Here is a 72089-nt window from a genome sequence, read left to right as displayed (position 1 = left end):
TCAAAACCCAATCATACATATATTCAAGTCAATAACCAGCTGATAAATCATTCAAATCCTCATCTCAATAGCTATACATATTGATTAACATGCTGGAATCAAGATTGGATACATGTAATACAAACTTATCAATCCGGTTTCGATATAGAATCGCATAAACATCGATAAACATAATCGAAAACTCAACATCTGATATCTGCCCTTTATTGATTTCGAAATCCATATAACACAACATAAAACTTACACGAGATCGAAGCCCTCGTCGTAAGGATTCCAGAACAATTTGCGAAATCAAAATCGGATAACCGGTTCAAAAATTACGGCAAATTGAAACTCAAAGTTTCAAAGGAAATGAATAAGGTCGGCTTGCTCTGTTCCTCAATTCTGAATTGTGTAAAGCATATACACGTTTCATGTTGAGTTTTAGGATTAAATCAGATAACTTTCAACCAAATTGCACTTTAGTCCCTCATCTTTTCAATAATTGCAATTTGGTCCTTGGCCCTTATTTTAATTCAATTTCAATCCTAAATAATTTAAAAATATTAAAATTTAAATCAAAACTCTAAATATTCCCAAATTAAATATACTCGGATTAAAATTAAATAAATTCGGATTAATATGAATTAATCCCAGGCCTTACAGTTTTGTTCTTCTTAAAGCGTAAGTCAGAATTCAACAAGAAATTGTTATCCGTGGCAGGATAATTAGTATTCTCATTTTCATATGTTATCTCAAGTTATGATATAGATGTAATTATATTAGTATTAGAGATTGTAATCTACTTTTGAGTCAACAGAATATATTTATTGATATTCTAAGAGAAAAATATGAAGGGTTCAGGAAATCAGAAATTGTGACAATGATGTTTTCACATGTGTTACGTCAAGTGTTAGTCATTAAGCATGAGAGTCCTTTCGGTGTACAAGGATTTGTGTACAAGGTTATGGTAGAAAGGAATGAAAAGAAATGTGTATCAGTATGTTTCGAGATATTTGGTGTGTCAGCAGGTCAAGACAGAACACCGACGACCTGAAGGATTGCTTCACAGTTTACCTATTTCTGAGTGGAAATGGGAGTTGATCACGATGGACTTCATCATCCATTTACCGGTGAGCTCAAGGAATTGTGATGCTATTTGGGTTGTCGTGGACCGACTCACTAAGTCAGCACATTTTATTCCATATAATCGCGAATACAGTTTTGACAGGATGGCACGGTTGTACATCCAAGAGATTGTTCGATTGCACGGAGTTTTTGTGAGCATAGTCAGCGATCGAGATCCCAGGTTTACTTCCAGGTTCTGGGGGAGTCTTCAGCGCGCTATGGGTACTACTCTCAGCTTGAGTAAAGCATATCACCCAGAGACTGACGAGCAGTCAGAGCGCACGATTCATACTCTTGAAGACATGTTGAAAGCGTGTTCTTTGGATTTTGGTCCCGCTTGGCAAGATCAGTTTTCATTAATCGAGTTCGCGTACAACAACAGTTACCATAGCATTATTGGGATGAATCCGTTTGAGGTGTTGTACGGACGACGGTGTCGTACTCCACTGTTCTGGAAGGAAGTGGGGGAGCGACAGGTAGAGGGACCAGAGTTAGTCCAGCAGGCTGTTGATATTGTTGGACAGATCAGGAAGAGAATTAAGGTTGCGCAAGTTCAATAGGCTAGCTATGCAAATGTTAAGCGCAGACCTATGTAGTTCGAAGTGGGAGAGAAATTGTTCCTAAAAGTCTCCCCATTTCGCAGAATTTTGAGATTCGGTCTCAAGGGTAAGCTATCTCCTAGGTACATTGGTCTATTTGAGATTCTGGAAAGTGTTGGAGATTTGGCTTACAGGTTGGCTTTACCGCCGTATTTATCTAGTATCCACAACGTGTTCCATGTTTCACTATTGCGACGGTATATGGCAGATGAGTCTCATATCTTACAGCCGTCTGAGGTACAGTTGGACTCGGATTTGACATACGTGGAGAGACCTTTGCGTATCTTAGGTCATAAGGATAAGGTGTTACGCAACAAGACCATTCCTCTTGTTCTTGTTCAGTGGCAACGCCAAGGCACTGAGGAGGCCACTTGGGAACTTGAGAGTCGTATGCATACAGATTATCCAGAGCTATTTTGAATTGTTGTATTTTCATATTGTAACTTGTTAAATGAATCAGTTTGAAAAAAAGATGTTTATTCAGTATTTTACTACATTCAGTACATAAGATTGTTCGAGGGAAAAAATATCTTAAGTAGGGGGAGAATTTAGTAGCCCAGTTTCATTTTACAAGATTAAATGATTTTAAACATGTTAGAAAATGACATATAATGTTAAAAGTGTCAAAAACTGTTTAAGGAGTCCTTATTTGGTCAAAATAAATTGAAAACCAGATCCGGAACATCTAAAAATAATAGGGTAGGTCTCGGGGATCCAAAAACTGTAACGCCCTCAAACCTATGAGAACATTACTCAACTAACATGACTTCAAGTTTAGCGGAAGTGATAAAAATTTTCTTTACACACAAGCACACATGATCATCTTGACATAATACAAAAGGTTACAACTAAATCCAAACCTTAAAATTTGTAAAACTTGTTTTCAACATTAAAATACATCATAAAGTTGCAAATAACTCCACACATAGCACACTCAACACATAACACACTCATGCATCGCCCGCCGGTCCCACTCATTTCTCTTCTTCATGCCCGGCATTGAACTCGTCAACATATGCATAAATGTCATCCTAATTAACCATTCAACTATAGTGAGTCTAAAGACTCAGCAACTGTATGCAGTAAAAATAATGATATTTCAATAATCATTTAAACGTAACATAACATAACATGAGATAAGCTTATCATTTGGTGACGAATTATGCGAAATTGTGGCAACCGTCATAATGGGCACATTTATATTTTCTTGTTGATCAACAATCATATGGCATTACGCCTCGTAACCGTTGTTCATTCATTTTCAGAGGCCCCTCCGGAGCTCATCACGGATTACCTAATCCGTACATTGAGCCGTATTTGGGAAGCCCCTCCGAAGCCCTTTGAAACTTTTTCCTTTGAACAAAACTGGAATTGTGATACAATTGTCTGATAGGTCTAATGCATACCCTAGGGGAGTAGTTGAAGATGTGTTGGTGCAAGTTAATAACTTGGTTTTTCCAGCTAATTTTTATGTACTTGATATGGAAAATGGTGATCATAATAGCCCTATTCTGTAAGGCCCGTGATTATTTAATTTAATCCGCACTTATTTAATTTTAATCCGAGTATATTTAATTTGGGAATATTTAGAGTTTCGATTTAAATTCTAATATTCTTAAATTATTTTAGAATTTAAATTGTAACGTTTTATTATTTTGCATATATTTTCCAGGTGAAAACGAGATCATGCTACATCCCCAAACATGAAGTATTTCTTACACTAGTAATCACAAACCGAATAATAATCAATCAATTTAAAAATATTACGATTATAAATTCATGGTGTTAATTAATATATTTATTTTCTACATTGGTAGTTATCTTGACAGATAATATACGTCATCACACAAGTTCTCAACCAAATGCAGATGAAAGTGATCGTTGATGACCCACTATCAAAGTCGGTTGTGATAAGATAGAATTTTGAGAAACAATTTTATTTACTTTTATGTACGTTATTGAATTAGAAAATATATATTTATGAATTGAAATATTAAATATGAATATTTTTATTGTTTAGTAATGTATAAGAATTTATATTTCTAATAATTTCATTGGGATTAATTAGTGGGAAAATTGCATATATCACCCTTGTGAAATCCCGTGTTAGCTAATAACCCCCTGTGAAAATTTTTTAAGCTAATAACCCCCTGTGATTTTAGATTTGTAGCATACACACCCCTTTTGGCTAAAAAATGACAAAAATGCCCTTGACTTTTATGAACTATTTAATTTATTATTTATTTTATGTAGGGGTATTTTCGTCATTTTTTAGCTGAAAAGAGTGTGTATGCTACAAATCTAGAATCACAGGGGGTTATTAGCTTAAAAACTTTTCACAGAGGGTTATTAGCTAACACGGAATTTCACAAGGGTGATATATGCAATTTCCCCTTAATTAGTCTGAAAAAAAAAATTTAAAAAATAAACGAATCTAATTTGGTTTTTAATCATTTAAAACATCTCCTCAATCATTTAAACTATGATTTATTTTCATAAAATTTGTAGGTCTATTAATTTGACAAATTAATTTGATTTACGATTTTCTATTGCTAATCATGAGTTCAGTGATCCGTAATTGTCATGAACGATTGGTATTGAGTAGCGATAGATTAGGTGTGTTGTGCTATCATAGCATATTTAATCTAAATAAATTAACGAAACTAGATTTAACAATTGCAGCTATCTCGATTGTTAGATTTTAGGATTAACTGTTTTCACTAATCGAAAAGCTATTTTTAATCAATATGGGATGCTATCGTGCCCAGTTGGTTATTGATAAGTGTTGACTGAATGCTGGGTTTGGTTAATTAAAATATGAAGACACAAAAATCTTAGTGGCTATCTCTATGATTTTAAGGTTAATTGCTAGAAACTGCATGAATAATTTATTTGTTAGCCGATGACCAGTGATATAATTGGAATACGGAAATTTCTTGAATCAGAATTTGGTAAAATATTTGAATTTCTCATTTAATTATTTTCTTTTTTTCATTTATTAAATTTTCACATTATTTTTAATTTGTTATTTTTTTTTCAAAACCAAAAACTCCCCTTATTAGTTACATTTACTTGAAAGAAATAAATATTCGTTCCATGTGGATTCGACCCTGCTCATTACTATACTCGTTTTGTTAGGGAGTAGGAATTTTAAGTTTGTTGGCTGGCGACAGGCCTATCACTTAGGTCTTTATTTTGTTAAATCATCAAAAGGTAAATTTGCTAAAAATCATTAAACCCAAACATAATTTTACGTTCAGTTTCAGCTAGAAAAAAAAATGTTTGAACTCCCTAATCTACACATAAATGTTTTTGCACTCTCTATGCTCATATGTTTTTTTAGGGGTGAAAATCAGTACAAAACATTAAAAATATAGTATTAATATATGATGTTTGAATACTAATTGGTTTAGATCTGGTACAAAAGTTAAAGTTTTGGGTATAAAATTTGAACAAATTTATTTATATCAACACTTGAAACACAAGTTTGGATAGTCAAATATCATATATTATTACCAGATCTAAAATAATTGATACTCCGATATCGTATATTAGTACAATATTTTCAATATTTTTAACCATTGTTCATTAAAAAAAAAAGCAAACATGTAGTTAATATCAATACTTGCATACATATTTGTGTTCACAAAAATCAAATATTAGTGCCAAATTTGAAATAATTTATGATCAAATATCACGTATTAGTACTGTATTTTCAATATTTTGTATCGAGAAAAAACATGTGGGCCCGAAGAGTGCAGAAACATTTTGTACAATATTTCGAACGTTTTGTATCGTTGTTTAATTAAAAAAAAGAGAATATATAATTAATATCAATACTTGCATACATATTTGTGTACACAAAAATCATATATTAGTATCAAATTTGAAACAATTTATGCTCAAATATTATGCATTAGTACTGTATTTTCAATGTTTATTACCGACTTTCATCTGAGAAAAAACATGTGGCACAAGGAGTGCAGAAACATTTTACTATGGATCAGGGAGCTCAAATATATTTTTTCATGACAGTGATTAAATGCAAATTTATGTTTGAATTTGTGGATTTAAAGCAAATTGACTCAAACTTTTAATTGTTTAACAATAATTCTCTCAACTTTTAATATATATATTTTTTTAATTCAAGTACCTCGCATAAAAGAGCTAGTTAAATTTGAATTTAATGGATTAAATTTCCTTTGTTTATATTAATTTATTTCAAATATAAAAAATTTATTTTTGTTTTTTGCCCTATTATGCAGAGTATCTTATTTGAAATAAAATTTGCATGATATATATTTAACCAATTATGGGGATAATAGAAGCCAGAATTCCCCATATATTTTTCACATTGTTTTCCTCCTAATATGCGCAAATCATCTATATTTTCACAATTATTTGTATTCAAATCAAACTACAGAACATATTCTAGGAAAAAATTAACAAATCAACAAGAAAATACATCATAATATTTTGTAAAGGGAAAAAAAGTTACATCATAATCAAATTCAACATTGAGATTCAGTGTCAGTAACAAAAAACTTGTGAGATTCAAATTAATTGTTATTCAATACAGTGCGTAGACTTTACCAGACAAATTATTTATGTTTTCACAACATTAATTTCATCCAGATTCCTCAATATATTTTCATATTCTGCAATCATTGTATACACCATATTGAGATCCCTTTTTTTTTTTTTTTTGGAAATTAACCATATTGAGATCCTGATTATATATAAATGCGTCAGATTCACAAATATATTGTAAGTATAAAAAAAATAATTACGTCTAGATTTTCTTTTCCTTTTAAAAATCTTGAACAAATGCATTGAATACTCGAATCAGAAAAAACAAATTTAGTCAATCTCAAATAGCCAATTTTTTTTTTTATCACTATAAAAAGGGGCTGGCACATCCCATCATTTTCACCATCAAATATTTTCAAAGAATTGAACATGTCAAGTGTCCAATTCTCTCTCTTCCTTCTTATTGGGCTCTTGGCTTTTGCCACTCCATGTCTCACTCGAGTCATAGAAGTCAAAGATTTAACATTGTTGGATTCTACTGAAGTAGAAGATGATGTAATTGTGTGGGGAATTACGTCGACGTCTGAGTCGCTCCGCCACGGCCACCACCACGCTCCTTCGCCTCACCACCATGCTCCTTCGCCTCACCCCGCCCTATCGCCTCACCATGCCCATCCACCCCACCATGGTCACCACGCTCATCCACCGCATCACGGACACCATGCTCATCCTCCGCATCACGGCCACCATGCTCCTCCACCACATCATCATGCTTAGATATTAATGTTATTTTTATATATGCAAGAAATGTATGTGCTAATATTTGAATATGTGAAAATATATTTCTGCGGCAAACTTTAACAAAAATTATTCTATGATTCATCATCTAAATATCAATTAAAATGCATTTTTCATTAGTGGTATTCCATGTAGTTTTTCACCATAAATATACATTCTTTGCTTCTCTAATACACAATATTAACTGAAATATAATAACGTAACTAGTATTTCATTTGTTCGATGCACAGAGTATTAGTATTTTAATAAATTAAAATTTTAAATTATTTTTTACAATATGTTAAAAAACATTACATACATTTAATATCGATTTACGAATATTTAATATACCAAACATTTATAACGAACTCTTTTAAATGTTCCTAACATAATATTATTATAAAAAAAAATTATAGTTATTTAATATGATAAATAGTAGTGATAACTAAATATATAAAACTAACACAATACTCAAAATCATTACATAAATTAAATAAAATGATACATCATTGTAGATATTTAAATGCAACCTATGTTTTGAGGTGAGTCGTACCATTACATTGGTTATGTTAAGCAAAACTTAAAGTATCATTTATAGCATTATAGTGAAAATATTAACAAATTTATGGATACAAAAAATTAACTGAAATTAAAAAAAAGTTATATCCTATCAAATTTCTGATCAAAATTGATAGATTATGATATATATAATTAATGAAAATCTTTACATATATATAGTACAAAAAATAAATCAAAATTAAGAGGTAGTGATAACATTATATCAAATTTCAAATGTTTTACATTGTAATATAACATTTATGAAAATTTCCACATACACACACAAAAAAAAAATAAATGAAATTAAAAAGTATTGATAATATTCTATCAAATTTCAAATTTGAACATTGGTACAATATCATATATATAGCATTTATGAAATTTTTAACATATATATATATATAGACACAAAAATTTAACTAAAATAAAAAATGTAGCGATACATCCTATCAAATTTAAAATTTTAAATCAAAAAATTGTACATTATTGTATATAGTATTCATCGAAATTTACACATATACATTGATGCTAAAAATTAGCAAAAATCATTACAAATTATTAATATCATCCGATCAAATTATACACCAAAAATTAATACATTATTATATATATGATTTGCAGAAAATTTTACATATATGAACAAAATTTTATTAAAATTAAAAAGTATTGATAACATCCAATCAATTTCAAAATTTAAACCGAAAATTGGTATATTATCATATATAATAGGAAAAATAAGTTTTTTAGTCCAGTAACTTTACCCCCTTTGGGTTTTGGTCTATTAACTTTTTTGATTTGGGTTTTGGTACATTAAATTTGCATTTTTTGTGTTTTTTGGTCCAACTGCATATGTGTCAGCTTCTGATTGGTCCACGTCATCATTTTAGACCAATCAAAAGTTGACACGTATGCAGTTGGACCAATAAACACAAAAAATGCAAATTTAGTGTACCAAAACCCACATCAGAAAAGTTAATAGACCAAAACCAAAACATGGACAAGTTAATGGACCAAAAAAATTATTTTCCCTATATATCTACAAAAATTTCACACACTTATATAAAACACAATAAATTAACTAAAATTAAAGAGTATTGATAATATATCCGATAAAATTTTAAATTTTAAACAATATATTGGTACATTGTCATTTAGCATTATTTATTATTTTCTATGTTAGCATTAATTTTTTAGAGGAACATATTATATATAGTTGACAACTCTGCACATACATACATACATATATATATATATATATATAGTTCTTTTATGGTGCCCAACAACTATGCACACCTCCGTGCCCACCATGTACAATAGGTGAGTTGACCAGCATAATTGGTGAGTTGACTTATACATGATGGGCACGGAGTTGCCCAACATATATGAGTTCTTTTATGGTGCCCAACAACTATGCCCACCTCCGTGCCCACCATGTACAATAGGTGAGTTGACCAGCACAATTGGTGAGTTGACTTATACATGGTGGGCACGGAATTGAGCATAATTGTTGGGCACCATAAAAGAACTCTATATATATGTGTATGTGTATATATTTCAAAATTTGAAACAAAAATTTTAAAATTTAAAACATACGATAAAATTTCAAAACGTGATCCAAAAATTATCAAAAGCAAAAAAAATTTTGAAACCAAAAATATTAAACATTCAATCAAATTATAAAATTTGAAATAACCTATAAAATATCAGATCTTGAACCGAAATTATCATATATATGCCATTAGTTAAAATTTCATTACACTCATATGCAATTAACTGAAATTATATTAATATTATTTCTGATAATTATTTTAAATTTTATTGATAATATTTATTAGTTAATTATTTATTAAAATTTTTAAAGAATAATCTAACTATTTATTACATATTTTGTTATTATTTTTTTAAATTTATAATTTTTATTATATAATTGGTAATTATTTATTGATAATATTTATTATGTTGAACACGTATGCAAATGTATTAGTATTATTTCAAAATCAATATACTTACAAAAATATATGATAAATAATTATTAATGTTATTATTTTTTAAAAATACATCAATTATTAATCAATAATGAGGAAACAATTGATAAACAAAAAATAAAAAATATTAATTAAATTTCAGAATCGATATAGATATTTAATGTTATTTTATATTCTCATACTTCTTAATTTAAATTTTAATATGAATATGCAAAGTTTTGAAATTAATTTTAGATTTGGTACGTGAATATTTAATATTAAAAATTATTTTCTTTTATGGTATACATGTTTTGGCAGAAAACTAGTATTTTTGGCAAAAACTCTACATATATATATAATAATAATAATATATAGAATTATTTCCTTTTATGGTATACATGTTTAGGCGGAAAATTTCAATTTTTGGCAAAAACTCTCTCTATATATACACGTCAGCTGTTGCCCATGTAGGTGCCCATGATGGTTGCCCATAATATCAAAACTATATATATATATATTTGAAATCATGAAATTAAATTTATTTACGAATTTTACTATATTATTAAATAAGAACATCACTTAGTAACCAAACTAAAACTGATTTAGTGCACCCAAAAACGAAATATCTAAAATAACCTTCAAATTAAAAATAAAATAAGGAAAAAATATCTATACCTCTATTTTAAACTTAATTTTTTTCATCATTTTCTCCATTTTTTTGTGCCTTCATTTTATTTTCAAAATTAAATTGATTTGAAACCAAAATATAATATATGTATACAATTAATAATATTCATATTTTAATCACATAAGCAATACGTGTGCAAGTGCGACTAGTATTAATTATATATCTAATAAGGCAAAAATCTTAATTTTGGTGATGACGTATATACGATCAAACAATGACCAGATCAGTTAAACAAGTTGAACAAAACCAAGAATATAATGGAATCATTTGATCTTTAAATATAACTAAAATGATAAGGAATCTCTTATCATATTAGTATCTTCAAATCCATTCTCACAACCAGACCAGATCAGACAGATTCAGACCAGATCTGATAGGACCCGACCAAGTCAATCACGTCGTCTGAACATCATGCTAATTCAGTCTAATTCATCAAGCTTACAAGTGTTTTCCGTGTTCAAACAAGAACCAGATTGATTATCAAAACTTCTATCATATACAATTGTTCTATCAGATTAATCAAAGTGACCAAGCAATCAAACTTCTATCAGAACGTAATCTGAATTGATATTGTGTTACTAGGAGTTCCTTTTAAAGGTTGATTGGATCGGATTTGTGCAAATTGTTGTATAAATAAAATTCTTCCAGTGAAAATCCTTTTGGAAATAGAAGTAGGGGAGATGTAGAAGTTTTAGCTTCGAACTTCTATAAAAAATCTCTTCTTCCTCACTTTAATTTTTGCACAATTCAGTCTGCCAAAAAGCTATCCAGATCAATTTAGTGCGTGAGAATACTTCTGCCTGACCATGATCAGTTCTCGCAAGAAAATTTCTGTTAAGTAAAATTTAACAATTGAGCTATTATCTATGTTTAATTTTAAGACATGTTCAAAAATATTTTAAAGTGTGTTTTTATCTCCCTCTCCTCTACAAACATATTCGATTCTAAAAACATCCAACATAATATATTGGTTATTTTCCTCTTTTCTTGGTCCTATTCTAGTGTTCACCCATTTTCTAAGTTAAAAACTGGTTAAAAGCCAAACTGGTCGGTCTAAGTTGACTGAAATATTGTATATTAATTAAAGTCTATGTATCGAACTGGACTAGCAATCTAGCAGTGACTCAGATTGTTAGTTGGACTTATACAAAACTAAACGGGACGATATTCAACTTAGTGGTATTCCGTGTAGTTCTTGACAATTGATATACATGCTTTGCTTCTCTACTACGATTAACTGCAATATAATAACTTAATTTCACATAAGATATTGGGGCTCCATTTGGACAACAACTTCAAAAATGTTTTTATAAAACTGTTTTTAAAAAAGTTTTTATAAAATATTTTCAAATTTGTTTTTGGAATAAATATGTTTGAACAACTATTTTATAAAAAAATTTTATAGTTAAAAAGATGTTTGGACAACTATTTTAGAAAAAAATAGTTTTAAAATTAAAAATAATTAAGAATGTGTTTTGACAAATATTTTATAAAAACTTTTTAATATTAATTTTATTTTTCCTCATTTTTTTTATTGTTTGTGATTGAGATGTTTTATTATTTTTTCTTTCCCTTTTTTTTCTATATGCTTATGGTCGATTGAAATTTTTTTTTTTTTCTCATTTAGTGCACAATTAAATGTATAAAATTTAAAACATACAAATTTTTATCTAATATTGAAAGCAAAAAAACTTAATTTTTCCTACACTACAGTTGTAATCAAAATTTAATGTTTTTGTAATGGAGAGATTTCTTATTTTTCTTTTCATTTTTTTATATTTTTTGTCATTGATTTTATTTCTCTTTACATTTAGTGCACAATTGAATGTATAAAATTTAAAACATACAAATATTCATTTAAAATATTGCTAAAAAAAACATAATAGTTGCATTAAACATATAAAATTCAAACGTACAAATGACCGCTGAAACAACTTGTAATTATGGTACAAAACTTCGCAAAATCGAAAAGTGCCACCTTTAGTCCAATGCCTCTTACAAGCTTTGCAAAAATGGCGTGTCTACTGACTCATGTGGGATGGGGTCCCCTTCGGGGTCAACCCTTTTTAAAAAAAAAAAAAATGGCGTGTCTGAAACAACTTGTAATTATAGTAGTAACAGAACTTTGTGTTTGTTGAACCACATCTAGGACTTTTACCTGTAACTAGTAAATTTAACGTGCGTTGCACGTGATATACGATATTGTAAGATAGAGTTTATAAGAAGTTAAAGAACATAAAATTATTTTTTTTCAAATATATATATATATATATATATGTATATGTATACGTATATGGGAACAAAAAGATATTTTACCTTTGAAAAATCTGAATATTAAAATCTAAGTACCAGGATCCCTGATTTATAGAACATTTTGATGTAATCTCTTTGAAAAGCTGTTAAAAAAAAGATACAAGTACAAAAACATATAATATAAATGAGAATATCAACCATAGACACGAAAAACAAAACAAAAACTTAATTTAACACAAAAAGAAAATTATTATATATAACACATAATATTGAAAATAAAAGATTAATCATAACAAATACGTTGAGGTTTTACTGTCCAACAAATTCTCCATTCTTGAACCTCGAAATATGTTGATGTCATCCATTTTCATCATTTAAATTTAACATACACAATAAATCAAATGCAAAATGAAAACTAATTTAAAGAAATAAATTAAACTCAATGACAATATAAACAATACACAATTAAACTTTTCCTTTTTAAGATATATTCTAAAATTATTATATATAACACATGATATTGAGAATAAAATATTAGTAATAACAAATACGTCGACGTTTTCTTGTCGAAAAAAATCTCCATTCTTGAACCTCGAAATATGTTGATGCCATCCATTTTCGTCATGTGAAGAAAACAAATTAAACACTTAAATAAAAATTTAACACACATGTTAAGGAAATAAATTAAACCCAAGGACAATATCGACTATACACAATTAAACTCTTCTTTTTTAAGATATATATTAGAAAATTATTAAATATAACACATTTATTGAGAATAAAAGATAATTTATAACAAATACGTTGACATTTTACTGTCCAAAAAATTCTCCATTCTTGAACCTCGAAATATTTTGATGTCATCCATTTTTGCCATTTGGAGAAAAAAAAATAAACACTTAAATAAAAATTTAACACACACAATAAATCAAATGCAAATCGAAGACTAATTTAAAGCAATAAAATAAACTCAAGGAGAATATAGACAATAGTAACAATACACAATTAAACTATCTCATTTTAAGATATATTAGAAGACTAATTTACGGCAATAAATTAAACTCAATGACAATATAAAAATACACAATTAAACTCTTCATTTGTAAGATATATTAGAAAATTATTATATATAACGCATAATATTGAGAATATAAGATTAGTCATAACAAATACATCGACGTTTTACTATCCAACAAATTCTCCATTCTCGAACCTCAAAATATGTTGATGTCATACATTTTCATCATTTGGAGAAAACAAATTAAACACTTCAATAAAAATATAACACACACAATAAATCAAATGCAAATTGAAGACTAATTTAAAGAAATAAAATAAACCCAAGGACAATATATACAATGCAAAATTAAACTCTTTCTTTTTAAGACATATTAGATTAGATAAATACAAATTTAATATATACAATAAATCAAAGAAGTGTGTTATTATACTCCAAAAATGTCAATAACACTGACATTCCTTACTTAACTTAATATTAAACAAAATTGATTTTATAATATCATTTCTTAAATAATAAAATATTTTCTTTAAGAAATTTCACTTACAAAAATTTTGTTTTATATTTCAATTTTCAACAACTAAACTTTTCAAAAAATTTTAATATTTTAAAATATCGTCACAATATTTTACTATATAATATATATATATATAATATTAGAATTTTAAAATATTTTATTACCAAAATTTAATAAAATTTTGGAATATAAAAGAAAAAATTTCTTAAAATTTAGTATTAAAAAAGATTTTTATAATTTTATATTTTATGATATATCCTCCTGTGATTAATAAAATATTTTTTTTAATATAATAAATATTAAAATTAATTTTATCTTATTTATTTTTTTATTTTGAGAAATATTAATACACGGCAAACTAACTTTGATTTGATAACAATATTTTAAAATTAATTTTTTTGTAGCAACTACCTATGTTATAAGATATATTATAATTAATTTATAATTTTAATTTTTTAAGTAATAAGAAGAAAAGAAATTAAGAAGAGAAAACTAAAATAATAGATACAGAGAAAAACATAACTATTTCAAAAAGGTGAAACATAAAAACTAAATGGAAAAAAAAAGTAACGATTTTTTGTGTGTGCCTTTAAATTTTATGAAAAATTGAAACATAAAAACTAAGTTGAAAATAAAAGTAACGATTTCTTGTGTGTGCCTTTTAAATTTTATGAACAAATTTAACAATATTTTTGGACAATTAATTAATTTTTAAGATCATTTAAAATTGAAACAATGAGTTTGCCAAAAATAAAAATAATCAATTAAAGGACATCATTGTCAATATAACACACAATAAATGAAAACTAATTTAAAGCAATAAATAAACATAAGGACAATATAGATAATACACAATTAAACTATTTCTTTTTAAAATAGATAACATAGATTATAGTAGTAACAGAACTTTGTGTTTGTTGAACCACATCTAGGACTTTTCAAAGAACTCCAGCTGCTGTTGCCGCAGCATCGATGTCGGTTTTTCCAGCTCAACCACAGCTAATCCTGGTTGCAGCAAAATCTAGATACAACTATCTCCTCTATTAACAGAAACGTTCTGTTTAATGCTTCAACCCATGTATTTTGTCTTCATATGTTTCAGAAATTCAGCTCAAGAAAACCAGAATCAGCAAATTCAAGACCAAACCATCTCTAGTGTTTTCAACGCTGATCCCAACTCCTATCCCAACGCCGAGATTCAATTTCGATGTATAAACCCTTAAGAAAACAGCAACAAAATTATTTTATAAAATAAATCTTTAAGAAATGAATAACACATTACAAAATGATGCCCCTGGGGCAAAGGTGAAACAAAGGGCACATGGTTGTCCAACAATCTAAAAGACAAACTAAAGAGGAACAGGTTTCCTTGCAGTGAACCGGGGGAGTAAACGAGCAAGGGCATGAATGTGCTTGTCTCATACCTTATCCCACCTCTGCTCCTGTATATTCCATGGATAAGTGACAACATTATATTCTCTCTTTCTCTAATGACCTTTGCCTCCTTGCCAATATTCTTGATAATCACATAATTGAAACAGTTGGCATGTATAATATGTCTGAAGTTTTGTAGTTGTTGCTAAACTGGCCAACGCATTTACAATAACAAAGTTGCTCTGTGACTCATACCTGGATTTTTTAATGCATCAAGTCCAGGCAGATCTTCTAATTTCAGCCCCCAACTCTTCTCTTGATACAAATAAAAAATGTAATTGAAAACCATGATAAAAAAAGACACCTAAACCAAGGAGAAATTAAAAAATAGCATCTTTCAACGAAAATCTATGCATATCCATAATGATGATCTTGAAACATGACTATCCCTGTCTTTAATAATTATCAGTACGACAATCAACTTCCCAGTTATCCAACTTGAAAATAAACAGAACCATGAGCTCAAGAAATTTAACAAGATCATATTTTGGTACGTTACCTACTGAGCTCGTACTGAGAGACTTGACTGGCAAATGAACCAAGTTCCACAGTATCAGCAAACTTATCATGATTAGAAGTCCATATTTGAACAATTCCATTATAATAAGTTGTCTAAACATCGCCATTTTCCAAGAACTTGGCATCCCAAACACAACCAAGATGCTCAATGCTTTGGACACAAACACCATCTGCACTAACATGGTTTTCACGTAGAAATCAAACTTCAGATCATTACATTACACCTTTCAAAATAGTGAAAATAATCATAATTGTGTTGTAGAATATGATGCCTAAGGAGCTTCATAACTTAGATGCGTCCATTAATATAGCTACAACCAAAAAGCTCAATCCAGTTCATTAAATTTTCTAATGTCACAAAAACTTGTAGAGGAGAATTATTGGTCACTAAAGATTCAGATATGTGATAAGAAGAATTTAAGAGGAGGACAATGAAGAAGAAAGAATTAGAAGGAGAATGATAATTTTGGATTTTCTTCCATAACTCCCTTCATCACGTTCCCCATTCTTATACATCTTACAAGCATAGAAATGACATGATAATGTTATCCACTTCTTTCTAAACTTCCCACTACGTACATAATTGGATAAATGTGAAAACTAATACAAAGCAACTAATAAAGTAAACTAATACAAAGCAGCTAATAAAATAAATTAACTAAGTCTTCAGTTTCCATTGACCGAGAAGTCTGGTGTAAAACATTACACCTATATTTGGCACATGAACACGTATCAATTCCACCCTGCCAGACTTTCCTTGTCCTCAAGGAAAAAAGTAGGATAAGATTTAGCAAAGCGCCATTCATTTTCCCAGGTTGCATCTTCAGGAGCTGCCCCCTTCCATTGGACTAATATTTCAGGCCTCGGACGGCAATTTCCTTTGTGAATAACACGATGATCTAAGACCGCTTCAGGCTGTGGAAGAAGCATGGAGGCATCTGTGACTGGTGGTAGTTCAGCTTCTCCTGTTGTGATTGGTCCCAGATGTTTCCGTAACAAACTAACATGAAACACATTATGAATTTGAGATCCCAAAGGAAGGGCCAATCGATAAGCTACTGTTCCCACTTGCTCAATTATTTGATATGGGCCATAAAAACGTGGGGCATGCTTCAATGATTTGCGAAAGGCTATTGAATTTTGTCGATACGGCTGTAGCTTCAAATACACATAGTCTCCAACATTGAAAGAAACTTCGCGGCGGTTTTGGTCGGCATGGCTTTTCATTCGATCTTGGGCTAGCAAAAGATTGCGTCGTAACTCGCATAAAATAGGTACTCATCAACAGCTTGGATTCGGGAAGTGCCCGGAACATAAGCCAATACATTGGGTGGTGGAATGCCGTAGACAGCCTCGAAGGGGGTCATTTTGGTAGCTGAATGGACTGAAGTGTTATACCTAAATTCAGCCCAAGGAATCCAATCAAGCCATTTACGTGGCTGCTCACCTGCAAAGCACCGTAAATATTGCTCCAAGATACAATTTATTACCTCGGTTTGACCGTCGGACTGCGGGTGATAACTAGAACTCATACAAAGCTTGGTTCCTTGTAGCTCAAACAAGGCTCGCCAAAAAGAGCTGGTAAACACCTTGTCCCGATCACTGACAATTGATGTTGGGATGCCGTGGAGACGAACCACTGTAGTAACAAATGTTTTGGCAACGGTCAAAGTGGTAAATGGATGCTTCAAGGCTGCAAAATGAGCATACTTTGTTAAGCGGTCTACGACCACCATGACAACCGTATGTACATTGGATGGTGGTAGGCCCTCAATAAAATCCATAGAAACATAAGTCCAAATTCGGGCAGGAATAGGCAACGGTTGAAGTAATCCGGCTGGCTTCATACAATCAGTTTTGAAGCGCTGGCATATATCACAACGTTGTAAAAATTCTCTCACCAGTCGGCGAATATTGAACCAAGAAAAACTTTGCTTGATGCGGGCTAGAGTCTTGTGAAATCCGAAATGTCCACCAATAGGTGATGAGTGGCATTCTGTGATGATCGTCTGTATCAGAGCTGATGATGGACTCAAATAAATTTTTCCTTTCTTGAACCACACACCATCGCGTTGAATCAGCTGGTTGGAAGATGATGTTTTTCCCAAGTCAGCATAGAAAGGATTTTGTTCCACTTCTTTTTGTAAAATTGACCACCAATCTGAATGGGGCTTAGAAATGGACAAAAATTGGAATTCCACCATGCGAGATAAAGAATGTGCTCCTTGATTTTCGGCTCCTTTCTTATACTCAATAACATAATCATAACCCATTATCTTTGGAAGCCATCGATTTTGTGCTGGAGTAGTGATTCGCTGCTCGAGCAAATATTTGAGACTTTGGTGGTCGGTTCGGACTATAAATGGTTTGCCAAGTAGGCAAGGACGCCATTTACGAATCGATTTTACAATAGCCAACATTTCTTTCTCATAAGTTGATAAGGATAAAGTTGATCCCTTCAAAGCCTCACTAAAATAGGCTATTGGACGATTGTGTTGAGAGAGAATAGCACCGATACCAATTCCACTTGCATCACATTCAATAACAAAGGATTGGGAAAAATCTGGAAGACTCAAAATCGGTGGGGATGTCAGTGCTTCTTTTAAATGTTGAAAGGCTAACTCGGTGGTCTTGTCCCATTTGAATTCATCCTTAGCCAAGATTTTATGTAAAGGAGCAGCGATGCTCCCAAAATGCCGGATGAATTTCCGATAGTAGCCTGCTAGACCAAGGAACCCACGGACACCCTTGGTTGTGGTGGGTGTAGGCCATTGAATTAATGCCTGTATTTTCTCGGGATCAACCGCGACTCCTTGTTCAGAAATAACATGGCCTAAGTAGTCAACCTTTAAAACTCCAAACCTACATTTGGATTCTTTCGTAAACAATTTGTTGACAGACAAGATCTCTAGAATAGTTCGCAAATGGGAACGGTGATCATCCCACGATTTTGAGTACACGAGAATATCATCAAAGAAGACCAAAATAAACTTACGGAGATAGGGACGGAATATGTCATTCATGAGGCTTTGGAAGGTTGCGGGTGCATTAGTAAGTCCAAACGGCATTACAATAAACTCATAATCTCCTTCATGCGTCCGAAATGCTGTTTTTGGGATGTCTTTCTCATGTACTTGTATTTGATGGTAATCGGCCCGCAGATCCAATTTTGAGAAAAATTTTGCTCCATGAAGCTCATTGATAACAGGAATTGGATATTTATCCTTGATTGTAATATTGTTCAGGGCTCGATAGTCAACACAAAAGCGCCAATCTCCATTTGCCTTCTTGACTAATAGAACTGGTGAGGAAAATGGACTGTTGCTCGGTCTTACCAAACCAGATTGTAAAAACTCCTTCACCATTTTCTCTATTTCACTTTTCTGGTAGTACGGGTATTGATATGGCCGCACACTCACCGGTTCCGCATTAGGTTGTAATGGAATGCAATGATCATGCGAGCGCCTTGGAGGCAAACTAGTAGGTGGTGCAATACTTGAGAAAATTCTGCAAGAATATGGGCCACGTCTGATGGGTATAGGCTGAGTTCACCATCGTTTATTGTAGAAGTAATTTGGAAGAAAAATCCAGTACCATGAATAGTGTTGAATTCTCTTTCTGTTAGAGGGGCCATTCCTGTATTCATTAATCCCTGAAAAGTATGGGAAATTCCTCGAACATGAAAGTCATAGTTAAGTGCTTATAATCCATCTCGATGGGTCCAAGTGTTTCCAGCCATTGTACACCCAAAATCAACGGGCATGCTGCGACTGGATGAACATAGTAATCGGAAGTGATGGAATGACCTTGAATAGTGATGGTAAGAGATGGACACTGACCCACACACTCTATTTTCTCTTGATTGGCCACTGTAACTTGAAGCTTCTTGTTTCGAATCACCGGTAACCCATATTTTGTAATTGTTGCTTGGTCAATGAAATTGTGAGTGCTTCCACCATCTATGAGAACAATTATATTTTTATTGTTCAGCCTTCCTGTAACACGTATGGTCTGTGGATGGTTGGTTCCTGCAATTGCATGAAAAGAAATTTCTGGCAGTGCTTTGTTGCTCTCTGATTCTAGTTGAGTAGAATTATCATTGTCACTAGTGTTGCATGAAAAGAATGTGCTAAACAGGCTTGGGAAAAACTTCAAATGCACTGTGAAGGATCCGAAAGTGTGCGTCGAACCAAAAGAAGGATTCTCACTTCTCAGTTTGAAAACTTGAGGATGGAAGAGAGTGAGACAATCGATGATTATGAACGCCGCTTGAGGAAGATCGAGAATGAGGCAATTGATCTTGGTGATGCTATTTCAAATGAACGCCTGGTGAGCAAAGTGTTGAGATCACTGCCGGAAAGATTTCAAATGAAGATTTGTGCTATTGATGAATCAAAAGACACATCAATTCTGGGATTGGATGAATTGATGAGTTCACTTCGAACTTATGAGTTGGAGATGAATTTTGGAAAAAAGGACAAAGGTAAGTCCATTGCACTTCAAGTTTCTAATGAGTCATACAATGATTTTGTTGATCTGACACATGGAGTCAACGAGTCTGACTTAAGAGATGATTCCATTGCCTTACTTACCAAACAATTTGGTAACTATTTGAAGAGAATGATAGATTATAAGAAACCTGGTCAGAAACCTAAAGTTCTGAATACTCCTGCTATTGGAAAACCATTAAGGATTTGCGAACCAGATAGAATACCATCCCTTCAAAGAGTCAAAATCACTTTCAGAAAGAAGGAAAAACACTGACTATCTCAAAGAAGTTTGAGTTTGTGAAGTGTCATGAGTGCATAGATTTTGGTCACTATGGTAATGGGTGCCCAACCAGACTTCGCAAAGGAATGTGTGCTTCCCTAAGTGATGATGAAGATGAGGAAGGTACAGAACAAGGAGAAGAAGAGACTCACAATGCACTGTCAGTTCTGCTACAGCAGAAAAACATTGTTGTCACTAGTTTCACAACACTTGGTCACAACACTGACCAAAAGGTTCTTTTTCTGAATGCATCTGTTTCTGTAGACTCAAATCAGGAAGCTGGTGAAGTAGAACTTTCTTGGGATAATGCTCAGAAGATGTATGAAGAATTGTATAATGACTGGATATTAAGGAACAAGTCAAATTCTGTTTTAACAAAAGAGAACAGTGAACTGAAAGCTTCAGTGGCTAGACTTGAAGTTGTTCTAAGCAAGAAGGATTTAGAACTATGCAATGTCAAAGAAGAGCTTGGAAGAGCCAATGCAACTCTCGCAAAGTTTAATTCAAGCAAGACCAAGCTGTATTCAATTCTGATGATGGGAAAAGATGATAGAGCTGGTCTAGTCTTTCAAAAAAGCAAGTTTGAAGTAGGGGAGTCATCACAAACTATTTTTGTCAAGGAGAACAATAACTCTGCTAGTGTTCCAATTGAAATTCCAAAGGAAAAGCCAATTCCATTAAAGACACAAGCTCCTGTTCAGAGGAAAAAACAAAGGAAGCATAGGTTTGTTTGTCATTACTGTCACAAGAAATGTCACATCAAGCCTTACTGTTTTAAGCTCAAGGATGACTATATGTACTGGAATACCAGACAAGTGTTGCCAACACTGAACTAGAACACTGCCAGGAAGAAAAATACTGAGAAAAAGGTTTGGGTACCAAAAGCTAAGTCCAGTTGTAATGTTGTTTATACTTCCTTAAAAACTAATGTTGCAGGTCATTGGTACTTCGACAGTGGCAGTTCAAGCCACATGACAGGATTGAAGAAGTATCTTTCTGACTATGTTGAACAGGATAAAGGAAAAGTGACTTATGGAGGAGGAGCCAATGGAAAGATTGTTGGAAAAGGCACCTTGAATGTAGAAGGACTGCCTAAGCTTCACAATGTTCTACATGTTGAAGGATTAAATGCTAATCTTATTAGCATTAGCCAACTTTGTGATGATGATCTTTATGTTAAATTTGATAAGAATTTGTGTAAAGTTTTTGATATGAGTAATTCGTGTGTTTTGACAGGGTCTAGATCATCGGACAACTGTTATCAACTTGGAGAGGAAACTGCTTGCAAATTCACCAAGGTTGATGATTTGAATTTATGGCATCAAAAGTTAGGTCATGCTAACTTCAAAGCTCTAAAGAAACTGAGCAAGTATGAAGCTGTACGTGGGATGCCAAACCTAACTTCTGGAGTTGCATATGTGTGCGTGTGTCACATCCAGTGTTACAACACTGTGGGACAACACGATGTCTTGAATTCCTACACATGGACTTAATGAGACCTATGGAGGTTGAAAGATGTGGAGGTAAGAGATATTCATTTTTGTGTGTTGATGGCTTTTCAAGGTACTCATGTGTAAGTTTTCTAAGAGAAAAGTCTGAGACATTCGAAGCTTTCAAAAAGTTAATAAATCAGATTACTAATCTGTATGCTTTGAAGGTTATCAGGATTCGAACTGACCATGGTAAGAAATTTGAAAACTTGTTGTTTGATCAATTCTATGAAAAGGAAGGTATATCACATGAACATTCAGCACCTAAGACACCTCAGCAGAATGACATTGCCGAAAGGAAAAACAGAACCCTCCAAGAGATGGCAAGGGTTATGTTAAGCTCCAAAAATATTGCAAAAAGATTTTGGGCTGAGTCTTTAAATACTGCATGTCACATATCCAATAGAGTGTATTTAAGGAAAGGTTCTACTATGACATCCTATGAAATTCTCATGGGAAAGAGGCCTAACCTTAAATACTTTCATATTTTTGGATGCATATGTTATGTTTTGAATGACAGGATGCAGTTGGCTAAGTTTGATTCAAAAAGCGATAAGTGTTTATTTCTTGGATATGTTTTGAATAGTCGAGCTTATCGTGTGTTTAACTTGAGAAATAGAACTATCATTGAATCTATTATTGTGTTATTTGATGATTATGCAGATCTGAAGGGGAAAAAAATTGAAGACAATATTGATGATTTGTTGAATACTGTTGCTCCCCAGACTGATTCCAGTGTTTTCACTAGTGTTGTCTCACCTGAAAAATCACCCAGCATAACACTGAGTCCAATACTGAATTTGAATGAACAAAGTAAATAAGATCAGGATGATTATGAAGAAACATCAAAAGATGATGGATATGAGGTACCAAGCAGAAATCAGAAAAACCATCCTACTTCACAAATCATAGGAGATGCACAAGGAAGGATGCAGACCCGAAGAAAAGAAAAAGTTGATTATCGAAAGATGCGTGGGTTAGTGTGCATGACTTCTGCATACTCTCAGGTAAGATATTCTTGCTTTGTGTCTAGTATTGAACCAAAAAATGTCGTTGAGGCTTTAAAAGACGAGTTTTGGGTCAATGCTATGCATTATGAACTTGAACAATTTGTTAGGAATGATGTGTGGATCTTAGTTCCTCAACCTGATCATAGTAATATCATTGGAACAAAATGGATTTTTAAGAATAAAACTGATGAATCAGGAAATATTGTAAGGAACAAGGCTAGGTTGGTAGCTCAAGGGTATACACAAGTTGAGGGAGTGAACTTTGATGAAACCTTCGCACCTGTAGCCCGAATAGAATCTGTGAGATTGTTATTGGCTATTGCATGTCACATGAAAATGAAACTTTTTCAAAGGGATGTCAAAAGTGCATTTTTTAATGGAATTTTGAGTGAAGAAGTTTATGTAAGACAGCCTAAGGGATTCAAAGATCCACATCATTTTGATCATGTTTATAAGTTGAAGAAGGCCTTATATGGCTTGAAACAAGCACCTCGTGCTTGGTATGAAAGGCTCACGGAGTATTTGCTTGACATTGGATTCAAAAGAGGTGAGGTAGATAAAACACTTTTTGTTCAAAAAGTACAAGGTAACATACTTATCTGTCAAATCTATGTTGATGACATAATTTTTTGTGCTTCATCTCAAAAACTTGTGAATGATTTTGTTGAAAGCATGACTGCTACCTTTGAAATGAGCATGGTAGGTGAGTTGAATTACTTTCTAGGATTACAAGTAAAACAAATGAGTGATTCAATCTTTTTGTGTCAAAACAAATATGCTAAGAATTTGGTAAAGAGGTTTTGTACTGATCATGTTAGACATATGAAAAAACCAATGAGAACTAATGAAAAACTGTGCAAAGACAGTGTTGACAACACTCTGTACATAAGCATAATTGGAAGTCTGTTGTATTTAAGTGCAAGTCGACCTGATATTATGTTCAGTGTGTGTTTGTGTGCCCGATATCAATCTGATCCTAAAGTCACACATATGAAAGTTGTAAAACGAACTTTGAATTATGTTGCAGGCACTTTAGACTTGGGGTTATGGTACACTAAAGAAACCAATACTAATTTGGTAGGCTATAGTGATGCTGATTGGGCAGGAGATTTTGATGAAAGGAAAAGCACCACGGGTGGTTGTTTTTATTTGGGTAACAACTTGGTTTCATGGTATAGTAGAAAGCAGAACTGTGTGTCACTTTCCACTGCTGAATCCGAATATATGGCAGCGGGAAGTTGTTCTCAATTAATTTGGATGAATCAAATGCTACAAGACTATGGTCTTAAAAGTGAAACACTAGTTGTGTACTGTGATAACTCAAGTGCTATAGATATATCAAAAAACCCAGTACAACACTCTCGAACTAAACACATTGACATAAGACATCACTTCATTCGAGATTTAGTTGAGAAGGACATGATCCATATGGAGTTTGTTGGGACCAATAACCAACTGGCCGATATTTTTACAAAAGCATTAGACTTCGAGAGATTCTCCAGTCTTAGGAAATCTCTCAACATGTGTTCTTTATAAGCACTCACGGTTGCTGTCCTTAAGTGTTTCCGACACTGACGGACAACACCAAACATGCATGTGCATTTTTAGGTCTTTAGGCATACTGCATATTCATAATGTTCTATGTTTTGCACTGTTTGATAATATTGACTAACACTTTGTAGTTCTTCTGCCAAAATTATTTTCAGATCACACTTGCCATAAAAATATGCTTTAAACCACGAAGTAGTTGAGGGATGTTCGTGTATTCCATGATCTTGTCCCATGTGAAAAGTGGTTTTAAAAATTAAAAAGCATGGTTTGATAAATTTTCAGTGACCAATGTTTTGAAAATAAAACTAAAATCGGAAGAAAATTGGAAAAAGCTACCTAAGAGAGTCCAATGAAGACTGTTCTTTTAGTGTGCAGGCTACCACTTCTGAATCAATATAAAAAGAAGAAAAAACATGGCTCTGGAAGTGTGACAAATTCAAAATTATTTTGAAGACTACAGTGTTGTTGGGAAGTCTTGCCAATACTGGTGTTTAACACGTACTGCACACACTTTGCATGCATTTTTGATCTAATCTCATTACATTCTATTTTAGACATAAATTAGGTCATGCATTTTGCATTATTGTGATCATATCGTGCCCAGGGTTAAAAGTTCAAAGACGAACAAAAATTGGAAAAATCGCCCAACTTGCTGAAAATTGAATTGGTTGTGATTAAATATGGTTCAGTGGCGTTAAAACTCGATGTGGAGTTATTTATTTTGGGAAATATTGATATATTCTTAAGTAAGAGTTTTCAGGGTATCCTTAATTAATCAAATTTAATTTTCTTAATTAGAGAGATTTTTTACCCGTTAAAGAATTGTTACCGTTAGGAGGAGATTCCTAGTCTGATATGATAGATAGGGGTTTTTGATTTTTTTTATCGTTTGAACCCCTTATTCCTATATATTTCTAAGCACTGTAGAAATTGATCTTATTGTCTTCATCCTTTTCTAACTCTCTCTGCAAAAATTCTCTGAAACCCTTACTTTCTAAATTGTTTATAATGGCAGGCAAAGCTTTCGATTCACATGATATACGATCGGAGATGGAATATAAAGAGGAAGACAAGCCTTCGGAGGTATCTTCTAGAAATCATATTCTCACGATTGTACTTGCTGCTATTCTCACGTCCTATTTTGGATGATCCAGATTTCTCATCTGGAGATGATTCTGCGGATCAGAATTTTGAGGTGGTTGCTAGGAGAAAAAAACTATGTTGCTGAAAAAGCCAAATCAAAGAAAGGAGATTCATCTAGTGGTGATGATTCTTCTGATGCAGATTCTACTGATATGGCTTCTACTGAGAAAGAGCCATCTAGTGTTGTTGTTGTTGATGATACCACAAAGACAACCACAGAGGCTCCAGTGTCTACTGATGAGGAAATTTCACTGGCCACTTTCATGGCGAATATTTGGAAGACCAAGGCTAAACCAGTTGCATCTTCACAAGTTCCATCTGATGGTGATGAACCAGATTTTGAAATGATGCAAGAGTTTGAGAATAACCGGCCCCAGAAGTCTGATAGTTCATCTTCTTCGAGTTCTGAGGAAGAAGATTATGAGGATGCTGCTTCTGATGGTTCTGTAAGTTCTGAGGAACAAGCTGCTGATGACAGTGTTGTCAACACTGAGGAAAACACTTCTGCTGAATCTGACTCTGAGATTGATCCTGCTAAGGCATACAATCTTCAGTTTTATTCAAATGAATCTGCTGATGAATGGGAAGCTCTGTCTGGAAGACTGTTGGGAAGAAAGAAATATTGATGAAGTGTCCTTCGAAAAGCAGAACTTGGTGACCTTCTTGAAACAGCAGAACTTATATTCTACCGTTACCACTGCCGGACCATTTTCAAGAAGAGGTGTGTTAGAGTTTTACTGCAATCTGAATATAAAGACTGGAGATGAAGAATCATTTAAGTTTGGAAGAGTGTAAATCCGAGGAAAGGTGTATGATTTTACTCCTTTTTTGATCAATGAGCACTACAATACTCCTGATATCGATGACGATGCAGTTACTGAGGATATTGATCAAGTCACTAAGGTGATCACTGGAGGAATGGTACAAAAATTTCCACTGCACCCAGACAGGTTGTTAGCTGCAAAGCTTACTTCTTTCTTTTCTGTGCTTCACAAAATTGCGATCAGGAATTGGACATCATCTACCAATACAACAGTGGTAACTAAGCCACAAGCTCTTGCGCTGTTTGCCATTGGAACTCAAGCTCCTTTGGACTTTGGTAATTTGGTATTTGAAAATATTATGACCTTTCGAGAAGGTGGTTGGAAAGAAACTAAGTTTCCGTTTCCTTCATTGATCTACGGTATGCTGGTATCTCAAGGCTTCACGAAAGAGGATGATGAAGAATTGATTGGAGGAGATGAGCTTATCAAGATCACACCTGGTTTGCTGAAAGGAAATAGGAAGATTGATCTACCATGGACTAGTGCTGTACCCAGTGTTGCCAACACTGAGTCTGTTCCACCCATGACCATTCATAACACTGCTGTAATTATGTTGAATTCTACTGCAATTCGTGCTCAAATGGCTCATGCTGAACTAAAAATTGCACAAGCCAAAGCTGATGTTGAGTACTATGAAGCCTTAATGGCTGAGTACAGGACTAAACTTGGACTACCAGGGCCCTCTGGACAAAAAGGGGGAGTAGGATCAAGTGCTGATCAAGCTAAAGATGAGGAAGATGATTAGAGTTTTACTCTGGTCATAATTGGTTTTAGGATTTTTTCTTATCCTTATCTTTTATTGTTGTTATTTTGCTATGAATTCGTAATATATTTCTGAGTTGTTTAAGTTTGTGCTCCTTATTACTCTCTGATATGCTATTAAACTATATGTTACTCTGATCTAGTGAGTACTGAAAGTCTGTGTGGACAACACGACCACACAACACTGTGTTCTACGATGATTAAATTCATGGGGAGCTTTAGTTGCATAAGATTGGGGGAGTTATTTGCACTTGTGTGTGTGTTTTATCCACGACATGTCTTTTAAATTATTTTCTTATTGCATTCAATTTCTATATTTATAATTTTGCCTTTCTTAGAATAAGTTTTAAAATTGGTAATATTTGTTTTATCTTGATTTGAAATATTTGATTTCTGATGATATATTGTTTTCATGTTTTGTAGGGTGTTATTTATGGAAACATATTGAAGATCTATTTATAGGAGTGCTTGGACCGATCATATGGTACAACGAGATATAGAGATCAAGAGAGTGAAACGTAGAGAGCAAAATACATAGAGAAAGTACTGCAGAAATTCTAGAGTATTGAAGATCATTCATTGAAGAATTTCTGAAGAGATACTACTGCTACGTTGTGTTGCCGATTAGTGTTGGAAACACTGAAAAACACACGAGTGAAGTGTTGTTCAGAAAGTGTTTCTTTGGTTTTTGTTTTTCGGTTTAGAACTTCCTATTGGTTTATGATTCTAGTTCTTACTAGTTTTTAGGAAGTCATTTATTTTCTCAATTTGTTGAGAAAAGTAGTTTTTCATAAACAATCACTAGTTGGTTTTTGTAAACTGATTTGATTTTCTAGTGATTATTTCGCCATGAGGCATCGTACAAGTACTTAGTACTTGTGCATAAATATCTGTGTGCTATTTACTTTTGCTGTTAGTTAATTATTCTGCTGCATAGTGTTATCGTTAAGTGTTGACAACACTGAAAGATAACACACTCGAAAAGTTATTTATGGTATTTCTGTGATTTCAGACTGTCCAAACCTTACATTGATAATTGATTTTGTTCTTCAATCAAACGAGCAACTCCTATCATATCCGCCAAAGTCCGCGGCTGTTTAATTTTTACATCCAGGAGGATATCATCTCGAAGGCCAGCAATGAAGCAACCAATGAGGAAATTCTCAGGCAAGTTGTCCACTTGGTGGGAAAGCTTCTCAAAAGTTTCTTGGTAGGCAGCCACATTTGCAGTTTGTTTAAGTTGGGATAGTGCTTCCGACGGATCTTCATAGTCGGTTGGACCAAAACGGTGAAGAATCGCTTTGGTAAACTCATCCCATGTAAGTGGGCCACGAAACTTTTTTAACCACCGATGCCATTGTAAAGCGACACCTTCTAGATGGAAAGAAGCAAGCTGGACTTTTTGACCGATTGTGATATTTTGAAATTCAAAATATTGTTCTGCCTTGTAAATCCAACCTGTAGGGTCCTCCCCATTAAACTTAGGTAAAGACAATTTGAGATTCTGGTGTTGTGGGTTGGAGTTGTTTGAGCGATGGTGGTTGAATGAAAAAGATGATGATCCAGCAGCAAATGGGTTAATTTCTGAAGCTTGAAGCTTGAAGCTCTGTCAACACGGTTTGCAAAGTAGCATTTAATTGATCAAAGCTTGACTCATGTCGTGCTAAAATTTCATTGACCTCATTACGGAATTATGCGTTTGTTTTTCCTCGAGTGTCCATGGTTGATTCCACGCTCACCGCACCAAATGATAAGAAGAATTTAAGAGGAGGACAGTGAAGAAGAAAGAATTAGAAGGAGAATGATAATTTTGGAATTTCTTCCATAACTCCCTTCATCACGTTCCCCATTCTTATACATCTTACAAGCATAGAAATTACATGATAATGCTATCCACTTCTTTCTAAACTTCCCACTACGTACATAATTGGATAAATGTGAAAACTAATACAAAGCAACTAATAAAGTAAACTAATACAAAGCAGCTAATAAAATAAATTAACTAAGTCTTCAGTTTCCATTGACCGAGAAGTCTGGTGTAAAACATTACACCTATATTTGGCACATGAACACGCATCAATATGTTTGGACAGAATAAATTTAAAAAATAAATTTAAAAAATTCAAACTATATGATTTCTACGTTGATCTACGAACTGAAAAGAAAACATAAAATTAAATCATTTCAACACACACTGATAACTAGTGTAGATTAAAATCCACGAATTACGCCAAAATTGGTGTAAAATTGCATCGGATCGCAAAGAATCTCTTGCATATTTCAACCAATCAGAGTACCACGTGAAAAGAAGAGAGGAGATGATATTTTTCTCCCAAACATTTGCCATGGATTTGGGCGGCGGCGACACATTCAAATGAAAGAACCGAGAGAACAGAGAGAAAAATTCTAGGGCTAAGGGAACGATCTCTGTGCGTAATGGCCCGTTTACACGATAACCCGAACCATTACCCGTTTAACCCATTGTTTGACCCGTGTTTTTTCCCCAAAAAAAACGCCAAGAAACATGTTTCAATTGTTTTTCAAAAATTGTATTTGAAGAACACTTTTAGTAAAAACTATTTACAAAAATTTTATCAAACAAATACTTTAAGGCCCCGTTTGATACAAAGATGAGATAACTCATAGATTAGAATGTTGATTGATAAGTGATTGACAAGAGAAGATAAATATGTATTTGATAGTTTTTTTTTATGTTGATATGATTTTTAAAAGTGGGATAAGTTAGTATAAATAATTTAGGTTGACCAAAATGCCCTTCTCTCAATTATTACTATTAAAAACGAAGTTATTCAAAAGAGTTGTGTTTTTTATTATTTATTATAGTGAAGGGATATTTTTGTAATCAACGTGGATAAATATAATCCAACCTAAATTGTGTTGATGAGTTGTCAATGAGATAGTCCAACTTTTATCAATCCATATCATAGTCCAACTACAAAAATCAATTCAAACATGGGCTTCTTTAACATTCCAAGCTTAATCAAGCTTACCAAGATTAAATTTTTTTAGCTTAAAAAACACTAAAAATGTTTTTGAAGTTATTTTCTAAACGGAGACTGGATCTTTTCCGCCTTTCTTCGTTCTATTGTAGTGTTTGTCCTTTTTCCAACAGAAAGTTACGAACTTACGATGGTTTGCATCTGAATTAGAAACAATTTACTCGAGAAATTAAAGATATACATATATATACACACACAACAAATTTCATATTTTTTTAATCTTCTCTGGTTACGGCTCTGTCTCTGTGAAAAGGTATAATTAACTTATTAGTGCGCAAATTTTCTTAGGTTGCATTTGGATTGAGTATTTGAAATCCATAATTTCAATTTTATTGTTAAATAATTTAAATAAAAGAAAATATAATTCATCTCACATTATACACTGATTCAAGTTAATATATTAATATTTTGTTGATTTATTTTAGTGATTTGAAGCACTATATATAATCTACATTTTCCCCAATTATTTTTGTTTCTATTGCACTTTTTGTTAAGCATCGGTCGTATTCGACGATTATCCCCCACTGTATTAACACAAGCTTTTTCAGTGCGCTTATATCCTCCTTCACACCTTATGTTCTCACTCACCCCAAGCCATAATTGCCCAAGTAAAAAACGCTTAGATTCACACCTTATCTCGAAAGAAATGAATCATATTTCGGTGATTATTTGATTCACCAGAGTCATCTAGTTGAGTGGTGATCACAAAACAAAATCAAGTGGATATATTGAACGAAAAATTCGACATTACCTTGAAAGAGAATCGTTCATGTTTCAGCAATTGTTTCATTCGGCAAAGTCATATAGTTGAGTAGTACTGCTCACGAAACAAGATCAAGTTCATATATCGAACGTATAAAAAAATTGTGAAAAGAAACGTAATTTGTTTGAATAAATAATTCAAGTAATACTTAAATATTTAATAGATTTTGTTGGAAATTATTGAATGAATAAATGGGCTTGAAAGCCTTGTACCATAAGTTTGTAAGAAATGAGAAATGAGCTTGAAAGCTTGTCTCAAAAGTTTGAATTGCTTGTCCAAAAAATTTGAATTGTGGTGAATAATTGGGAGGGAAACAATATCCCACATTGGAAGATTTCCAATGTATTGTTCACATTATATTTTCTAACTTTGAACTATGGGATTGGGCCCTTAGGGCACCGATGTTTTGTAAAGGGGTAAGACGTTAATTGATGCAACTAACACACACGCGCGGCCGGCCGGCTCGGCTCGGCTCGGCGAGGTCTTCTGATCCGATTATCCTTTTTGGATAAAATTTGGTTCAAGAATAATATTTTATTATTTTTGTGAGTGCGATCGATCGGTTAAAAATAACCGACCGAGCGCGGCCCTCCTCTACCGAGACAAAATGTTTCATAAAAGTTGGGCACTCGGTCCGCTAAATTTAACCGACCGAGCGCACCATAGTTTGAGCGAGACAGTAGGTATGTCAGAAGAGGGGCGCTCGATCGGTCAAAAATAACCGACCGAGCCCGCCTTCTACAGTCTGAAAAGCTGCGTCTCTTTCCGGGCTTTTACTGTCATGGGTTGCATCCTTACGCCTTAAAACGTGTTGTTTCGTGTATAAGGCTATATATACGATAATTATAACACAAGAAATATATACAGAAACATCTGATAACGTATACATCAGATTTCTGATTTCTGAAACATTTCTCCTTCACTTTCTCAAAGAAAAGTTGAAAAACTTATTTTCGTTCGCTGAAGTTCGTGATATTTGTAGTACTGCTATATCACGATCGTTAGTCGTTGTATCTTAGAGACGATTGCCGCCAACGTTGAGCACTGTTAATGGGAAATTTCGTCTTGCGGATAGAGAGATTCTCTCTCCTCGACTAGTTGTTGTTGCCGTTGCTGCTGTTGTTGTACAAATTTTCAGAATTCGAAGTACACCCTAATAACAATTGCAAGACGAAATTTTGTATTTCTCGGATTCTGAAGATGTCTACTGTTTCATTCACTCCACTCGCTTCTGAAAGAGTGGGTGCCCAGTGAGCCAACTTGTGGCTAAGGGCTTTGATGACTCTTTGTATAAACAATCTTTTGTTTAATATAATTTACACTTTTATTAATGGCAATGACTTTATCTTTCTTCATATTGTTATATTGTGATATACTATTGTTGTTTTGATAAAGACCTTGAATATACTATAGTGTATGTAAGATGTGGTAGAACATGGAGATGTCTATCATGAAACACATCTTATAGTCACTGTATATTCTAAACTGTTCCTAGTCGATTGAGCCGTCCGATAATAAGGATAAGGATCGCTCGAGTTTGAGACTAGCATTTGCGATGCGGAGTACCACGTTTCATTGGTAAGGAACATAGAGATGTTCGAAGCATGCAAATGGATATTCATATGATGAATGATCGAACTACCCTATCCGGACTTTCCAAGTGGTTATCACTTATCGAGTGGATAAAGTCCGCGGTTTTGGTTGTACACCATTAGTCCTTATTACTTGAAACATCATTGAGACTCTATATGCTAGTACTGTGCTTTGACTTGTTTACCGACTCTATTGGGGTCATCAGGTGTCGGGATTGGGTACAGTTACAACACATATAGGAGTCGATGCTTTGTTGTCAAGGATTCACCACATACTTGCGAGTGTGGATATCCTATGCGATCTGAGGAGATATTAGTGTGACGAATCTCTGGCCAGAGTACATGATGTGATTTAAGAAATGGTTTCTTAGTAGCGCATGCGATGTCACTATTTGATCTTCAAGATGCATTGCATAGTTATCGAATCTCGAGCGGCTCTCGATATACCAATGGTTGTTGATTCGATCGGGATATATGGATGAAGGGACCGTACTGTACGCTAACCAAAATCTACTGGTTCTTGTAGGCACTATCAGTGATACCTAGGGAATCATGGGGCGATGTTGCTAGGCGCTCATACCATGATTCGATGGGCAAGTCGGAAATTGTTGTTCCGAGTCACAAGGAGTTGTGAGCCCACGGCTAGCTGTATCCCTGAACCATTGAGGGTCACACAGTGTAATGGATTTTAATCCCCGTTGAGATAGTTAAATTTAAAGAGTTAAATTTAATGAACGAAGAAGTTGGACTTCTTATTTAAGAGTAGAGGAGTAAGATTTCCTAAAATGACATAGGGATGGCCATTTTTGGAAATCACTGAATTCGGATTCAGAAAAATTTATCTTGACTTTAAAAGGTGCAGAAATGGTTTCTGTGCACATTGGTGAAATCGGTTTATCAATCGGAGTCACGATGAATTTTATATTAATTTCTGAACATGCGGGCTTTGCTTGTCGGGCTTGAACTTATGACTAATGGGCCCTAAGCTGTTAGTGGCCTGCATTATAAATAAGTTATTGCAGTACAGAAATTAGACACAACAGGCACAAAATTTTCGAAAACCCTAAGCTATTTTTCTTAAAGTGGCCGCCCCTCTCCCTCTCTCTACTCGAGAAAAATTCCAGCCTGTGATTTTGAATTACAGTCTGGTTTAACGGATCAAATTCGTTAATCTCTTCGTAGAAAACTTCTGATAGATTTTCTAGTGCAATCTGTCAGAGGGTTTAAATCTCTATTCGTGGACCTGATAGAAGAACTGTTCGTCCATCGGTTCCAGGGAGATACAACAAGAGCAGAGAAATCTGTTGGTGTCCAGAATCTCGATTCGAGATTAAAGGTAAAAATTATATAATCGTTATTTGAATTTTTACACACACAATTTAATCGTAAAGATGTGATACCCAATATGGAATCGTTCCATATAATAAAAATTTTAAACTTCCGCTGCACCGGGTATCAATCTTGTTTGATCTGAAAGCCGCGTTTTTCAACAGTGGTATCAGAGCCTGGTTGCTCAGATCAAGCGATTAAATAAATCGATTGTACAAAAAAAAATTTTTTTTTTAAAGCCTCGGTTTTTGAAACAAAATAAATATTTTAAAATAAAAATATTTTTTCCGGGCAAAAACCCGGGCAGCGATCAAATTTTTTTTTTTTTTAAAGCCTCGGTTTTTGAAACAAAATAAATATTTTAAAATAAAAATATTTTTTCCGGGCAAAAACCCGGGCAGCGATTGGATCGCTGCCCGGGAGGGGCAGCGATGGTCGCTGCCCCGGGCAGCGCACGGCGCTGCCCTGCGCAGCGCTGGGCGCTGCACAGGGCGGCGCACGGCGCTGCCCGGCGCAGCGCTGGGCGGCGCTCGGCGCTGCCCATGGGCAGCGATGTGATCGCTGCCCAGGGCAGCGCACGGCGCTGCCCAGGGCAGCGATCGTCGCTGCCCGGCCCGGGAACGTCCCGGGCGGCCCGCGGGAAAAATTATTTTTAATTTTTTAAATTAAATTTTAATATGTTAAAATTCTATTTTTGGTCCGATCGAAAATTGTTTTGATTGGTCCACGAGGCGTCGGATCGAATTGTTCGAGTCCGAAAATTTTAAAATTGATTTTTGGATAAATTTGAATTTTTGGAAAATTTTAATATTTTATCCTTTAATTGAATTTTGAAATTAATTAATTTTTGGTACAATTGATGATAAGATATGATCTTATGGATATATTGAGTAAAATATGATTTTATGTATAAAATTGGATTTTATAGATAAAATATGATTTTATTTGATAAAAAGATAAAATATGATTTTATATGTAAAATAAGATTTTATGTATGAGATATGATTTTATCTTTTTTTAAATTTAAATTGCCATTGCATGTTATCCAATAAATTAATTTTGAATTAAATGTTATTGGATAAGGATGATCGATTGCCATGACCAATTTTGTAGGTGTATGTTAGGAATTTACATTTGTTTTATTGTTGTTGGTTTTATTAATGGGCCTGGTTTATGGCCCAATATGAATGTCATATGTAATAAAAGTGGGCTTGGTTTATGGCCCGTTCCCACCCCTTAAAAATGTATCCCCTACTTGTCATTGTTATTTATTGTAAATACATTAGATTTAGTGGGAGATCAAGATTTGAAGATGGAGGTGGGCCCAGCAGACAATAAAGACAGAAGAAATGTAAATTGGAAGCAAATGTAATAGGATTGCATTTCATACTGCATATTACCTAGGATTGGACTAAGACTCGTGATTGGCAACCACGGGTCGATTAGAAATGGAATCGATCATCCTATATAATATGTGATATTATAGTTGTATGCATGTTTTAGACAAAATTGTGTGAATCCGACAAGCATACAAAATTTTAAAAAATGATGAGACAAATTTTTATAATTAAAAATCCCTCATTTTAAATATGATTTAAAATTGATATCAAGATAAATAAAGGAAATTTAAATTTGTTTAAATGTTCCTACCTTCCATCAACGATCAATGTATGAGATGCTACCCGCGGATACGGTCCGGCTCATATTATTGGGGGGGCCCGTTCGTCGGAAAGCTGTACACTGGATCGACACATGTTGTAAGTTGGGTGGAACTCCCATGGGATCGGCTCATATTATTGGGGGATCCACATGGCGACCGTCCATCACAACTTAATATTGATAGGTCATCTTGACATGTCACAATAATCGGCGTCATATTATTGGGCCCTTATTGGACATGAGGTAAAAACGTGGAGGTTGCTTTGGAAGCAATTGGGCTCTACCTTTTGAAAATTATGGTTGGCTGATATTATTCGGGACTATAAGTTTGTCAATTGGACTTCATGTTCTCACTAAGGAAAACAGTTTCCCGTTTTCACTAGAGGGTAGTGAAATCGTTAAAATAGTGGGAGTGAGATTCATAAAATAAATTTCGCCTATTTTATGTCTTAGTAAATTGCTTAAACAATCACTGATATTTGTCTGTTTCTTTTCAGTATTTCATACAATGAATTCGCGTAATCCACTTTTCTCGATCCTCGAACAAAATAAGTTGACTGGCGCAAACTATACGGAATGGTTCCGTAAGTTGAAGATTGTCTTGACTTCGGAGAAGATGCTCTACGTGTTAGAGAAATCTCCTCCGAAGGAAGCACCAGCTGACGTAAGTCCGGAGGAATTAGCCAAACTTGATACATGGTGGGACCATGATATCAAGACCAAATGCTATATGCAAGCCTCGATGTCTGATGAACTCCAGAGGCGATTTGAGGACACCGTGAATGCTGCTGACATTCACGTTCAACTCAAGGAACTTTTTGGGGCTCAATCGAGGGCTGAAAGGTTCGCTACTGTAAAGGAGCTAATGACGTGTCGCATGCGTGAAGGGACTTCGGTCCGTGATCATGGGGTACGAGTGATTTGGCTCATACAGAAGTTGGTAACCCTTGATTTGGTGTTGGAGCATGAACTCAACGTGGACTTACTACTTCTGTCTCTTCCTTCTTCGTTTGACGGATTTGTGGTAAATTTCAATATGAACAAGATAGAGGCCTCCCTTGAAGAGATGGTCAATATGCTTGTGACATATGAATCCACATTAAAGAAGGATAAACCGGCTTTCTTGGTGGGCTCCTCTTCTTCTGCTAAGAAGGGGCCAAGTACAAAGGGTAAGAAACGTTCTGCCCCACCCAAGAAAGTCGAACCCGAGAAGAAGTACAAGACAAAGGCTTCAAACATGGAAAAATCCAAGGATGTTTGCCATTACTGCAAGAAGCCCGGTCATTGGAAGCGTAACTGCAAGGAATATCTAGAGCAGTTGCGAACTGCAAAGGGTATGTTCTATATTGAAATAAATGTTTCACTTAATACTACTTCTTGGGTATTGGATACCAGATGTGGATCTCACATTTGCAATGATTTGCAGGTGATGACAAGAAGTCGCAGGCTTAGGATGGGTGAGACCCAGCTGAGGCTCGGAAATGGTTCCAGAGTTGAAGCAAAAGCCGTGGGAGATGTTTATTTAATTTTGCAGAACGGTTTTAAGTTACTTTTAAGAGATGTTTTATTTGTTCCGGATTTAATTAAAAACATTATTTCTGTTTCTATACTTGATAGAGATGGTTATTCTTGCAATTTTGTGAATGGGATTTGCAATATTTACAAGAATGAATGTTTAATTGGAAATGGACAACTTGAAAACGATCTATACAACTTAAAACTAAAAGACGTTCCAATAAATTATGTTGATAAACCGGCAACAACAAACAAAAGGAAAATCGATAGCCAAAACCTGGCAAACCTTTGGCACGCTAGGCTAGGTCATATTTCCTCAAGGAGGATGAACAAGCTAGTGGGAGAGGGCATGTTTGATATGTCTGATATTAACTCTCTACCTACTTGTGAATCCTGCCTAAAAGGAAAAATGACTAAATCTCCTTTTAAGGGGAAACCTGAGCGTAGTCAAAATCTGTTGGATTTGATCCATACAGATGTTTGTGGTCCATTTAGAGTTGGGACTCAATATGGCCACACCTACTTCATTACCTTTACTGATGATTATTCAAGGTATGGGTATTTATATTTAATGAAATATAAGTCTGAAGCATTTGAAAAGTTCAAAGAATTCAAGGCTGAAGTAGAAAACAAGCTAGGTAAAAGTATTAAAGCACTTCGATCGGATCGAGGTGGAGAATACTTGAGTACCGAGTTTTTGGACTATCTGAAAGAGAATGGGATTCTCTCTCAGTGGACTCCTCCTATGACACCACAGCTGAATGGTGTATCGGAGCGTCGTAATCGAACTTTGTTGGACATGGTTCGATCCATGATGAGCTTCACTGAGCTTCCACCTTCGTTTTGGGGCTATGCGCTTGAAACGGCGGTATTGTTGTTGTACAACGTCCACACTAAAGCAGTGGACAAAACACCATACGAGTTATGGAATGGCAAAGCTCCTAAATATTCGTACTTGAGGATTTGGGGATGTCCTGCTTACGTGAAGCGGACAGTGGGAGATAAGTTGGATAGTCGATCCAGCTTATGTTATTTTGTAGGGTATCCGAAGAATTCAATCGGATATTATTTCTATTATCCTGCTGAAACAAAGGTGTTTGTTTCGAGGAATGCCACCTTCTTGGAGAAGGAGTTCTTATTGGATAAGAAAGGAGAGATGATGGAACTCGAAGAAATTCGAGAAGAACCCGAAATACAAAATAACGATCCTACACCTCAGGAACCATTGCTGGACACGCCTATACCTAGAAGATCCGAAAGGACTTCTAGACCTCCTATTCCATATGGTCTTCTTCTTGAAGGGGATCAAGGTGAACCCGATGTTGGATGTGATCCAAGAAACTTCAAGGAAGCAATTTCTGATGCGGATTCAAATTTATGGCTTGAAGCTATGCAGTCGGAAATAGATTCGATGCATACAAACCAAGTTTGGTCTTTAGTAGATCCTCCCGATGGAATTGTTCCAATAGGGTGTAAATGGATCTACAAGAGAAAGCTTGGGCCTGATGGTAAGGTATTGACCTACAAGGCGCGATTGGTGGCGAAAGGTTATACTCAAAGACAAGGAGTTGACTATGATGAAACCTTTTCACCAGTTGCAATGTTCAAGTCCATAAGAATCCTTATTGCCATAGCTGCATGGTATGACTATGAGATATGACAAATGGATGTGAAGACTGTTTTTCTTAATGGAGACATTAAGGAAGAAATCTATATGAAGCAGCCTGAGGGGTTCACATCCATGGGAAGCGAGCATAAGGTATGCAAGCTTCAGAGATCAATTTATGGTCTAAAACAAGCATCAAGAAGTTGGAACCAAAAATTTGATGAAACAATAAAAGATTTTGGTTTCATCAAGAATCCGGAGGAACCATGAGTGTACAAGAAAGTAGTTAAGGATGCTGTGACATTTTTAGTACTTTATGTTGATGACATCCTACTCATTTGGAATGATGTAGGGATGTTGCAGTCAACAAAGATATGGTTATCAGGTAGATTCTCGATGAAAGATTTGGGTGAGGCATCCTATATTCTTGGGATACAGATCTATAGAGATAGATCTAAGAGAATGATAGGACTCACTCAATCAACCTACATCGACACCATATTGAAACGGTTTTCAATGGATGGGTCCAAGAGAGGACATCTACACATGTGTCATGGAGTTTCTCTATCCAAGTCTATGTGTCCCAAGACTGATGAAGAGATAGAGAAAATGACACATGTACCATATGCGTCAGCCATAGGTAGTATCATGTATGGGATGATATCTACCAGACCGGATGTAGCATTTGCTCTGAGTGTCACGAGCAGATATCAAGCTAATCCCGGTCAAATGCATTGGAAAGCCGTGAAGGACATTCTTAAGTACTTACGAAGGACTAAGAATATGTTCATGGTATATGGAGGAAGAGAACTAAAATTGGAAGGCTATACCGACTCTAGCTTCCAAAGTGACGTGGATGACTCGAAGTCAACCTCTGGATTTGTGTTCATGCTCAATGGCGGTGCTGTCTCTTGGAAGAGTTCCATGCAGGACACCACAGCGGATTCCACCACTGAAGCTGAATACATTGCAGCATCAGCTGCTGCTAAAGAGGCCGTTTGGATGAGGAATTTCGTCCAAGAGTTGGGCGTCATTCCTGAAGTTGTTGGTCCAGTCCCGGTGTATTGTGACAACACGGGTGCCGTTGCTCAGGCAAAGGAACCAAGGTCTCATCAAAGATCCAAACACGTACTGAGGAAATACCACATCATCCGGGAGATTGTGGAAAGAGGAGACATTACTGTCGAAAGAGTGGCCTCTGCAGACAATATCGCTGATCCACTTACTAAGCCCTTGCCAGGACCATTATTTGACAAACATCGCGAAGCAATGGGTCTACGTAGTATGACTAGTTGGCTATAGGGCAAGTGGGAGATTGAAAGAGTGGGTGCCCAGTGAGCCAACTTGTGGCTAAGGGCTTTGATGACTCTTTGTATAAACAATCTTTTGTTTAATATAATTTACACTTTTATTAATGGCAATGACTTTATCTTTCTTCATATTGTTATATTGTGATATACTATTGTTGTTTTGATAAAGACCTTGAATATACTATAGTGTATGTAAGATGTGGTAGAACATGGAGATGTCTATCATGAAACACATCTTATAGTCACTGTATATTCTAAACTGTTCCTAGTCGATTGAGCCGTCCGATAATAAGGATAAGGATCGCTCGAGTTTGAGACTAGCATTTGCGATGCGGAGTACCACGTTTCATTGGTAAGGAACATAGAGATGTTCGAAGCATGCAAATGGATATTCATATGATGAATGATCGAACTATCCTATCCGGACTTTCCAAGTGGTTATCACTTATCGAGTGGATAAAGTCCGCGGTTTTGGTTGTACACCATTAGTCCTTATTACTTGAAACATCATTGAGACTCTATATGCTAGTACTGTGCTTTGACTCGTTTACCGACTCTATTGGGGTCATCAGGTGTCGGGATTGGGTACAGTTACAACACATATAGGAGTCGATGCTTTGTTGTCAAGGATTCACCACATACTTGCGAGTGTGGATATCCTATGCGATCTGAGGAGATATTAGTGTGACGAATCTCTGGCCAGAGTACATGATGTGATTTAAGAAATGGTTTCTTAGTAGCGCATGCGATGTCACTATTTGATCTTCAAGATGCATTGCATAGTTATCGAATCTCGAGCGACTCTCGATATACCAATGGTTGTTGATTCGATCGGGATATATGGATGAAGGGACCGTACTGTACGCTAACCAAAATCTACTGGTTCTTGTAGGCACTATCAGTGATACCTCATGGGGCGATGTTGCTAGGCGCTCATACCATGATTCGATGGGCAAGTCGGAAATTGTTGTTCCGAGTCACAAGGAGTTGTGAGCCCACGGCTAGCTGTATCCCTGAACCATTGAGGGTCACACAGTGTAATGGATTTTAATCCCCGTTGAGATAGTTAAATTTAAAGAGTTAAATTTAATGAACGAAGAAGTTGGACTTCTTATTTAAGAGTAGAGGAGTAAGATTTCCTAAAATGACATAGGGATGGCCATTTTTGGAAATCACTGAATTCGGATTCAGAAAAATTTATCTTGACTTTAAAAGGTGCAGAAATGGTTTCTGTGCACATTGGTGAAATCGGTTTATCAATCGGAGTCACGATGAATTTTATATTAATTTCTGAACATGCGGGCTTTGCTTGTCGGGCTTGAACTTATGACTAATGGGCCCTAAGCTGTTAGTGTCCTGCATTATAAATAAGTTATTGCAGTACAGAAATTAGACACAACAGGCACAAAATTTTCGAAAACCCTAAGCTATTTTTCTTAAAGTGGCCGCCCCCTCTCCCTCTCTCTACTCGAGAAAAATTCCAGCCTGTGATTTTGAATTACAGTCTGGTTTAACGGATCAAATTCGTTAATCTCTTCGTAGAAAACTTCTGATAGATTTTCTAGTGCAATCTGTCAGAGGGTTTAAATCTCTATTCGTGGACCTGATAGAAGAACTGTTCGTCCATCGGTTCCAGGGAGATACAACAAGAGCAGAGAAATCTGTTGGTGTCCAGAATCTCGATTCGAGATTAAAGGTAAAAATTATATAATCGTTATTTGAATTTTTACACACACAATTTAATCGTAAAGATGTGATACCCAATATGGAATCGTTCCATATAATAAAAATTTTAAACTTCCGTTGCACCGGGTATCAATCTTGTTTGATCTGAAAGCCGCGTTTTTCAACAGCTTCCGCCCCCGCACATGGAGAAAAGCCACCTAATTTTTCTGGTGCCGACTTCAAACGTTGGCAGCAGAAAATGCTGTTCTATCTGACAACACTCAATTTGTCTAGATTCTTGAAGGAGGATCCCCCTGTCGTCATTGATGGCAATTCTGACACCCAAAGGAGGACCGCGGTTGATGCATGGAACCACAGCGATTTTCTGTGCAGAAACTATATTCTGAATGGCCTTGATGACACTCTCTATAGTGTCTACTCCACTGTCAAGACGGCCAAGGAACTCTGGGATTCCTTGGAGAAGAAATACAAAATGGAAGACGCAAGTATAAAGAAGTTCGTGGTTGGCAAAATTCTGGACTTCAAGATGATAGATTCAAAAACTGTAATGAGTCAAGTGCAAGAGATACAAATCATCTTGCATAACTTATTGGCCGAAGGGATGGAAATCAATGAACCATTCCAAGTCGCGTCTATCATTGAGAAGTTGCCTCCAATGTGGAAAGACTTCAAAAACTACCTTAAGCACAAACGTAAGGAGTTGAAACTTGAAGATCTTATAGTGCGACTTCGCATTGAGGAGGACAACAGAAATATCGAGGCCAAGTCACATAAAAAGATGGAAACCGAGGCCAAAGCAAATCTGGCGGAGTCTAGTACGAGTCAAAAGAGGAAGCGCCCCCATGATGGGAAGCAAAAGGGGAAGGCGAAGAAATTCCAAGGAAGTTGCTACAACTGTGGCAAACCAAATCACATGGCAAGGGATTGCCGAATTCCAAAGAAAAACAACACAAATCAGAAATGAAATCAATCAAACTTGGTTGAACAAAGGTATGTACCTTTAGCAATTTCTGATATTGATTTAAGTGCCGTTATTTGTGAGACCAACATGGTGGATGATCCGAGAGGATGGTGGATTGATACCGGCTCTACGAGTCGCATTTGTGCCGATAAAGATATGTATTCCACCTATGCCACCGTTGGGGATCGAAAGTTGTTCATTGGAAACTCCGCAACATCTGAAGTTGTGGGAGTAGGAAACGTGGTGTTGAAGATGACCTCGGGCAAAGAGGTGACGCTCAAGAATGTGCTGCATGTGCCAGACATTCGAAAGAACTTAGTTTCGGGTTCTCTTTTGAGCAAGGCTGGATTTATAATGGTATTTGAATCTGATAAATTTGTATTAACTAAATCTGGTGTATTTGATGGCCAAGGGTACCAAGATAGTGGTCTCTTTAAACTGAATGTAATGAATGTTTTCCGCCTTGAGGCGAAGAATAAAGTTATTAGTTCTACTTACTTGACTGAAAGTTATGAATTATGACATGAACGATTAGGACATGTTAACTTCAATACGTTGCAACGACTTGCAAATTTAAATGTAATACATACTTTTAAAAGAAATCCACAAAACAAGTGTGAAATTTGTGTTGAAGCGAAAATGGTTAAAGCTCCATTTCATAATGTCACGAGAAGTATTACGCCACTTGAATTAATACATACTGATGTATGTGATTTAAAAATGGTACAAACACGAGGTGGAAATAAGTACTTTATAACATTCATTGATGATTGCACCAGATTTTGTTACGTATATTTATTGAAAAGCAAAGATGAAGCAATTGAAGCTTTCAAGAAATATAAGACTGAGATTGAAAATCAACGAAGTTCAAAGATTAAAAAGATTCGAAGTGATCGAGGTGGAGAGTATGTAGCTCCTTTTGAAGAATTTTGCTCAACTTTGGGCATCATTCATCAAACGACAGCCCCTTACTCACCTCAATCCAATGGCGTTGCAGAACGCAAAAATCGAACATTAAAGGAAATGATGAATGCGTTGTTAATAAATTCTGGCTTACCTCAAAATATGTGGGATGAAGCGATTCTCTCAGCAACTCACATTCTAAACCAGATTCCAATCAAAGGACAAAATGAAACACCATATGAACAGTGAAAAAGGTCGTAAACCTTCTTACCAATACCTCAAAGTGTGGGGGTGTTTGGCTAAAGTAGAAGTACCTAAGCCAAAACAAATAAAAATTGGGCCTAAAACGGTTGACCGTATATTTATTGGTTATGCATACAATAGTAATGCATATCGATTTTTAGTACATAAGTCAACGATTCCTGATGTACATGAAGGCACAATTATGGAGTCAAGGAATGCTGTATTCTTTGAAAATATCTTTCCATGTAAAGAAAGGAAAGAAAGTAGTTCGAACAAGCGAACTCATGAAAACACAACTGAAACTCCACAAAACAACGAGGAACCACGACGTAGCAAGCGTGTAAGAGTTGAAAAATCGTTTGGTCCTGATTTTCTAACATACATGTTAGATAATGAACCAAGAACTCTTCAAGAGGCTTTATCAAATCCTGAGGCTTCTTTTTGAAAAGAAGCCATACAAAATGAAATAGATTCCATCATGCATAATCATACGTGGGAGTTGGTTGATCTCCCTCCGGGATGTAAATCTTTAGGATCCAAGTGGATTCTTAAAAGGAAATACAAAGAAGATGGATCTATAGATAAATATAAATCTCGAATCGTGGTTCAAGGTTTTAGACAAAAGGAGGGATACGATTTCTTCGATACCTACTCTCCGGTTTCTAGAATAACATCCATTTGTGTTCTCATAGCTATTGCAGCTTTGCATGATCTTGAGATACATCAAATGGATGTTAAAACAGCGTTTTTGAATGGAGAGTTGGATGAAGAAATATATATAAAACAACCAGAAGGGTTTATTGTACCCGGAAAAGACGAAAAGGTGTGTAAACTTGTCAAGTCATTGTATGGACTCAAACAAGCACCTAAACAGTGGCATCAAAAGTTTGACACTGCAATGTTGTCAAATGGTTTCACAATAAATGAATGTGACAAATGTGTCTATATTAAAGGTACTACAAATGCATATGTAATTGTTTGCCTTTATGTCGATGACATGTTAATCATGGGTAGTAACCATGAATTGATTGTGAAAACCAAGAAAATGTTGAGACAACATTTTGATATGAAGGATTTGGGATTGTGTGATATAATTCTAGGGATTAAAGTCTCTAGACTTCCTGCTGGAATTATGTTATCCCAAACTCATTATGTAGAAAAGGTTCTTGAACGACTTAATGCCACAAATCGCCCTCCGGCTAGAACACCTATGGAATTGGGTACACATTTAGCCAAAAATAGAGGAGAAACTGTTTCACAAGTGGAATATGCAAGGGTGATAGGAAGTTTAATGTACTTAACTAATTGTACACGTCCTGATCTTGCATATACTGTAAACAAAATGAGTCGGTTCACAAGTAATCCAAGTGAGGATCATTGGAAAGCATTAATGAGAGTGCTTGGATATTTGAAATACACTTCGAGTTATGGAATAGTGTATACAAAATATCCTACAGTCCTAGAAGGATATTGTGATGCAAATTGGATTTCTGACACGAAAGACTCCAAGTCTACGAGTGGATATGTGTTCACAATCGATGGAGGAGCGGTGTCATGAAGATCCTCTAAACAAACTTGTATAGCTCGGTCGACTATGGAGTCCGAGTTCATTGCTCTAGATAAAGCTGGAGAAGAAGCCGAATGGCTTCGTAACTTTCTAGAAGATATTCCATGTTGGAATAAACTGGTGTTTTCCATTACGATTCATTGTGACAGTCAGTCAGCAATAGGAAGAGCACAAAGTAGTATGTACAATGGTCAATCTCGACATATTCTTCGGAGACATAATACCATAAGACAATTGATCTCGAATGGGGTTATTTCGGTTGACTATGTGAAGTCAAAGGAAAACCTTGCGGATCCACTTACAAAAAGTATAAATAAAGATCAAATGTACAAACTACTTGGAGGAATGGGTTTAAAATCCACAAATTAATATATTTATAGCGGTAACCCAACCTTGAGAATTGGAGATCCCAAGACCTTGGTTCAATGGGATAACTAAGTTATAAATGTTAGTTTGAGTACTTGGAATAATTACTCACTCATTCCTGTAATATCCAAGTATAAATGACCTGCAAAATGTGATGAGGTTAAGTTTTCTTTTAATGATTCCTATACCTATGAGGTGGAGTAACACAGGATACTCTTGATAGGAGATCACCTATAAAAGTGCAAAGTATTGGCCGCTTTGATTGCAACACTTATGAATCTATGCTGTTTGGGGGAGATTCAATGAATTGGGGAAAAATTTTCGATGTCATCAGTTTTCGAGCTACACTTTACTCGGATTTTTTATGGTGGTTTGGATGAGATAACAAGATGTTGGGTAGATGATGGAGCTTTTGCAACTGGCAGTCACTTGTTCAACAGAGATGAAAACAGTGCGATGCACTTGTTAAATGATATGGCAAATTTCGACTATCATTGGCATTGTGATCCTTCACTTCAGGGTTGGAGTCACCAGTATCCTCTAGATATCAACTCTAAAAATTTTGCGAACCAACCACCTGAGCATCAAGAAGAGTGTATAGGGCGTTCTGAGGATTATGTTGCTCAGTTGGAGAACATTGTGCGACAACAGACAGAGATAAATCAGTTTTTCGAAAGCCGCATCAAACCTTTGAGTATTTTGGATGAACAGATTGTGCTTCTTAGAGAACCTATTTCTGAAATCCGTCAAGAGAATGAAGAAATTGAGCCAGATCAAGAAGAACTATCAATTGAGGAATCATCTTGTGACGATGAGCCAACAGTGAAATTGGAGGAGGAAGACACATACAAGGCTACAGATTTTACGTCGTCAATGGTCGTTCCATGTACACCGTTAGAAGATTCCTTCTTTCCATTGACGCCACCTCCAACATATTCCATTCTCTATGAGCTTCAGCCTAGATTCCGAGTCTTCTTACAAAAGAAAAAGTTCATGCCAAGTGTTGTTGGACCGAAGAGCTTCCCATGCATATATCAAGCCAAGCTTGAGGGCGTACACAATCAAGACCCATACGTAGAGTCGTATGATTCTTACTATGGGCGGTAGCCGCTCTTTGATGGTTGCTACTGCATAGTCGGGCATTGGACTATAAATTTAGCGCTGACTGGGAGGCAACCCCGTGTTCTTTCCCTTGTTTTTTATTTTATTTTTGGTTTTTGTTTTTTTTAATTTATTTTTTTACTTCTTTCCCATTCCAGTTTGCCGAGCCTGCCGATATATCTCGACTGATGATACCTTACCCAGCGGATACCGTCAAGAAGGAAGAGGATGAATCGAAAACCAGGGGAGTGTTATTGTTGTTTTCATTGTGTTTTTGTTCGTATTCTGTTCATTTTTTTGAAGCATTGAGGGCAATGCTTTGGATAAGTATGGGGGGGTAGACTAGTTTAATGCATTGGTTATTGTGTTGTTGTTTAGTTATTATGTTTTGTGTTCATTCTGTTTGCATTCATTTGGTTTAGTTTTTGTGTTTGGTTCGTAATCATGCATATCATTTTGTTGTTGTTCGTGTTGTCTTGCATGAGTAGGATGAGTCATGGTAGCCTATGATGATGAAGTTTATTTGGAAAAAAAAAATGGTTTTTGAAAAAATTTGCTCTTGACTGGACATGAGAAACTGTAGGTTGAACCGTGAATATTTATAAGCACTTGTATTAGACCAGTGGAGTGTAACGAAAGATTTGATGAAGTTTCTGTCTGTTTGACCATTGCACGGCAATAGGTGGTTTGTGGATCTTGATTGTGTTCTATGAATTTTGATGAGACTCTAGTTTACACTTATGATCTTGGGCGCACCTAAAAATTTTTTTTTTTTTACAACTCCATCCGGGCTTGGACAATGATTGAAATCCTAATCATTGGTTCATAGCTAAGTTTGCGGGTAAAATGGGGTTGATGCTGCATCCGGGCTATAGACGAGGGGATTAAACAAAAGAGAAAGATTTTTCGTATCCTAGCCAGTTATAGCTAAGTCAGCGGGTAATTATTGAGGCTAAAGCAGTACCGGAAACTGGAATGACAGTTCACACACACACGTTCACATTAAACCGAAGGTGTATTATGAAAAGTTGAGAGCGTCGGTGATTTTGTTTTTGTGATTGAACTTCTCAGAGGCTGTGCACTCTCATGAATTGTCCTTACTTATGTTGTTGTTTGCATTTTGTTTTTGCATATCTTGCTCGAGGGCGAGCAAGGTTAAAGTATGGGGGTGTTGATAAGTGCATTTTGTGTGCATTATTTCGTGATAGGTTTTTGTCTATTTTGTGTACATTCATATTATTTTTATGTTTTTATGTGTTTTAGTGCATGTGTGTGTATTTCACTCATCGGATTAATTTTGTAGGAAAATGAATTGTTGAAGAGTGAATTACGGAGCAAATTTGTTCAAAAAATCAAATTTAATTTTAGAGAGATTGAAATCCAATCTCTACCGTTCAAAATGAAGTTCAAAATTTTTGAAGTTGCTGTACAAATTTCAGCTCGATCCGATGGCTAGATCTCGGGATAAGAATTTTTCAAAATTGTCGCTAGCAGCAAAAATTTTGTTATGCACGCGTGCAAGTTACGACGTCAGATTTTTTCCGAAAAGTCCTTGTTTTGAAAAGAAATTAATTGGTATGGGTTCCGGACCATATAAAAAGAAGATATATCATATTTTTGTGGGTTCAAAAGTTCTTGAACGCAGACAACGCAAAAGAGGCGGCTACAAGGCTTGAGAGAGAAGATTTCTCTTTTTTTTTTCTTCTTATTTTTATTTTTGAATTATTGTTTTTAATTATTGAGTAGTTTATTTTCAATCAAGACGGCGTGATTGGGCCGAACAAATTCATGTAGAAAACTTGGATGTTTGTTTGAGATTTTTCAGACTTGATTTTATTTTATTGATTGTCAGATTTATATTTGTCTTGTGAATAGTCTGATCAACTGTTTGCTTACATGTTCATCGATTCCAAGTCGACAGAGGAGGTTTTGATTTTGATCACTTTGATAATCATCATATTGTAAAATCGACTAGAAATAGAATTCGGTTTCAGTGTGCGGTTTGGGTGTAAACTGAATTTTCACAAATATTTAATGCATTCAAATTTGATTAGAATTACGAAAGATTAGTTCGTCAATATTTGAATAGGTTTGATTGTTCTAAAAATAGACCTTTGAACAAATTAGTAAAATTCCCGTGAATTAAGATTAAATCTGAGTCCAGAATCTACTACATGTTACATGATTTGTTCGGTACCTATGTGTGTCTTGGTTGTCTTTGTTTTAATTATTTTTATCTTTAGTTATTTTTTAATTCTTATTTCTTAAGCAGTTTTTATTATAAATTCTTATTTTATTTAAATCAAATTGTTTTTTATGATTTTGTCTAGATTAAAATAAATAATTAATTCTTGAGAATTGACTGCAGTCCCTGTAGGATCGATACTTGGACTCTCAATTCACTTTACTATTACTTGACTTGGTACGCTTGCCAGTAGATTCATATCACACCGATTTAGCCGATCAGCTAGCCAGGGAGCTATTGTTGAAAGCTTAACTGAAGGATTAGATGATCGCTTGAATCCATTTGTCTCGAATGGAAAGCCAATGAATTATCCCGAAGCTGTGGAATTAGCAAAAAGGGCTGAGGCTAGTTTTTGAAGGAAAAGTGGAAACAAGGCCCCTATTCAACACCAATCTGGCAAGCAATCTTCAAGTCATTTTGGTACTTCATCTTTACGTCCAAAAGTGAAATAATTCAAGAAATCTGGCTCTAGTTCTACTAGTTCTGAAGGTTCTGGAAAGCGGAGTGGACAGCGTTACACTGGTCCTTATTGTGATAATTGCGGTGGGAAACATTTCAGCAATCAATGTGTGGGAGTTCAAGGACTTTGCAATGTTTGTGGCAGACCAGGACACTTTGCTCGAGTTTGCCACAGTCAGATAGGAAAATCAGTGCAGTCAGGTGGAGGAACACCTAGTGGAAAAATTCCAGCACCATCTCACTCTTCTCAGCAGTCGAGTAGACCACATCAGCAATCAAGGGGACAGGGTGGTCAGCAAAATCAACCACCAGTCCGTGTGTTTGCCTTGACAGAGGACGAGGCACAGGAAGCTCCAGGTACGTAATTACTAGTAACTGCACTATATGTGGTTTTACAGCACGAGTAATCTTTGATACGGGAGCATCGCATTCGTTTATATCTCTTGCATTTGTCGCTTCCCATGATCTTTGCACCACTAGTATGAATGGTAATTTATCAGTTGCTACTCCAATGGGAAAAATGATCATAACTGATAATGCTGTGTTGAATGCGGTGTTGCTCTATGATCATAATGTCTTGTACTTGAATCTTATAGTCCTACCTATGCATGATTTTTGACTGTATTGTGGGTATGAATGTTCTGACTTCTAATAAAACCACTGTTGATTGTTATAGAGGCGTAGTTTGATTTAGACCTAGTTTTGCTCCTAAATGGAATTTCTATGGTCGAGGTTCACAAGCTAAGATTCCATTAGTCTCTTCTATCGAAATGACTCATCTGTTAGACTCGGGAAATGAAGTTTTTCTTGTTTATGTTGTCGATTTGTTTCAAGGTGAGTGTTCAATATCTGACATTCCTGTTGTCTGCGAATTTCCTGATGTATTTCCTGTGGAAATTCATGGATTTCCACCAGAATGAGAAGTTGAGTTCAATAATTGATGCCAGGAACTGAACCTATCTCTCGGGCACTGTATCGATTAGCTCCTGTTGAGTTAAAAGAATTGAAAGAACAATTACAAGAATTGTTGAGTAAAGGTTATATTCGCCCAAGTTATTCACCTTGGGGTGCTCCTATTCTTTTTGTTAAAAAGAAAGATGGCACGATGAGAATGTGCATTGATTACAGACAATTGAATAAGTCAACCATCAAGAACAAATATCCGCTTCCAAGAATTGACGACTTGTTTGATCAGTTGCAAGGTACGGCAGTGTATTCCAAGATTGATCTTCGCTCTGGATATCACCAAGTACGAGTTAGACAACAAGATGTTCCAAAAACCGCATTTCGCACTAGATATGGACACTTTGAATTTTTGGTTATGCCTTTTGGTTTGACTAATGCTCTTGCTATTTTTATGGACTTGATGAATCGTGTATTAAGAAAAAATCTCGATGGGTTTGTCATTGTTTTCATCGATGATATTATTATTTATTCTAAGTCCGAAGAAGAACACGCCAAGCACTTGAGGTTAATTCTTCGAATTCTTCAAAAGAAACAATTATATGCAAAGTTGTCCAAGTGTGAATTCTGGCTAGACAGAGTTGTCTTTCTAGGCCATGTTATCTCTAAACATGGTATTTCTGTTGATCCAAGTAAAGTAGAAGCAGTGTTGAATTGGCCAAGACCCTCGAATGTTCAAGAGATTTGGAGTTTTATGGGTTTAGCTGGTTATTATCGTAGATTCATTGAAGGATTCTCAAAGATTGCTAAACCTATCACTCAGTTGACTCAAAAAAATCAAAAATTCATTTGGTTTGATGAATGTGAGTCAAGTTTTGTTGAGTTGAAGAAGAGATTGACTTCTGCACCAGTACTTACAATTCCAATTGGTTCTGGAGGATTTGGTGTTTGCACAGATGCTTCGTCTCGAGGATTAGGTTGCGTCTTGATGCAACATGGCCAAGTAGTGGCTTATGGTTCTCGTCAGTTGAAGACACACGAGTCTAGATATTCTGTTCATGATTTGGAATTGGCTGCTATTGTCTTCGCTCTAAAAATATGGAGACATTATCTATTTGGAGAACAGTTTGTGATTTATTCAAATCATAAGATCAAATATTTATTTTCTCAGTCTGATTTGAATATGAGACAAAGACTTTGGATGGATCTTTTGAAAGATTATGATTGTGAAATCCAATATCAGCCGGGAAAAATGAATGTCATTGCTGATGCTTTGAGTCGTAAAGTTGATAATGATGCTCAACTCTCCTCAATCTATATTTCTAAGTTGCATGAGGATATCTGCACTTCTGGTTAGAATTTTCAGATCCAAGGGAATGCTATTTGTGTTTCTCAGATTTCTGTTGAACCTGAGTTGATTCAGATTATTAAAGCTGCTCAGAAGTCGGATGATCAGATTCAGAAGTCTTATGATTTAGTGACTCAAGGACATCAATCTGGATTTTCAATTTATTCAGATGACTCTCTTCGATTGAATGAAAGATTGGTTGTCCCAGATATTCTTGACTTGCGCACAGCCATCCTTAATGAAGCTCATTGCACTCGTTATAGCATTCACCCAGGAGGCAAGAAAATGTATCATATTCTCAGACCTCGGTTTTTGTGGAAGAACATGAAAAAGGATGTAGCTGAGTTTGTATCTCGTTGTATGGTATGTCAGCAAGTCAAGGCAGAACGTATGAGACCAGGAGGATTACTGCACAGTCTTGAAGTTCCTCAACATGTGGCTATGGATTTTGTCACTCATTTGCCACGTACTTCTCGTCACTTCGATGCCATTTTGGTAGTGGTCGATAAATTGTCCAAGTCGGCTCACTTTATTCCGTATGAAAGGACTTACTCGTACAATAAAATGGCTCGCTTGTTTATTGAGAATATAGTGAGACTGCATGGAGTTCCAGTTGCAATAGTCTCTGATCCTAACCCTAGATTTACTTCAAAGTTTTGGACTAGATTTCAAAAAGAAATGGGTACACGACTTGCGATGAGTACTGCATATCATCCTCAGACCGATGGTCAAACTGAGCGTACAATCCAAACTCTTGAGGATTTGCATAGAGCTGTAGTTATGGATTTTAAAGACAGTTGGCAAGAAGCTTTACCATGAGTGGAATTTTCTTGCAATAACAGTTTCCAAGTGACTATTGGTATGGCTCCTTTTGAAACTTTGTATGGTTGTAGATGTAGATCACCTCTCTGTTGGGATGAGTTCAGTGAAAAGCAATTGACTGGACCAGAGATTGTTCAGGAAATGCATGACAAAGTTCAGTTGATCCGTCAAAGAATGAAAGCTGCCCAAGATCGACAAGCAAGCTATGCAAATAAACGTCGACGACCTTTAGAATTTCAAGTTGGAGATTTTGTATTTCTGAAAATCTCACCGTTTAGAGGTGTTGTTCGCTTTGGTATGAGAGGTAATTTTCACCTCGATACATTGTTCCCTATAGAATTGTTGAACGTATTGGGCCTTGTGCTTATCGGTTGGAGTTGCCACAATCTTTGGATGGCATCCACGATGTGTTTCATGTATCTGTGTTGCGTAAGTATGAGACCAATCCGTCTCATGTCATTCAGCCTGATGAGGTTGAACTGGATCCAGCATTGTCTTATACGGAGTATCCTACGTGTATCATGGATCACAAGGAGAAAGTTCTTCGCAACAAAGTTGTACCACTAGTTCGAGTTCAGTGGTCGAGGCATGGGGTAGAGGAATCTACTTGGGAGACAGCTTCTTATCCATATTTGTTTGATTCCTAGCAGGGATTTGTGGTGTATTGCGTTTCAGATGTATGTGTGTAAACTGAAATTTCGAGGACAAAATTTGTTTTAGTGGTGAAGAAATGTAAGAACCAGAAGTTAATTATCTGGTAATTTTGCATAATTAGAATTATTATTGAGATGCTAAATTAAAATAATTATTTATGCCAAATAAATTAGAAAGTATATTAAAAATATGTACTTTTGAATATCGAGATCTAAACGATATAAATACATATTATAGCTAAAATAATACACGAGGTTTGAAATATCTGGACCGTGTCAAGTTACCCAAATAATAATTATATAGGGTCAAACACACCCCCTTATATATACATACATACATACATATACACGCATAAAGCAAGAAAGAAAAAGGAAAGAGAAATCCCAACCCCAAACCGTCACTCCTCTGTGCAGCAGCGGTAAATCGCTCATATCTTCCTTGTACGGTATCCAAACTTAAAACCCTTTGTTGGGTTTTCTTCCTTACATCTGTGGCTTCGATTCAAGCTAATAATCGCTGAATTTTATGCCCGTTTGAGCCCAAATCGAACCAATTTCAGAACCTGGTCCTGCGCACTGTGGAGCTCTGTTCGTGATGTGTTCGTCATGGGTTCTTCTCGGATTAATTCTTGGTAAGTTTCAGTCCTTTTAAGATTAGTAAGTGTAGGAATCAGAACCTAGTTCATGTCCAAACTCAAGATCTAAATTTAGACTTGTTTCAGTGGTGTTTTGGATCCTTCGGGGAGCTGCCGCCATGTCACCGCCATGATACAATAGTTGTTCTGCTCCAGATCAGTTTAGCTTCGAGTATTGAAGCTTTTAGACCCAATTTCCAGCTGGTTTAGTCAAGGTATAACAGGCTGCCGACTTTGGGATTTTACCCGCTTCGATTAAATTTGATTTCGTTGGTTATATGGCTTCGTTTTGATATATTATGGAATATAAATTGGATTGTTGGCAGAAGCATTGGGATTTAGATTGAGTTTGGACCTTCGTTTGAATTGGTATAGGTATGTTACGGTTGGACATACGACTGTAAAAATATAAATATTATGTCGCCAATATTATGTTGTTTACGTGAATTATATGAATTATGTGAATTTAAATGTCTCGTTGTTTATATGTGAAATTATTTGATATATTTTGTGGCATTTAAAATAGGGCATGATATTTATGACATCACATGTTGAGCCCTATCATTTTTTGTTACCCGTTATCATATTGTATTGTACTCGGGGCACACGTATTGTTATTTCGGAAATCAGCTGGTGGCTTTTATGCCTAGTATCCCTGAGACCGAAATTATGATTGTCTATTCCTTCATGCATTTTCTGTGTGATATGAACTTGTAATCTTGACATCGTATGTTGTTCATTATTGTGCCTATCTGTTGTATCGTTATCAGCTGTATGGAGGCCAAGTCGTGGGTGTTTGATTTCACACAGCACGACATACCTCGCATATTTGGCAGGGCAGTTTAGTTACATGACGATGTAGCTCCCCTATGTTATAGCTCGAGCATTGTTCCAGTTGTTATCGTACCGTTTGTTGGCTCCTGTTATCCTGTTTACTTTGAGCCCAGTTCATGCATTGCATACTACATTTTATAATGTGTTTATGCATAGTTTTTATGTTTTGTTGTTGTTGTCTAACTGTTTCATGCCAGAATCCTAACCTTAGTTAATTCTGGGGTGGCTACTGTGGCTGCTGTTTGGCACCATGGTAGGCTACCCAAGTGACTTTACAGCACCAGGCGGAGGGTCCGCTGGCGGAGCTCGTTGAGGAGATTGGATCGTGTCTTGTCTCCCAGTTATATTATGTATTATCCGAGTTATATTATGTATTATGTCAGAGTCATTTTCATATTCTCCGGGGAGATGCCCCGATGTATTTGTGTGTATTTGAGAGTTCCTGCTATGTTTTAAATTGTTATTGAGTCTTGTCGGCTCATGTATGTGTTAAATGTTTTAATTCGTTTTTGTGCCTGGTCGGCATTTGGTTGTGTGATGTTTAAGTTTGTTGAGGTCCTAGTTTTAGTTATTTTACATAAACTGCTGTCTGAGTATTTTTGGGATGTCCTACTTACGGGGAGATCATGCCAAAATTTTATAGGCCCAAAATTTATTTTAAATCGTTTTTCCGCTGTTTTGTCTATTAATTACTTGATTGCATGATAATTACATATAGTTATAGTAACCGGGCCTCACAACAGGACTGCGCACCTTGGATTGTACGTCACAGTGGAAGCCTCTACATGTTTTTAAAAATATGTGGTGAAGAAACTGTAGCTTAATGTTTATTATCATTTAAAGTTGAATAAAGAATATTGTTCAATTGTCACTTGAGTTGATTATTATGTGGCTTAAGATAAGAAGTCAAAACTTGATACCTTCTACAAGCTGACAATGAAAATATTAACAAAATTGTTAACACCAGAATTCTTTTATATTCGTTGTTTGCGTGTTTTGTGTGATTTTAAATAAATACAAGTCATATGTATTTCAATCATTTTAAATTTATATTTTCCTTTTTTAAATTTATAAACCGCACACACATTTGTTAAAACAAATTTTATATCATTAATACAATAGCCAATATTTTTATGTATATGTCAATTTAAATACGTTTATTATGATATTCCTTTGGTATATTCAGTTGTCACACCAAAAAATTTGAATCTTAGAATGAAACCTGTTTCGTGGATTCAGTTCATATATTAGTCCATTAAAAGTATATTCAGCTCAAATTAGAAGTCCTCAAACAGCTTGGTTATTTTTTATAGGACAGTTAAGTCCAAAATTTTATTTAAATGAAACTAGACTTCAAGTTTATCACTAGTTTAGGAATGATAATCCAAAAATAACAATGAAATCAAACATATATACTAACTTATGTGAGGCTAATGAGAAAAATATCTTGGTCTTGCACCACTCTGAATTCAACTAGTTTTCACGTGAAAATCATTACTTGGCTTCTTGGAAGGAGGATCTTTCTTGTCACCACGTTCGAGGTCACTATTCTTCTGTAAAAACTCCTGAATTAGCTTGGTGATTTGGCTACAAAAAGTGACTTTCATGATTCCTATCTAAGAAGAAAACTTGGCTTTAACTCTTTGTATTTGACCTCACAGCGCATCCGCATCAATCGACTGATCTTTCTTTAGAGATTACAAATTCTTCTGGTTGAGATCCACAACTTGGAGGTTATCAATATATTGCTAAAGCATATTCTTTAAATTCTCAGACCAACTGGGGAGGCCAGATGTTGTGCTTGAATGTTAATTAAATCAATTGGCAATGTAGATAAAGTAGCTTTAACCGTGTCAATTTGACCATCCTTAATATCTAGTGCATGCTTCGGATCTTTTAGGTGTTTGGATTCCTTATATCAACGGTTGTGTGTATATTGGATGAAGAACTTGAAGCACTAGTTCATTTGTTATATATGAGATATAACAAAAGTAGCAACTTGAAGTTGTCAACGAACAAATTTAAATCCATATAAAGATCATTGATAGTGTGATCAAAATGAGTAATAACTTTTTCATCCTTTAGTTGTTCTTGATTTTGGAAAAACTAAAGAGTAGTTGGAACCACAACTTATCCTAGTTGGGGGCAATGGAGGGGTTCAAATATTTTCCTATTGCTTCAGAACAATATTAGCAAACATTTGACTTTGTCATCTACATTTGTAAGATGAAATTTAACTTGTAGCTTAAGCATTTTTCTTGTGTAATCTGGAGAAACAAATATTGATGTGCAACGTTGTTTAAATTAAAGGTTCCCTTAAATTAGTACGACTTTTTCCACAATTTTTTTTGTCTTGTACTAAATAAAAGAATCATCAGTTTGAATTGTTACTTCATCATGATTTTTGTCAATAAGAGGCATAACTTTAGTTTTTGCAATACGAAGAGATAATCGATAATCTTGTCACTTAAACTTGACATTCAAAGCTAGTCCCATATCGTTCATCTCAAATTTTACAATAACATTTGCATCATCTTGAGCAGTTTGATAGCATGCAGCAAATAATTCTCTTGTGAGCAAGAATCTCCCTAAGAGCACATTCTCGCATCATCATAGCAATAAATTCTTCTTGGCTCGATAATTCAATGACAAGATTTGTTTTAGACCATTCAATAATTCTAGTCTCTAGCTTGGCTATGTTTTTAGTTCCTTTAAAGTTAAGATATGTTAAAATGAATGGTGGTATGATAATCTATCCACTGGTCAAATTTCTTTAGTTTTGTTTGTACTAGATGCTCAACTTCTTGCATACAGTACTGGTTCATCGCGTTTGAGCGTTAAACAAAATATTTTGATGCACGTTTCAAAACATCCATGGTGGTAAAGATCAAAATTTAAATATATTTCAACCATTGATTTTGAATTCAAAACATTCATGCAACTATGTTTTGAAATCCAAAATAAAAAAAATAAGCAAAAAATTGTTAGAACTTGCACTTGTATTGATGGAAGTAAGGAAGGAAAAGCCAATCAGTTTTTATTATTTTGCCGGCTACAATAATCAATAATTAACTTCCACAAGATGAGAAACAATCAGTAGTTTATCCATAAGATAAGAAAATATATTAAACAAATCTTGACATCTTGTCGTAAAAGGTGAAATTTTTCCTTTACAATATAATAGATTTCCATTTAAAAGTTCAATAATGCCTCGAGGAATAGAAATTAAGGATTTGTAGCAAATATAAGTGGTTTTGTCGCAGCAGGATGGAGACAATCCATAGTTATGTGTTTCTTACTCCATGTCACCATGATCACTAAAGAGAAAGTTGAGGGTTTATTCCATTGTCTTTTGCCATACATTCTGAAAGGACTTAATTAAGTGAGGTTACTTATTATTATTATTTTTTAATTTGATTTGGCCACACCAAACATAAGGACAATACCAAACGTACCAAATGGTTTGTATGTTAACCTTAATCTTTCTATATAAAATAGAAGCAGATATTAGAAAAGTTTGGGTACACATTATATTATGTATAAATTAATTTTTAAAACATATTATTGCTACGTCTTTCACAAATATGATGGTTTTTCCATGAAAGAGTGTCTTTAGTAGCTGGTATCTCTAAATATTCTCTAAAAGAATTTATAATCGAAAAACTGATAATTTTGCTCTATGGGATAAATCAAAGGGAAAATGAATTTTTCTCAATTAACTTGTTCAATTTTGAGTTTTTCTATAAAATTATAAAATTTTCATGACATACTACCTTCTTATTTCAATTTTTTTTAATTCGCATACTTGACATTTGTCAAACCATCATTTTTCAGTGACACAACAAAAATTAAATATATTACATCCTAAAATTAATAGTTAGTGTATAAAAATAAACTTTGAAGACGTAGTAGACTAACAATAAACAGAGAACACGTTAGTGAATTAAATATTTTTCACTTATGACATATCCATCCAACACCATTTGATCATATACTTAATTATTATTTTACTCATTATTTCTTTTAAATTTGTTGTTAAGTGAATATTTTCACATAGTATTATCAAAAGTGAAAATTGTATGCTAATCGATATATCGATAATGAATCGCAAGATTACTATTGCTAACATTCAATACAAAAAGATAGATTTATTCAATATGAAATTACTTTATTATATAATGATAAACCATATATGAAATATAATCTAGCAAGTTGAGACCCCAAAGCCTGATGATGTGGTGAAGGAGCATGGTTTTGCTTAGGTTTAAGAGGCTCTTCATGGCGGTGAGTGGCATGAGCCTAATTTTGCTTGGGTTTCGGAGGCTCTTCATGGTGGTGAGGGGAATGAGCATGGTGCTGCTTTGTTTTGGAAGGCTCGGCATGGTGATGAAGGGCATAAGCATGGTTTTGCTTAGGTTTGGAAGGCTCGGAATGGTTCATCTTTGGTTTTGATGGCTCGGCATGGTGGTGTCCATTTTTGAGTGGCTCAGACGTCTTCAATTGTTCATATTCTTGGTCTTTTATGACTCAAGTGAAGCAGGGAATGGCAAAAACCAAGAGTCCAACAAGAATCAAGAGAGAGTGGACACTTGACATTTCTAATTCTTTGAAAATTCTTGATGGAGTTAATCATGTGAATGCTAACCCCTTTTATAGAAATGAAAAAAAAAATCGAATGCATATTTGACATTAATTAAATTGGTTTCTTCTAATTGGATTATTAATGAATTTGTTTGAGATTTTTAAAGAAGTCAAAAAAAACTAGTTACAAAATATTTTCATACTTTTAATAGTGTGAATCTTGATGCATATATTAATTAATTACAAATTATGGAATTTTAGTATTATTCTCTTTTGGAGTTATGACCGTAATCTTCATATTTTAGGATGAATTTGCAAATTTCACCCCCATGAAAACTCATATTTTTTTATAAACCCCTATAAACATTTTTTGAGATAATAACCCGTGTTACTCTAGATCCATAGTACACACACAATTCCACTATGTTTTGTACTGCACACGCTATTAGTTGTCAATATCTGTGTTTTTTCTATAAAACATCTGAACTATCCTTAAATTATTGCTAAGAACTCTTCTATCACCCTTTATTGAACATTATAAATGAAAATCAAGGTATCAACTTATATTTAATTATTAAATTTATTTATATAATTGTTTTAACTAACTTAGAAATTAAATTTTTCTTACAAATTAATTAAACTAATTACTTCTATATTTTTTTATATACTTAACATTGAATTTGAATATGACAAAAAGAATGATTTTCTATGCTCTATAGATTTCATTAAAAGACACATACATTTATAAAGCACTAGTAAAAGTCATGTGCGTTGCGATATTTACTGGCAAGCGCACCAGGTCAATTAATAGTAAAGTGAAAAAATGTCCAGTTGTCGAACCCACAGGGACTATTATTTTGTAACTACCAAAATATGGTTATTTCTAATTAATCTAGACAAACCATTAAAAGTGATGAAATTCCAAATTTTTAAATAAAAAATTAAATTGAAAATAAAATTCAATTAAATAAAAACGCAGCAAGAATTTTGGATTAAATTTAAATATGAGAAAAGCTCAATGAAGGACACACCTAGGTACCAGACAAATCATGTAACTTGTAGCCGATTCAGGACTAAGATTTAATCTTAAATTACGATGAATTCTCCTAACTTGTTTAAAGGTCTATTTTTAGAAAAATTAAACCTATTCAAATATTGACGGATTATTTTTTCGTAATTCTAATCAAATTCAAATGCATGAAGAACTTCGAGAACTCAGTTTTCACCTAAAACCACATACTGAAACCGAATACTATTTTTAGTCGGTTTTAACATATGTCAGTTATTAGAGTGATCAAAATAAATTCCTCCTCTGTCGACTTGAAATCGATTAACATGCAAACAAACAGTTCATCAGGCTATTCATAAGACAAATATGAATCTAACAATCAATAAAATCAAATCAAATCTGAAAAATCCCAAACAAACATTCAAGTTTTCTACATAAATTTATCTGGCCCAATCACGTGGCCTTGATAGAAAAGAATGAACTACTCAAGGTCTAACATAATTCACAATCAATGTTTTCATTCCAAAACATCAACTAAAAATCAAAAATTAAAGAAAGGAAGAAGAATAGAATGGTAGATGGTGATATAGCCGCCTCTTTCCTCTTCAATCCTTGTGTAACCATTAATCTGATGGAAAGAGATCCTTTTATACGCCCAAAGATCCCCAAAATATAGTGTCCAACACAAGCAAGAGTTTCCAAATTTAAAAAGTCTGTGCGCGCATCTCGCTCGAGCGAAAGCAATGTGCGCTCGAGCGAGCGTAACTCTATCCCGAGAAATTCTTTTTCCGCCTTTCTTGCTCGAGCGAGTACAACATGCGCTCGAGAGAGAAGAAATCTGAAGTTTTCTTCTGCCCTCAGCCTCGCTCGAGCGGACATATCACACTCTCGAGCGAGAAAAAATCTGGAATTTTTCTTCTTCACTTGGTCTCGCTCGAGCGAGCACAAAAGGCGCTCGAGCGAGAATAATTCTGTCCAAATCTTTGATCTTCTTGCATTTTCCTATAAAATAATCCAGGAGAGACGTTATGCAGACAAATGCATGAAATATACTTAAACAAATTAAAAACAACACCAATAACACCTGAATGCATGCAAAACAAGAATGAAACATCAAAAATATGCATATAAAACACACTTATCAACGGCCATGATTATTTTACATCCACATTAACAGTTTAGAATAAGCCATTATCAATAATTCATGTAAGATTATAAATATAAATGTTACGTTTATTGTGTTTTACATTAACACAATATTGATATTGAACCTATGCTACTGTCACGTCACAGGCTCAGGCTTGTGCTTGCGCGACTGCACAATGAGCCACAATGCAACTACTTTGTATTCATCATCTCTTTACGAAAATGATTAACTCAAGTTGCTATAGAAGTCCATTGTAGCTCATTTTAAACTCATTTTAAATATTTTATTTTTCCCATGTGGAATAGGGGTCTCACAATCACCCCTTCTTCAGAATGCGATGTCCTCGTCGCGACCTGAGCTTTGATCCACAGCATCAGGAATCTAGATGTGGCTCCTACAGGTTCAAGAGTTGGCTCCCGTCATGTAGCACTTTTCCCCGCAGGTGCAAGAGGTGGATCCTACGCACGTAGTTCTTTGTGTCGTATAGCACTTATTTCCCGGGGTTCCTGCCGGTGACCGCCTCTGATACCATTCTGTCATGCTCCAGGCTCAGGCCCGCGATTGCACAATGGGCCCCTATAGCAACTACTTCGTATTCGTTCTCGTTTTACAAAAATTATTAACCCAAATTGCTATAGAAGTCCATTTTAGTTCATTTTAAACTCATTTTAAACATTTTATTTTCCTCACATTGGAGAAGAGTCTCACAATTACAGCTCGATCGAGTTTTTTATTTTTTCATAAACGTGAGAAATTATGACATACTTCGTACCATGAATTCGTCTTATTTTATATATTATTTATTATTTATTTGTTAATAAGTGAGATATGTTAATAAAATTATATTAAATATGATTTTTTAATTTTCTATGTTATATGATCACTATTGATTTATGAATAACAAAATTGTTGTATATAATGCATTCTGAAACTTAATTTAAATTATTGCATCAAATATTTTTTATTTTATTTTTGGGATTTTTCCATCTTTAATGATTTTTCATATCATGTGTTTTTTATTCTCCATGAAAGAATCACTATTATCATAATCTTTAATAACAATTCTTGTGATACTATCTTCATTAATCATTTGTATTTTTTTTATAGTTATTATTTAATCAGACGGTCTCTTTTTTATGCTAAAAATATTTACTTGCAAAGAATAACAATTATTTCATCATTCTCATCTGCATTTTGGTATGAATCGTCTTCCATTACTTGTATGTCAATATCATTACAATCAATGTATTTGTTGGACATCCTATTTCTTTTTTATTTCTCATTTTTCAAAATCTACTGATCTCCTTTTGCGTACAATGATCTCATATCTAAATTTTTTTATTGAAGTTAGATCCATTAATCCTCCATTTTTGTACTTTGCTAAATTCAAGAGTTTTTGGATTTGAAAAATAAGACAAGCGGAAGAAACTCTGACGTCTTTTAAGAGGACACACTGAAATATATTTAAGGATGGTAGGTCACAGTGGAAGCCTCTACATGTTTTTAAAAATATGGGACGAAGAAAATGTAACTTAATGTTTATTATCATTTAAAGTTGAATAAAGAAGATCGTTTAATTGCCACTTGAGTTAATTCTTATGTGTCTTATGGACAAGAAGTCAAAACTTGATACCTTCTAGAGGCTGACAATGAAAATATTAACAACATTGTTAACACTATTAACATAAAGGTTTTTTTATGTAAGTCGTACCACCCGAATTCTTTTATATTCGTTGTTTGCGTGTTTTGTGTGATTTTAAATTAATACAAGTCATATGTATTTCAACCATTTTAAATTTATATTTTCCTTTTTTAAATTTATAAACCGCAAACACATTTGTTAAAACAAATTTTATATCATTAAAACAATAGCCAATATCTTTTATGTATATGCCAATTTAAATACGTTTAATTTGATATTCCTTTGGTATATACATTTGTCACACCAAAAAATTTGAATCTTAGAATGAAACTTGTTTCGTGGATTCAGTTCATATATTAGTCCATTAAAAGTTTATTCAGCTCAAATTAGAAGTCCTCAAACAGCTGGGTTAGTTTTTATAGGAACAGTTAAGTCCAAAATTTTATTTAAATGAAACTAGACTTCAAGTTTATCATTAGTTTAAGAATGATAATCCAAAAATAACAATGAAATCAAACATACATACTAACTTATGTGAGGCTAATGAGAAAAATATCTTGGCTTGCACCACTCTGACTTCAACTAGTTTTCAACGTTGTTTAAATTAAAGGGTACCTTAAATTAGTACGACTTTTTCCACAATTTTTTTTTGTCTTGTACTAAATAAAAGAATCATGAATTTGAATTGTTACTTCATCATGAATTTTGTCAATAAGAGGCATAACTTTAGTTTTTGCAATACCAAGAGATAATCGATAATCTTGTCACTTAAACTTGACATTCATAGCTAGTCCCATATCATTCATCTCAAATTTTACAATAACATCTGCATCATCTTGAGCAGTTTGATAGCATGCAGCAAATAATTCTCTTTTGCGTGCAAGAATATCCTTAAGAGCACATTCTCGCATCATCATAGCAATAAATTCTTCTTGTCTGGATAATTCAATGATGAGATTTGTTTTAGACCATTCAATAAGGCCCCGTTTGGTTTCAAAATCTAGGCCAAAAAAGTACTTTTTTAAGTGATTTTCATTTAATAAAGAAGTGCTTTTTTTAAAGAAGTGCTTTTTTTAAAAAATGTCTATCAAATCCAAACGAGGCCTAATTCTAGTCTCTAGCTTGGCTATGTTTTTAGTTCCTTCAAAGTTAGGATATGTTAAAATGAATGTTGGTATGATAATCTAACCACTGGTCAAATTTTTTTAGTTTTGTTTGTATTAGATGCTCAACCTCTTGCATACACTGGTTCATTGTCATTTAAGCGTTAAACAAAATATTTTGATGCACGTTTCAAAACATCCATGGTGCAAAAGAGCAAAATTTAAACATATTCCAACCATTGATGTTGAATTCAAAACATTCATGCAACTATGTTTTGAAATCCAAAATAAAAAAAATAAGCAAAAAATTGTTAGAACTTGCACTTGTATTGATGGAAGTAAGGAAGGAAGAGCCAATCAGTTTTTATTATTTTGCCATCTACAATAATCAATAATTAACTTCCACAAAAAAAAATTTCAAATGCAGGAACAATCAGTAGTTTATCCATAAGATGAGAAAATATATTAAACATAAATCTCGACATCTTGTCGTAAAAGGTGAAACTTTTCCTTCACAATAAAATAGATTTCCATTTAAAAGTTCAATAATGTCTCGAGAAATGGAAATTAAGGATTTGTAGCAAATATAAGTGGTTTTGTCGCAGCAGGATGGAGACAATCCATAGTTACGGGTTTCTTACTCCATGTCACCATGATCACTAAAGAGAAAGTTGAGGGTTTATTCCATTGTTTTTTGCCATACATTCTGAAAGGACTTAATTAAGTGAGGTTACTTATTATTATTATTTTTTAATTTGATTTGGCCACATCAAACATAAGGACAATACCAAACTAACCAAATGGTTTGTATGTTAACCTTAATATTTATATATTAAATAGAAGCAGATATTAGAAAAGTTGGGGTACACATTATATTATGTGAAAATTAATTTTTAAAACATATTATTGCTACGTCTTTCACAAATCTGATGGTTTTTCCAAGAAAGAGTGTCTTTAGTAGCTGGTATCTCTAAATATTCTCTAAAAGAATTTATAATCGAAAAAATGATAATTTTGCTCTATGAGATAAATAAAAAGGAAAATGAATTTTTGTCAATTAACTTGTTAAATTTTGAGTTTTTCTATAAAATTATAAAATTTTCATGACATACTACCTTCTTATTTCAATTTTTTTTTTTAATTTTCGCATACTTGACATTTGTCAAACCATCATTTTTCAGTGGCACAACAAAAATTAAATATAGTACATCCTAAAATTAATAGTTAGTGTATAAAAATAAACTTTGAGAACGTAGTAGACTAACAATAAACAGAGAACACGTTAGTAAATTAAATATTTTTCACTTATGACATATCCATCCAACACCATTTGATCATATACTTCATTATTATTTTACTCATTATTTCTTTTAAATTTGTTGTTAAGTGAATATTTTCTCATAGTATTATCAAAAGTGAAAATTGCATGCTAATCGATATATAGATAATGAATCGCAAAATTAATATTGCTAACATTCAATACAAAAAGATAGATCTATTCAATATGAAATTACTTTATTATATAATGATAAACCATATATGGAATATAATCTAGCAAGTTGAGACCCCAAAGCCTGATGATGTGGTGAAGGAGCATGGTTTTTCTTAGGTTTAAGAGGCTCGTCATGGCGGTGAGTGGCATGAGCCTAATTTTTCCTGGGTTTCGGAGGCTCTTCATGGTGGTGAGGGGAATGAACATGGTGCTGGTTTGGTTTGGAAGGCTCGGCATGGTGATGAAGGGCATAAGCATGGTTTTGCTTAGGTTTGGAAGGCTCGGCATGGTTCATCTTTGGTTTTGATAGCTCGGCATGGTGTTGAGTGGCATAAGAATGGTGCTGCTTAGGTTTGGAAGGCTCGGCATGGTGCAACGGGGCATGAGCATTGTGTTGCATAGGTTTTCGATGGCTCTGCATGGTGCAGAGGGGCATGAGCATGGCGTTGAATAGGTTTCGGAGGCTCGGCATGTTGGTGAGTGGCATGAGCAATGTGCATCTTAGGTTTCTGAGGCTCGGCATGGTGGTGTCCGTTTTGGAGTGGCTCAGACGTCTTCATTTGTTTATATTCTTGGTCTTTTATGACTCGAGTGAAGCAGGGATTAAATCATGAGAATGCTAACCCCTTTTATAGATATGAAAAAAAAAATCGAATGCATATTTGAAATTAATTAAATTGGTTTCTTCTCATTGGATTATTAATGAATTTGTTTGAGACTTTTAAAAAAGTGAAAAAAAAAACCTAGTTGCAAAATATTTTCATACTTTTAATAGTCTGAATCTTGATGCATACATTAATTACAAAGTATGGAATTTTAGTAATATTCTCTTTTGGAGTTATGACCGTATTCTTCGTATTTTAGGATGAATTTGCAAATTTCACCCCCATGAAAACTCATATGTTTTGATAACCCCCTATAAATGTTTTTTGGGCTAATAACCCGTGTTACTCTAGATCCATATTACACACAATTTCATCTATGTTTTGTACTGCACACGCTATTAGTTGTCAATATCTTTGTTTTTTTTTTTTTATAAAAAAATCTGAACTATCCTTAAATTATTGCTATGAACTCTTATATCACCCTTTATTGAACATTATAAATGAAAATCAAGGTATCAACTTATATTTAATTATTAAATTTATTTATATAATTGTTTTAACTAACTTAGAAATTAAATTTTACTTACAAATTAATTAAACTAATTACTTCTATATTTTGTTATATACTTAACATTGAATTTGAATATGACAAAAAGAATGATTTTCTAATGCTCTATAGATTTCATTAAAAGACCATACATTTATAAAGCACTAGTAAAAGTCACATGCATTGCACGTGGAAACATCTTTTGTTGTCGATAAACATTGTTAAATAAATTAATTTAGATGAGAAGATATTAACACGCTGTTCATAAATGATTTACATGGTTATAATATATACTTTTTGAAAAAAAAAAATTACATGTCTTAGTGATGTAATCAATATAATCTTTGACATTGCAACTAACAAAAATATTTGCAATATTTTCGAACAATGTAACACTTGCAGTTTCAATGTTTTTAAAATTTACGGTTGACCGCCTAAATCGGTGTGATAAAAATATACTGGCAAACGCACCAGGTCAAGTAATAGTAAAGTGGAAAAATGTTCAGATGTCAAACCCATATGGACTATTATTTTGTAACTACCAAAATATGATTATTTCTATTTAAGCTAGACAAACCATTAAAAGTGATGAAGTTCGAGATTTTTATCTAAAAGATTAAATTGCAAATAAAATTCAATTAAATAAAAATGCAACAAGAATTTTGGATTAAATTCAAATATGAGAAAAGCTCGATGAAGGACACACATAGGTACCAGACAAATCATGTAACTTGTAGCCGATTCAGGACTAAGATTTAATCTTAAATTACGGTGAATTCTCCTAACTTGTTTAAAGCTCTATTTCTAGAAAAATTAAACATATTCAAATATTGACGGGTTATTTTTCGTAATTTTAATCAAATTCAAATGCATGAAGAACTCTGAGAACTCAATTTTCACCTAAAACCGCATACTGAAACAGAATACTATTTCTAGTCGGTTTTAACATATGTCAATTAATAGAGTGATCAAAATAAATTTCTCCTCTGTCGACTTGGAATCGATTAACATGCAAGCAAAAAGTTGATCAGACTATTCACAAGAAAAATATGAATCTAACAATTAATAAAATCAAATCAAATCTGAAAAATCCCAAACAAACATCCAAGTTATCTACATAAATTTTTCTGGCCCAATCACGTGGCATTGATCGAAGAAAGAACTACTCAAGGACTAACATAATTCACAATCAATGTTTTCAATCCAAAACATCAACTAAAAATCAAAAATAAAATAAAGGAAGAAGAATAGAATGGTAGATGATGATATAGCCACCTCTTTCCTCTTCAATCCTTGTGTAACCATTAATCTGATGGAAAGAGAGCCTTTTATGCGCCCAAAGATCCCCAAAATATAGTGTCCAACACAAGCAAGAGTTTCCAAATTTAAATGAAACGACCCTAAACTCTAGTTTAATTACATAAATGAGAAAATGAATTTCAGGATATCTTATTATTATTACCATATAAATTTTATAAAAATTTCGGCATGACCTATTTGTAAATATTTAATCCGTCATGTCTCAACAACAACAGTTCAAAAGAAAAGAAAGAATCTCAAAGGTAAGAAACATAACACGATAATCATAAGAATTGTTTGGGTACAGTCCCAAAAACAAGGCAAGAAAAACAGATAAAGAGTCTTCATGTCTAGTAAATAAGCAGGGGATCACATCCTGCTAGACAACTTGGAAATAAAAATGAGTAAATAATTCTTTATTACAGACAACTCTATACTGAAAAGTAAAGGGAAGCGACGACCATGGGTGTGCTCCGCCAGATGCTATCAACCTGGAGGTCCTGCCCCTCAGTCCCTGGGAAATCATCCTCACCTGCACCAAGCAGATGTAGTGAGCCTAAAGACTCAACAAGAATATGGGGTAAAATAACGAATAATAAATATACATGCACACACAATTAAAAATAGCTTATACTGAAAATACATGTCTTTTCCTAACTGAAAATCTAGCAAAAAGAGTACGTGAAAATGTTTCATGCATGATTGAATCTAACTGACTGAAGCTAAACTCGAATTGAGAGCAAATAGCAAGACTGAACATGTGAACTGAAGTGACTAAACTGGGAATTAATGAACTGAACTGATAAACTAACTGTAAACTTATAAGTTCATAAACTGATGAACTGATAAACTGAATAACTGATAAACTGAATAATAACTGATAATTGAATAACTGATAAACTATAAACTTAGATCGTTGATTGAAACCCTCTGATTTTGATCGATCAATGGCTACAGTATACTATGCCGGCAAGATGCCGAGATTTCTCCCGACGCAACATTGCCCCTTATAACTGATTTGGTAGGGGTTCCGAGATTTCTCCCGGCCGCACACTACCCGTCGATTTGGTAGAGGTTCCGGGATGTCTCCCGGCCGCACACTACCCGTCGTTTGGCAAGTGAGCCGAGGCATCCCCCAACCGACATTGCCCGTCTTGGCACAATCAACTTTCCTTATTCGAAATATTTTCTTTTCTTGACTTGACTTGGACTGAACTCGAGAAAAAGACTTCTTTCAAAATAAATTACTCGATTCTCAAATGAATGAAGTAGGATGGTTGACATGAATGGTGATTTATGTGGCAAACCATAACTAAGAATCTAGACTTTACTTTTTGGCACTTAGAACGAATACCGAACAATCCACTTGCAAAGCCTATATCTTACTCGATTCTTAATCAAAATGACTTTCGCTTGAAAACACGATTCCCATGCACTTTATACTTAACTAGAAAATCATCCTCGAGGTACAATTCTTATCCAATAATTTTTGTCACTAAAGTTTCCGGGCAGCAAACACTTAACATCAAAATCAGCACCTTAACAATCAATAGCCTAGAACTCAACCAAAACATAACCGAATTGGTTCCCGCTCGAAATGAAGTTTCCCTAACATCCTAGGTTGTTTCTAGACCCGAGCCCTTAACCAAAAAATGAGTGCAACCCTGTCTTGAACAACCATTTCCGGACAGCCCACCACTAGCCAAATAATCTGCTCACCCAAGTCTTTAATAATCCCCTTTCCTAGACACCTAAACCTTGAATTTCTATGTTAACAACCTTTAGACTAGAACCTAGACCGCCCCTAGATCCACCACAACCTATAAGACCGACTCACTCACGCCAAAACCCCAGCTTGCATGTCAGCCCTTCCCTGCCTAAGAACCGACCCCTGTCCTAGAGCAAATTCCCAATTCCTGACCGCCCCTGCTCTAGCCAAATCCCAACTCGAATCGGCCCCTGTCCTAAGCAAATTCCCAATTCGAAACAGCCCTACTCCATCCCCCATAAAACCCAACTCCTACAACCTCCAATCAACATCCCCTCGCCTCAACAAATTGTATCGTTGATGGAAGGTAGGAACATTTAAACAATATTTAAATTTCCTTTTGTTAATCTTGATATCAATTTTAAATCATATTTAAAATGAGGAATTTTTAATTTTGAATAATTCGTCTCATCATTTAGTATTTGTATGCTTGCGGGATTCATACAATTTAGTCTAAACATGCATACAACAATAATATCATATATTATTTAAAGGACGATCGATCCCAATCACTAATCGACCTGTGGTTCCCAATCACGAGTCTAAGTCCAATCCTAGGTGATATGCAAGTATGCAATGCAATCTTATTATATTGAGCTTCCAATTTACATTTCTTCGGTCTTTATTGTCTGTTGGGCCCATCTTTGTCTTCAAATCTTTATCTCCCACTAAGTCTAATAAATTTACAATAAATTTCGATGACAAGTAGGGGATACATATTTAAGGGTGGGAACGGGCCATAAACCAGGCTCACTTTTTATTACAAATGACAATTCAAATTGGGCTATAAACCAAGCCCATTAATAAAACCCAACAACAATAAAACCAAATGTAAATTACCTAACATACACATAAAACATTGGTCATGGCAATCGATCATCCTTTTATCCAATAATTAATTCAATAATTAAAACATTGGATAACATGCAATGGCATCATAATTTAAAAGATAAAATCATATTTTATCTAATCTTTCATAAGATCATATCTTATCATCAATTGTACCAAAATAATTAATTTTATAAAATCTAATTTAACGGATAAAATTTACAAATTTTCCAAAAATTCAAATTTATCCAAAAATCAATTTTAAAAATTTCGGACTCAAACAATTTGATCCGATGCCTCGTGGACCAATCAAAAACAATTTTCGATCGGACCAAAAACTAAAATTTCAAAAATTTAAAATTTTAATTAAAATTAATTTTAATTTTTCCCGGGCTACCCGGGACAATCTCGGGCAGCCCGCGCCCCAAAATGAGGGCCGGGCAGGGCAGCCCGTCGCTGCCCCTTGGGCAGCGACGATCGCTGCCCGATGTGCCCATTAAATTTTAATTTAAAATTTTGTTTTTGTTTCAAAAACCCGAGGCCAAAAATTTTGTACAATCGATTAATTTAATCGTTTGATCTGAGCAACCTGGCTCTGATATCACTGTTGGAAAACGTGTTCAGATCAATTAAGAATTGATACCCGGTGCAGCGGAAGTTTAAAAATTTTTAATTTTTCGATATGGAACAATTCCATATCATGGGTATCAAAACTTTATGATTAAATTATGTTGCAAGTAAAATAATAATAATCACAATTAATAATATTTTACCTCTTCAAGCAACGGCTTGATTATGGACACCAACAGAATTTAATCTGCTCTTCTTGTATATCCCGGGAACCGATGACTTCACGATCAATCTCCGGAATAAGGTCCACGAACAGAAAACAGAAACCCTCTAAAACCAACACCAAGCCCGTTGTTATAGAAATTAATATAAAATTCATCATGACTCCGATTGATAAACCGATTTCACCAATGTGTACAGAAACCATTTCTGCACCTTTTAAAGTCAAGATAATTTTTCTGAAT

The 72089-nt window shown here is 34.5% G+C and overlaps 3 protein-coding genes across 3 annotated transcripts; 1 reads left to right on the top strand and 2 right to left on the bottom strand.

Moving 5' to 3' along the window:
- Positions 1–16696: 16696 nt before the first annotated feature.
- Positions 16697–17191, bottom strand: LOC140878932 (uncharacterized). The gene has a single exon (XM_073282557.1). The coding sequence runs from the start codon at positions 17189–17191 to the stop codon at positions 16697–16699; it is 495 nt and encodes a 164-aa protein (XP_073138658.1).
- An 11347-nt stretch (positions 17192–28538) lies between these two features.
- On the bottom strand, positions 28539–29364 carry LOC140878931 (uncharacterized). Its single transcript, XM_073282556.1, has 2 exons — positions 29356–29364; positions 28539–29120 (listed from the first exon to the last, which is right to left on the bottom strand). The coding sequence occupies exons 1-2, from the start codon at positions 29362–29364 to the stop codon at positions 28539–28541; spliced, it is 591 nt and encodes a 196-aa protein (XP_073138657.1).
- Positions 29365–52951: 23587 nt separating this feature from the next.
- LOC140878930 (uncharacterized) lies at positions 52952–53559 on the top strand. Its single transcript, XM_073282555.1, has 2 exons — positions 52952–53184; positions 53250–53559. Exons 1-2 carry the CDS (start codon positions 52952–52954, stop codon positions 53557–53559), a joined length of 543 nt encoding a protein of 180 aa, XP_073138656.1.
- The last annotated feature ends 18530 nt before the right edge of the window (positions 53560–72089 follow it).

This window comes from Henckelia pumila, chromosome 2 (assembly GCF_033568475.1).
Source record: "Henckelia pumila isolate YLH828 chromosome 2, ASM3356847v2, whole genome shotgun sequence".
Classification (NCBI taxonomy): Eukaryota; Viridiplantae; Streptophyta; class Magnoliopsida; order Lamiales; family Gesneriaceae; genus Henckelia; species Henckelia pumila.
The sequence above is the reverse complement of the archived record's forward strand: the minus strand, read 5'-3'. Positions and strand labels throughout refer to the sequence as shown.

Excerpts from the sequence above, each read along its gene's own strand:
- LOC140878932 (XM_073282557.1), bottom strand. The coding sequence starts at position 17,191 with ATGAAAAGCCATGCCGACCAAAACCGCCGCGAAGTTTCTTTCAATGTT.
- LOC140878930 (XM_073282555.1), top strand. The coding sequence starts at position 52,952 with ATGGCTCCTTTTGAAACTTTGTATGGTTGTAGATGTAGATCACCTCTC. Across the intron at positions 53,185-53,249 it reads GTATTTCTGAAAATCTCACC|AATTGTTGAACGTATTGGGC; the intron begins GTTTAGAGGTGT and ends TGTTCCCTATAG.